At 46.9% G+C, this 72,089-nt stretch overlaps 1 pseudogene across 1 annotated transcript; it reads right to left on the bottom strand.

Moving 5' to 3' along the window:
* Nucleotides 1–20,463: 20,463 nt before the first annotated feature.
* Nucleotides 20,464–69,441, bottom strand: LOC146839460 (uncharacterized; annotated as a pseudogene). The gene is made up of 2 exons (XR_014981083.1): nucleotides 69,304–69,441; nucleotides 20,464–23,082 (listed from the first exon to the last, which is right to left on the bottom strand). The product of XR_014981083.1 is annotated as an uncharacterized LOC146839460 (transcript).
* Nucleotides 69,442–72,089: the final 2,648 nt, after the last annotated feature.

The raw sequence follows: 72,089 nt of genomic DNA, 5'->3' as shown, positions 1-72,089 counted from the left end.
TGAGGCTCTCATAAGTCTAGCCTTACGGTTGGACAGTCGGATTACAGACAGGGGGGGTGATAGATTTCGGGGAGAAAAACTGAGTAAGGACCCAGGGGGAAGTGGGGCGGCGTCGGAGCCTATGGAAGTAGGCGCGGTACGTGCTCCATTGTCTAAAACTGAAAGGGAGTGCAGACTAACACAAGGCCTGTGTATGTACTGCGGTAAGAAGGGTCACTACGTCCGCGAGTGCCCTGCCCGTCCCAAAAGACCAGGGGGGAGTTATAGGAATAAAAAGGCAATTGCCACAGTGACAGGAGGAAACGTTTCCGCAACGGGTGTAGAAGGCGCCGAAGAGGCAGAGGTCCACAGGTGGACGATTCCGTCCCTGGCAACCACTCAACAGGGTGACATCGAAAAACACTTCGAACTGAACATGTGGCTGGATACCAGTCGGCAAACATTTCAGATCAAAGCTATGTTGGATTCCGGGGCAACAGGAAATTTCATCCATAGTGGACTGGTGGACAGGTTAGCGCTAGGAAGGATAGCTAGGAAAATACCAGAAGAAGTGTTAGCGGTGGATGGCAAACCTCTCACCTCCGGTTTACTCCTCGAACAGACCGAAATACTAAGGCTAACTTGTAATGCAGGTGAGATGTGTCACATCGACTTCTTGGCATTGAATATTATCGATGCTCCACAGTATGAGATAATATTGGGGATGCCCTGGTTCAGCCTTCACAATCCCACCATCGATTGGAGAGGTCGAACCGTTCAGTTCTTGTCTGAGGAATGTCAGGAGCACATGGTGGTAGGAGGGTGTTCGGGGGCCACCGCAGTGGCACACAACTGGGTAGCAGCCACGGCAGCCGAAAAGAACATTAGTCTACCTGAAGAGTATCGGAGATTTGCAGACGTGTTTAGCAAGGAACAGGCAGAGTCCCTTCCTCCACATCGGCCGTATGACTGCCAGATCGATTTGATTGACGGAGCAGTGATCCCTACGTGTAGGGTCTATGCTCTATCAGAACCGGAGACTAAACATCTACGAGAGTATCTCGATCATTTTTTGGAGATAGGTTTCATTCGCCCGTCCCGCTCACCGGCAGCCTCGCCGTTGTTCTTTATTGCGAAGGCGAATGGGGATTTGAGAGCCTGCTGTGACTATCGCATGCTCAACAAAAACACCGTTCGTAACCGGTATCCGCTACCCCTTATTCCGGTCCTGTTGGATCAAGTAAGGGAGGCAAGGGTCTACACGCGTTTGGATCTGCGCGGGGCGTACCATTTAGTACGCATTCGTAGCGGGGACGAGTGGAAGACCGCGTTCAAGACCCGCTACGGTCTGTTTGAGTATCTGGTAATGCCGTTCGGGTTGTGTAACGCCCCGGCGGCATTCCAGTACTTCTTGAATGACGTCCTTAAAGACTTCGTCGATAGAACCGTGGTTGTCTATATCGACGATATATTGATTTGTTCAGAGTCGGTCACGAAGCACCAGGAACATGTGTCACAGGTACTAAAGGAGTTAAGAAAGCACAGGCTATTTTGCAAGCTGAGCAAGTGCGAGTTTGGGGTGACGGAAGTGGAATTTTTGGGAGTGATACTCCGTCCGGATGGTATGTGTATGTCAGAGCGAAAGGTTCAGGCGGTACAGGAGTGGCCGGTTCCCCAAAATGTGAGGGATGTGCAGTGCTTCCTGGGGTTCTCCAATTACTATCGGAGATTTATGCAAGGGTTCTCCCAACGGGCTATTCCTATTACCAGGCTTCTCAGAAAGGGCGTGGCATTCGCCTGGACCAACGAAGCCAACCAAGCCTTTGAATACCTGAAGGAGGCGTTTACCTCTGCACCGGTCTTGCGGCACCCACAGTTGGATGTGCCATTCATAGTGGAGGCGGATGCATCCAATGAAGCGATCGGGGCCATCCTTTCACAAAGAGACAAACACACAGGGCAGCTTCACCCGGTGGCCTATCTTTCACAGAAACTGTTACCGGCCGAGAGGAATTATAACATCGCGGAAAAATAACTCCTCTCTATCAAAAAGGCGTTCCAGGAATGGCGCCCGTATCTATGGGGGGCCAGGTTCCCGGTAACGGTCTATTCCGATCATCGGAATTTACAGTATTTAAGAACCGCCAGGCGTCTGTCACCCAGACAGATGAGGTGGATGCTTTTCTTTGAGGAGTATAACTTCATCATTACCTTCCGCCCTGGGGCAGACAATCGAAAAGCTGACTCTCTCTCCCGAGTAATGGCCGTGGAAGGCAACGATGAAGATCAGGAAGAGGCTATCATTCCACCGTCCAAGGTGGTATGTGTCTTACGAGCAGAAGAGTATTTGGAAAGCATACGAACAAACAGGAGTCCAGAGGCTTGGAGAAGTTGGGCGGATAAGGGCCCGGCACGCAAGATCCAGGGAGGGCTGCCGTTCCAGAACAAGACATTGTTCCTACCCACACACGCCCTTAGAAGAAGAGCTTTTGAGTGGTGCCACGATTCCCCATTGGCCGGACATCCGGGCATACTAAAGACCACACAATTGGTGCAAAGATATTTTATTTGGGAATCTCTAGTCAGGGACGTGAAGAATTGGGTGTCGAGGTGCGAGGATTGCGCCAGGGGGAAGACCGATACAACCACCCGCAGAGGCAAACTGGTTCCCTTACCAACACCCCAGGCCCCGTGGCAAAATATCAGCCTGGATTTCATCACCGGCCTCCCGGAGGATCAAGGGCATTCAGCCATACTGGTGGTTATCGACAGCCTCACCAAGATGGGCCACTTTATTCCGTGCAAGACACTGCCTACAGCGGGACAGACCGCTCAACTGTTGTTACGAAACATAGTAAAGATGCATGGGATCCCTCAATTTGTAATTTGTAATTTGTAGGGGTATTTGTAGAGCGGAACGGTCGCTCCGGAAGGAGCATCTTGGCGCTGAATTTCCAGGTAGACGATTCAAGTAACTGCCTAAAAGGTAAAAAAGTTAGATGGCTGCCATGATGTAGTCGTCGGGAAGATTAAAAATCCAAGTTTTTAGTGCTTTCCTGAAGAGTTTTTCTTGGGTTAAGGACCTCAGGAATTTAGGCATGCTATTCCAAGCTTTAGAGGCAAGATGATTTAAGGTTTAAGGTTTTGCCACCAAAGAGAACCTAGTAGGAAGGATTAGATTGTCTTTAGAGGAACGCAGGGATCTGCTAGGGTTGTAGTGAGGGAAACGCTTGATAAGATATTTAGGGCCGGAGTGATTAAAAGCCCTAAATGCTACCATAAGAATCTTGAAAAATATTCTTTTGTGCAGTGGTAGCCAATGTAAAGATTTTAAAGCAGCGGATATTGAAGATTTCCTGGGTAACTTCAGGACTAATCTGGCTGCAGAGTGAAGTACACTTTGGAGTTTTTTAAGTGTAGCTTTCTTGGCGCCAGCCAGGAGGCCGTTGCAGTAGTCCAAGCGAGCAAGAACTAGGGCTACTGCAACGGTTTTTCTAGAGTCTATTGGTAAAAAGTCAAAAAACTTTTTTAGAGACTTGATAATTCCGAAACACTGGCCGGCCACAGTCTTCACGTGTTGAGCGAAAGATAGATCGGTGTCAAACAGGACACCAAGGTTCCTTGCAGTTGTTACAGTCTGGGGGGGGACAGCTGAGTCTTCAGGCCACCAAAGGCTGGGACAAAAATTTACATTTTTTCCCATAGGGAGAATCTCGGTCTTGCTGGAATTACATTTTAGATGGTTTAGATCCATCCAGTGAAAGACAGCTTTCAGACAGCATTTGAGGTTCTGCTCCGCCTCAGTCGAGTGTTCCTCTAGGGGCACAATGAGTTGCGTATCATCGGCATACGAAGTTACGAGTATGCCGAATGACTCAATCAGAGAAATGAGTGGGATTAGGTAAATGTTGAAGAGGAGAGGGCTCAAAATGGAGCCCTGAGGGACTCCAGATGAGACCCTCTTCTCTTCGGAGAGAAAAGGACCTAGGGCGATCGTTTGCGATCTATCCGTTAGAAAAGACTTTATCCAAGCCAGAGCCATCGCTGAGATACCAATATCTTCAAGTCTGCTAATCAGAATGGAGTGCGAGATGGTATCGAATGCCGCTGTAAGGTCTAGAAGAATGAGGACGGCATTCTTCTTCTGATCCTGCAGTAGCTTTATAGAGTCAGTTAACTCAATCAGTGCAGTTTCTGTAGAGTGATGGGGTCGAAAGCCAGATTGTTGGGGATGGAGTACGTTGTGTGCTTCAAGGTACTTTTTAAGTTCATTATAAACAGTTTTTTCGGTGATCTTTCCAAGTGCAGGGAGGAGAGATATTGGACGGAGGTTAGTAAGTTCAGAGGGGGATTTGTTGGATTTCTTCATCAGGGGTTTGACTATTCCCTGTTTCCACATACGAGGTACAATTCCAGTGCTGAGAGAGGAATTAACAATCTTGTTAATGATTGGGTTCACCACGTCAATGAGTTGATGGAGTATTCTAGGGGGGCAGGGGTCGGAGGGTGAACCAGATTTGCATGCCATGATAATTTCTCTAGTTTGATCTAAATTAACTGGAGTGAAGTTTTTAAGACTTCCAACAGTGCTATCTTTCTGGGCGGAATTACTTATTATCGGAGTTATTGGAGGAGGAGGACATTTTTTTGGGATGGCATCTATTTTCTCCACAAAGAAGTCGGCAATTTGGTAGCAAAACTCTTGGGATGGTGGGATTTCAAGTTGTAATGCTTTGGGATGGGTGAACGACTTCACAATTGAAAACAATGTTTTTTGTTTATGTTTGGACTGTTTAATGGCATTTGTGTAGAATTTTTTTTTAGCTGTTTTAATGTTTAAAAGGTAAGTTTTCCTCAGCTGGATATATGCAAGTTTATCTGCCATGCAGTACATTCTACGCCATTTGCGTTCAGCTTTTCTGCAAGCTAAATGGGCTATTGCTAGCTCTGGGGTGAACCAGGGGGCACTGGTCTTAGATTTTTTATCTGTTCTTCGCGGACGATTGGGAGGTTCACGAGCTTTAATTTCCTGATGAATCCAACTATGGAAAAGGTTAGCGTCATGTTCGACGTTACCTGTGAGGTTAGGAATCGGAGAGTTGGAGATGGGATTTAACTCGAGATTTTCCTGTACCTTTTTCCAGTTAACAAGGTTATTCGGGTGCGAACTGAGTTTACTGGTAGTCGGTGCGCGTGAAGTTTTAATTAGGAACGGGATCAGGCTATGATCAGTCCATATTTGAGGGACAGGAGATAGGGTTATTAGAGGGGAGAGGTTAGTGCAAACCCCATCAAGTGTATGCCCTAGTACATGAGTAGGCTGATTAACTCTTTGATGGAGATTAAAGATTTCAAGGGTCTGAAGAAAGTTGTTAACTTGTGCATCAGTATTGGACTCCAGGTGTAGGTTAAAGTCCCCGATGAGAGTGAAATGAGGATATCTAAGGAGGAGGTGGGCCAAGGAGTCACTCAAAGAATCTAGGAATCTGGTGGCATTGCCAGGGGGGCGATATATCAATCCTCCGGAGAAAGATGACGAATCGTTAAGTTTAATAGAAAAGCCAAGACCTTCCATGTCTATTAGGGGGTCTAAGTTAAACGTATGGCAGTTGAAGCTGCTTCTAAGTACTAAAGCGACACCACCGCCTCTTCCCTTCAGTCTGTCTTGCCTGAAGATGGAAAAACCCTGGGGAAGGGCTATGGCTAAATCAGGGTTACTATCATCGGTTAGCCAAGTCTCAGTAATCAGGAGGCAGTCAAGGTCTAAATTTAGGATAAGATCCCTTATGTCTTGGCTGTGCCTACACATGGAGCGAGCGTTGATGAGCCCTCCTTTAAAGTGAGGTGAGTTATCCATGGAGTAGGTTACAGGGGTAGGTGATGTAACTAGGTCACTATCAGAGGACCAATGGCAGAGTTTACAGCTGAAGGGACCATATAGGTTCTTCATGTCAGATTTGCTATTGCAATTGTGCATCCCGCGTAAGCGGTATAATTCGTTAGGCAGATACTTTACTAAGGGGGGAGTTAGGACAGAATTTCCTGCGCCTGTCGCGGACTTGGCGCGGACGGGCGCAGACGGGCTTGCCGTAGGCGCGCCTTCGGCGCGCAAAAGGCGCGCCCGCTGCGCTCGTCCGCTGCGCTTCCTGTGCATGCACATATCCAATTGAGGGGGGTGTGGCCTCAAGGGGGCGTGTTCAGCGAGCACGCCTATGGGAATGGCGGCCGCTCGAGGAAGTCAACAAACGCTACAGCGTTCAAATCGGCTGTGCGTGTGAAGAGGGCGCGAATGGTTGCTACCAGGACCAGAGTGATGAGGGCGGTAAGGTTATTTTTCAGTGCGCAGTTTAAAACAAAGCAAAATAATGTGACACCAATACAATTTTAAAATCAGGAAAAACAAGAAATCGTACCGCCTCCTCCCGGCTTCCGCCTCAGGAGTGGGTTAAGAAATCGACGAGAACGCTAGTAATCAGCGTATTTATAGGCTGTGTAGGGGGGCGTGGCCTCAGGGGGGCGTGTTCAGCGAGCACGCCTATGGGAATGGCGGCCGCTCGAGGAATTCAACAAACGCTACAGCGTTTAAATCGGCTGTGCGTGTGAAGAGGGCGCGAATGGTTGCTACCAGGACCAGAGTGATGAGGGCGGTAAGGTTATTTTTCAGTGCGCAGTTTAAAACAAAGCAAAATAATGTGACACCAATACAATTTTAAAATCAGGAAGAACAAGAAATCGTACCGCCTCCTCCCAGCTTCCGCCTCAGGAGTGGGTTAAGAAATCGACGAGAACGCTAGTAATCAGCGTATTTATAGGCTGTGTAGGGGGGCGTGGCCTCAGGGGGGCGTGTTCAGCGAGCACGCCTATGGGAATGGCGGCCGCTCGAGGAAGTCAACAAACGCTACAGCGTTCAAATCGGCTGTGCGTGTGAAGAGGACGCGAATGGTTGCTACCAGGACCAGAGTGATGAGGGCGGTAAGGTTATTTTTCAGTGCGCAGTTTAAAACAAAGAAAAATAATGTGACACCAATACAATTTTAAAAATCAGGAAGAACAAGAAATCGTACCGCCTCCTCCCGGCTTCCGCCTCAGGAGTGGGTTAAGAAATCGACGAGAACGCTAGTAATCAGCGTATTTATAGGCTGTGTAGGGGGGCGTGGCCTCAAGGGGGCGTGTTCAGCGAGCACGCCTATGGGAATGGCGGCCGCTCGAGGAAGTCAACAAACGCTACAGCGTTCAAATCGGCTGTGCGTGTGAAGAGGGCGCGAATGGTTGCTACCAGGACCAGAGTGATGAGGGCGGTAAGGTTATTTTTCAGTGCGCAGTTTAAAACAAAGCAAAATAATGTGACACCAATACAATTTTAAAATCAGGAAGAACAAGAAATCGTACCGCCTCCTCCCGGCTTCCGCCTCAGGAGTGGGTTAAGAAATCCCAAGTTATTGTGTCAAGTTATTGTGTCAGACAGAGGCCCTCAGTTTGTGGCACGGTTCTGGCAAGGGTGGTGTAAAGCTCTACAGATCGACTCGGCTTTGTCCTCCAGTTTCCACCCCCAGACGGATGGACAAACCGAAAGGTTAAACCAAACGGTGAAAAAATATCTGAGGTGTTATGCTGAAAGCGCACACGAATCCTGGGTGGCCCTGTTATGGATGGCAGAATTGGCATATAACAACGCCTACCACAGCTCCATCGGTGTCTCGCCTTTCAGGGCCAACTTCGGGTATGACGCTAGAATCCTGCCATTCGTCATGCCGGGTCGGGTTCTGAATCAGCCGTCACTACAAGAACACCTGAAAAAGGTGCGTCAAGGTCACTCCCGAGTGCAGACACACTTGAAAGCGGCCAAACTGAGGTATAAAAACTGGGCGGATAAACACAGGGTGGAGGGCCCACAGTATAAGAAAGGGGACAAGGTGTGGTTGTCCACGAAAAATTTCCATTTCAAGTTGCGAAGTGTTTTCCACCCACGATACATCGGTCCCTATCGTGTGCTCAAACAGTTGAATCCGGTGGCTTATAAACTTAGGCTTCCTGGATCGTTGCGCATTCACCCAGTGTTCCACTGCAGCCTTCTGAAGCCGGCCACAGGAGGAGTGCGCAAACCTCCCCCTGCGGTTTCCACGGACATCGGTCTGGAATATGAGGTTCAGCACGTGATGGATTCCAAGTTCAGGGGAGGGAAATTGTGGTATCTGATCTCCTGGAAGGGGTACTCGGCTGAGGAGGATTCGTGGGTGCCCAGTGTCCACGTACATGCTCCGGCCAAGCTCAAGGCTTTCTATGAAAAATACCCGGATAAACCGGGTTCTAGGAGGCGCCTGGAGGGGGACCTACTGTCAGGATCCGGAGGTGGAGCGCCGGCCGAGACTACGCGCCTGCAGAGACTACGGTTCCCAGAACCCTAGGAGTAGTGGGGGAGGAGCCACGGGCATAAAAGCCCAGAACGTACGCACGACGTTGTGCGTAATTAATGAATTTCCGAAGCTGACGGGCGGCGACCCGTACAACACGTTCCCGCGTTATTGGAGACGTAGGGTGAGCAGCACCTTTTGGCCGAAAGCTTCGGCGTTTCTCGACTTCCATTACCGCGAAGCCCTGTCGCAGGATCCTAAGTTCCCGGCAGAACGACTGGGAGCGGCTGCACCTGATTGGCCGAGCACATCGGCATTTCCGCATTCGTTCAGCGGAGGGTTGTCTCTGGTTCCATAGATTCACGGCCGCTTGTCGGGGAGCTATTGGCTTCATCAGAGTAGCGGAGCAGGAGGGTTCCGAGTTTCCCGCTACCCCCGGCGGTGCCCAGACAAACAAACAGCAAGTATCTATAGAGTAGGTGTGTCGGTTGACATACCGTACTAGCAAGTGTGCTACATAAGGCGTGCACGGCCGGCTGGCCGTTGAAAGTTGTTTTTGCTGTCCTAGAATCTCCCATAATGGGTCTGGATTAAGACCTACATCTAACATTGTTTGACATCCGAGAGAGAAGTCATATAAGTAGACTAGAGGAATTCTTATTGCCTAGATAGGTGGGGTATCATTTACTTTACTTCCTTTTTGGAGCTAACGCTAGAGAGAGTATCCAGCACACTGTATGCTATATTCAATACCAAGACTAAAACATAAAACCCACCAAAGCATCACGGCGGAGGGCTCGTTTCTCGAATTACTGCCTTCTGTATATTAACACTGACCTAGAGTCCTGTTAGGTTCTCCAGAGTACGTGCAGTACTGTCCATCACTAAGTAGCTGAGAAGGAGACAGCCAACCCTCTCTCATAGATGGGGGTGTGATAAGAATGACCCATACCTACTGTGTTTTCTATTGCGTACTTGATGTTATGACAGTTGTGTATGGGTACGACAAGAGTGATGTTATGTTTCGAATGACATAAGGAGGCTCTTCATCCTCATGAGACAAACTAGTGAGAAATTACTGAGAGTAGGTATTTACTGTCTCGCATTGTGTTATGTTTTGTTTTGTATGTTAACTTTCTTTACAGGTTCTACTCCCCGCTGTTCCCATCCTTCCCTTCCCTCGCTCGATTGCTCCAGTCTTCCGTGCCTTTCGTGCAGGAAGTTGGTGACGTCGAGAGGTGGACCCCATATAGCGTCGCCCGAATCCTGAGGAGTGTTTGGACCTGGGACTGATTCTTGACATACTAAACTAAATTTCTACCTAGTTCCCTGACTCAGTTAGGATTATAAAATGTAATAATCAAATTGCCCATTCTGGACTATGGGGGACAGGTAGCATGGAATAGTGAAAAACGAAAATGGCTGTAATTCACTATTTGGACATGCCACACACACCAGAGCATGCCCTACCTCATACTTACAATGCTCCCTGCCCTTGGGCCAACCTTAGGGGTGTCTGAAATGAAGAAAGGGACGGTTTAGGGACTGGCAAGAGGGTGCACTTGCCAAGTCGACATGGCAGTCACAGACTGCGCACAGGTTCTGCAATGGCAGGCCTGAGACACACTTTACAAGCTGCTTCTGTGGGTGGCACAACCAGTGCTGCAAGCCCACCAGCAGCATTTGATTTACAAGCCCTGGACACACATGGTGCACTGTACTAGGGTCTGACAAGTAAATCAAATAACCCAATCATGGAGTCACTAATTAGTACAACAATTTAACATAGGGAGCACTTGCACTGTGGCACCGAATAGCAGTGGCACAGTGACAAAAAGCATCTAACCAGCAAAAATATATCAAAAAAAGAGGAGGCAATCAGTAAAAAATGGAAGGGAGGCTCACGCCAATGGTACCAGGTCTAACAGTAAGTAAGATAAGAAGTTCAGCCCCACCTGGAGCTGCATCCTTGCCGCTCAGCCCAAACACTCCAACTGTCTCTCTGTCACCCACACCAGGCACCCATGCATTCCACTACCTCATGAAGCATTCCAACAATCCACACACACCACATCTATAGTGGCTGAGCAGCAGGGAACAGGTAACTAAGGGAAAGGATGCATAATGAGGATACAAGTCATAACACGCCTCCTTACAGCAGCCATGGAGCTGAGAGGCACACGGCAGTCAGAGGCAGGTTTGTTACATTCTGCACTGAAGCAGGCTGACTGACTCTGACACACTGGGCTCTAGTGCCATAAACAGAGGTATCTCTCATTCTTCCTTTGTTGCATCACAGACAACATGACACAGCACATTGGAGATGTGGAATGCACAGGTCTCACTGCATTCTCCTCTGGCTGTGTTCCTGGACGGCCTTCTTACTTTTTCTTCTTCTCTTTTCCGTATCTCCCTTACAAAGCACCGTATGAACATCTCTCGGAGAGTTACTCCACAACTCTCCAAGTCTGTCAGTGCTCCCCTAGATGTGTTGGGGAGCGCTCCATTCCTCAGTCAACAGTGAGGATAGGAGTAGGCCCAGGAAGAATTTTAATTCCACTAGCGGAGTTAGCGGAAATCAGAAACTCCGTGCTACGCGTGTAACGTGGAGTTCCTGGTAGATTCCACCATCCGGCAAGTAGCAGAATTATAATTCCGTTCACATGTACAAGACTTGTGTTGGAGTGCGCTGGCAAGTGCAATGAGATTTGCTGGTGCAGCTTCCGCTTGCACGGAGCCTACCCGTGCCACTTTTGTGATGCTGGCGAGTGCCTGCTGCTGCTTCTCGAGCAGATTCTATTCTCTAGAAGTAGCTAAATCAACTCAAAAATATGTTTTGAGTGACTATTCTACTCCAATTGACCATTTAGGTTGGCTTTTAGAACTTCCTGTTCTTGTCCAGCAGTAATTTGTCCATCTCCTGGTCACTTTTCATTTGGATTTTAAGGTGAAGGGTCACTCTCTTTGTCTACAATTTCTTGTGCATAGATATCATTGGATTTTGAAGGACTTTGTTTTTTTGATATCACAAATAAGTCCAAAAACGTTAGTATGAGGTCTTGTTTGATTGATAGAGGGCATGCACCAGTATTTATTTGTACTTTTATTCATTTTTTAAATTTGACTGTGGTTATGGTGGGTCACTTGGAGTTGCACTAGGGGTCTAGTTATTTTTTGGGCATTTCATTTTTATCTTTTGTAGGCAGAAAGATTGCTTAGATAAGTATATTTTCTCCATGTTACTTACATTTGCACTATTAATTAACTATACTATGTGGCCTAGTCTGACCACCGGCTGTCCCACCAGTACAATTCATTGGGTATATGAAACAACGGTTTCTGTGGTATGTGTTACTAAATATCATTTAGCCCGGAGATGTCATTGGATTAAATTAAAAATGTTTGTTTTACTTTGCTTTTTTAATGTATTTCACGTTTTTTTCTGCAAAGAGTGTATTTTGGTGGGGTAATAATATTTGATGCCTTGGGAAGATGTGTGTTGTACAAATGTTATAGCTCATTTAATCTTGATTTTTGGCATTGCTGAATTAATGCTGTGTTCTCTGGGTTACCATACCTTCTTTGTCTGGCCAGTGTGTGTGTGTGTGTGTGTTTGCTATAGGCCACCATTTGTCTTTGTTCTCCGTGCTGTGTGGCCGGTGACCATTTTTTTAAGCAAGCCAGTGTGCTTTTGCCATAGGCATGCATGTGTTCTTTGTTGTGTACACCATGCCTCCTTGCTTGTGGTAGTTGTTTGATCATGTGGCGGGGGGCCATTTTGTGTAGCCAGCCAGTACTTTGGCCATAGGCCTCAATGTTTCTTTGTTGTGTCCACCATTCCTCCTTGATTGTAGTTGTTGTTTGACTATGTGGCCTGTAGCTATTTTGTGTAGCCAGCCAGTGTGCTTTTGCCATAGGTCTGCATGTGCTCTCCGCCATGCCTACTTGCCTTTAGCTGTTGTTTAACCATGTGGCCAGTGGCCATTTTGTGTAGTCAACCAATGTGCTTTTGCCATAGGTCTAGATATGTTCTATGTTGTGTCCACCATGCCTCCTTCCTTGTAGTTGTTGTTTGACTATGTGCCTGGCAACCATTTTGTATAGCCAGCCAGTATGCTGTTGGCATAGGCCTGCATGCGTTCTTTGCTGTCCATGCCTTCTTGCTTGCAGTTGTTGTTTGACCATGTGGCCATTTTGTGTGGCCAGACAGTGTTCTTTTGCCATAGGCCAGCATGTGTTCTTTGTTGTGTCCACCAAGCCTCCTTGCTTGTTGTTGTTAGGTCTGGGCGTAGTTCGCGAAACTCTGGGAAGTGACAAAAAACTCTGCGAACTACGCGAGTGGCGGAGTGCAGTGCGAACTGCAGTTTGTGCTGGTATTCCTTCCGCTCGGGTAGAAATTCTACCGGAGCAGCAGCTCACGCTCGCGAACTTACTGTACGCGATCGCGAACTTACCGTTCGCAAGCGGGAAAAAAACTCAGCAGCACATCGTGAAGCGGAGTTTTCTGCACTCCTCACGCTCCGCAGAGTGCATTATACTCCGCAAACGGAGCGAAGTTCACCGCCCAGGCCAAGTTATTTGACCATGTGGCCGGTGGCCATTTTGTGTAGCCAGCTGTGTGCTTTTGCCATAGGCCTAGATGCATTCTTTATTGTCCATGCCTCCTTGCTTGTAGCTGTTGTTTGACCATGTGACCGGTTGCCATTTTGTGTATGTTGTATACACAAGCACGGCCTTCCTATGTCGTGCTCATGCTCATCGGTGCACCGCTTGTAATGGTTTAAGGTTGACACAGGTGTGAAACTGCTGTTCGCGCTCGTGTCCACCTTTTAGATAATGCAGTGGGAGGTTGGCATTGTGGGAGGGCGCGTGGGTGCATCTTTACTATTGAAGAGAGGGGAGATATAAGTGGGTGTGAACGACGGTTGTCATTTCTCCAACTGGACTTACCGCTGTTAACTTGCTGAATAAAGATTTCCACCTACAATTCCTGAGCCATCTTTCATTTGAAGCTAATGAGCCTTTGCTACAGGGTAGCCAGCCAGTGTGCCTTTGCCATAGGCCTGCTTCTGTGTTCTTTGTTGTGTCCACCATGCTTATAGTAGTTTTTCGACCATGTGGCCGGCAGCCATTTTGTGTATCCAGCTAGTGTGCGTTTTATCCAGTTTTCAAAGCCCTTTTCTATGGCGATTGATAGAAGAGGGCTATGCCATTCTTTTTTTATTCATTTTTTAAAAATTTTTTTCCATGAAATCACTTAGTTTAACATACTTGTGGAGCACTATAGCATATGTATTATTCATGAAAAGTGTTCGATAAAATGTATTGTATGCATTTGTTTCCCCCGTACCTTCTTGCCTCCCAATTGTCAGGTGCCCCACAAGACTTACCTCTGCTTGTGAGGCGATTCCGCAGAGACGACAGGAGCACCCGCCCCTGTACCCAATAGGAATGGAATATAGGACCCAATAGGGATGAGATGGACGCAGGGATAGGAGCCAGAAAAGAATGTAGAGGCTTGGTGAGTGGGGTGGAACTTGCGGGAAGTCTCGGTGCCAACTGGAAAACAGAAAAGAACCTGATCGGTAAAGAACCCCAACTCCTGTCTTCTAAGCAACCCTTAACACACACACAAAAATGTTCTCCTGCCGGGGACTCACCAGTGCTGCTGTTGGCCACGGTACCCAGACATCTGTGCAGCTCCAAAGGAGGATAATCCAGGTGAGGTGCTCCGGTGCGAAGCCACCCAAGAAAAACCAAGGGAAAGCGCTCCTGCGCAACGTGCTATACACAAACGTCAAACTATAAGGAAAAGCGCTCCTGCGCCTACTGCACAACCAATTCTTAGGTACACCTCAAATTGTGACATCCCTGAAAGGTAAACTTTAGCAATGACCAACGCTCCAGCTCGGTGGAGCTATACCCCAATGCAGCGCTCCTGCGCGATGGGGAAACAACACAACTGTACACAAAATCCAAAGTAAAGCACTCCTTGTGCATGAAACCCTTAACCCTTCCCAGCGAGCCTGCGTGGTGAGGGTTACTGTAGGCAGAACACGAACTGCCCGGGATAGCGCTCCAGTGCAGATAGACCAACGTAAACCAAACAAGCGCTCCTGCGCGAGCACCACATGAACCAAAATAATAACGCTCCTGCACGGCAAGACTCACAGGTCAGCGCGGCGAGGAAAGCAAACCAACAGCTGATTTCAGACGCGTCTGGGCTCTGGGAACTTCCTTCGCGTCTCCAGGGAAATCCGGAAGGATTCGAAGCACGGAGCCGGCGGGAAACGAGATGTTTAAGCGTTTCCCCCGGAAGTGCTTCTGTGACCTCTCGTCAGCTGCCAAGGACTAGACCGGGACTCAACCTCCACCCGGAAGTGAGTATCCCGGCATATTTTGTGTGTGCTTTAGCGGGGATAGCGGGGAACGGCAAGCGCCGCGAACACCTGACACCAATAGATTTCTCATTGTCCCCTAGTACACCAGCAATTATTTCCTTTTCTTTTTTTTTTAAAGTTTTTTTTTTTCATGTTTGACATTTTCCCTCTACACACTGCTTGCCACAGGCGCCTGCCACACATCAGCATTCAGCATAACATTTTTAAGGATTGTCATTAATCATTTTCCCCTGGACACCCTCCCTGCCATAGGCTTACACCAGCATTCATTTTTTAAGGATTATTCACTTTTCCCCTGCACTCCCCTGCCTGTCATAGGTGTCTCCCCTTAGATGCACATAAAGCAAACAGTTACATCTGTATGTTGATGTCCTTACTGAAATATTATATATGGTGAAAGTGTGGTTTGACTATCGAATGGAGAGGATACACTATTGTTGTTCATTATTTCTGAGAAGATAACTTCACTAAATTATTTTGTCTGTACTATGAATAATCAGATTGCAAAAATGCCAAGTTGCACGAAATGTTTTTCTTGCTTTTAGCCTGTTGCATAACAGATAACAGCCGCTTTACCTCCGGCACAAATTGACTTGACCCCAACACGTGAGTCATTCTCTCTTCTGCTTGTGCAGCAAAGTGCAAACTGACAGCGCTTGAAGACAGCTCCAAAGAAAGGTGCTGCCTAAAAAGGGTCCCAGGCGGAAGAGAAAAACACTTTGCCTGTGCCACCACTGGCGTGACGACAAACACCTTTTCAGGAAACGTGGTGTGGCACTCCCACATCAATGCCACCACCCCAACCTAAGCCCAAGGCCATGTCTCCCAGCGAGGCAGCCACTGCCATCATGGCGACAAGCAGTGCGTCTGAATTGGATTTGTCTCAGCCGTAAACTAGTACCCAGTCGTTGCAGTAAACTGAGCAAAGTGAACAACAGGAGAGGCAGCCAGCTATACATCTTTCTGAAGTACGAGGAGAACAGGAGGTTGAGCTTGAACCATTGGATTTCTGATCTCGGGCAAAAAAAAAAAGAAAAGGTACTCCATCATCTTCTCCAAATTCCAAGCCCCCCCTCTGATGATCTGGACATGGATTGGACCCTGGCTGAGTCCAAGACCCGCCATGAGTGACAAGGGAAAAATAAAGTTCCTGAAAGCCTTAGAATAATGGAGGAGGAAGAGCCAGTCATAGTCATGGAAGCTGGCTCAGAGGACACCTACATTATCTCTCCAATTCAACCTGCTCCGAGGGATGTGGCAATGGTTCCACCACAACAGCCAGCTTCTATATTTGTAAGGAGACCGCTGAGACCTGCATCCACACTACCACTAAAGTAATCACTGTAGAGGAGCAATCAACTTTTGTTTAATACATAATCAAATATTGAAAAAGGTTTACAATTTTCAGTTTTGCTTCTTCATTCGTACATCCTTTATTAATTTTAATATTATTTAATTTTGTAAAAACATTTGCAGACTCCCTGAGTAGGCCTCGCAAAGCCCCAGGGGTCCTCGGACCACAGGTTAAAGACCACTGCATCAGAGAACAAATTAGGGAGGGACAATACATAATAAACAGAGTCAAACCGCTACACACAAAATTAAAGATAGTCGACTAAGTGCATTTAATTAAATTAGGACTTTCCATCATAGACACTGGGAACACCTGGGTTTTCTTGTAAGACTGGAGACTACCATCCTGCTATTTTAAAACTGCTTAATAACAGAAGAAGCATAAACAATTGGATTGTAATGGAAAGTTTTGAAAGTGGAAGCCGAAACCAATTTGCTGCTCTCACAATGTTCTTTTATTGGAAAGGTTTAGGAAGCCATGGCAGGCCTAGAGGAATGACCTCATGAAACAGGTTCTATTAATTACAGATTGTTTCATGGACCACGTAACCCATCTGGAGAGTGGCAGAGGATACAGGACAATGAAGTTTCCTAAAGTAAATAAATAAGGATTTGAGAATCAAGAACTCGATGTTCCAGTTTCCTACTCTTTACTTGATGCTTCCCCACAGGTTTCTCATCAATAAAGTGTGGTGTATACAATGGTCGATCTATGTGTGTTCACCATTCTGTAAGACTTACATGGAGGCGCTGGGTATTTAAGATATTTGCCATAATAGTGACAGAGCCACAGTTTGAATGAATTGTAACTTGTCATTGTGATCTGTAACATTTTAGTAACAACACATTATTAGTGAATCCTCATGCCCTTCTTTCTGCAGCTCCTGCGTCTCATAATGATGGCAACAAACAGATAGGATCCCGAGTGGAAGGGGGACACTACAACGCCACAGTTGGAGGCAAACAGATAGGATCCCAGGTAGAAGGTGGACACTTTGACGCCACAGTCAGAAGCAAACAGATGGGATCCCAGGTAGAAGGTGGAAACTACAACCCCACAGTCGGAAGCAAACAGATAGGATCCCAGGTAGAAGGTGGAAACTATGATGCCACAGTTGGCAGCAAACAGGTAGGATCCCAGGTAGAAGGTGGAAACTAATACGCCGCAGTTGGCAGCAAACAGGTAGGATCCCAGGTAGAAGGTGGAAACAAATACGTCGCAGTTGGCAGCAAGTGTATGGAGACACAATGGTTTTAGATAGGTCTTTATGCAGCCAAAGAAGGCTGCACACTACTTTTACACATGATCTGATTCAACAGCACAGCCTTGTGGGATGGCACACTGCTTTTACACAACATTTGATGCAACAGCACAGACTTGGAGAACGGCACACTGGTTTTACACAACTCCTCATAAAAATTACCACTCACAGAGGGGTTTCCCTTTTAAGGACGGTGCCCCTTCATGATGAAGCATGACACCTCTGGTGTGTGAGGGGAACCGTCCTTAAAAGGGAAATCCCCCTCTGAGTGGCATAGTACACCCAGTAATTTGTATAACCTCCTGTTGATTTCGGACCCGTAGCCTTTTTTGTAATATGAATAATTAGTGGGGAGTTAGCCCACGCAGGTCCTGAAATCTCCTCTAGCCCCCTTGTGTGATTGCGTGTTTACACAACACCAGACACAATGTTGCAAACTTCCAACCAAGGTCTCTGAGGAAGAATCTCCACTTTCAACAGTTTTACAAATTTGGAGAAACTGTTCTAATAAGGCTCTTAAATGAAACAATAGGAATCTTTGAAGGATAAATTGGTGAAAGTGGATATCCCAGAAGGACTGAAGCAGGCGAATAAGAGGCCAAGAATCATAGACAACCTCCTGATCCCTAATGCATGAGTAAGAGAAGAAAGCATGGCCATCGTTCTCATGTGTAATCCCTTAGCAAATTGTAGAATGTTTGAGGTTGGTAAGAAGAATCTATCACAGTTCCCCTCTGATTGAACTGAGGTCAGAACCTCAGAAACCCTCACAACAATGGCCGACATACTTGGGGCGGTTGGTGTAAGTACATCAGACCGTCCGCCCTACTTATGGTAGGCATTCTGACCTACTTGTTTTTCTTCAGGAACACTATGAAAAGACTGGCAGTCTCAAACAGAAAAATACTACGAAAAAATGACCCTTCTTCCGAAGGAGAAAGGGCTCTCGGAGAAAACCCATCTGGGATTATTAGATAAAGAAGCGCTGTATAAGAATCTTAAAATAAAAATGTAAGTCAATTTTGGATTTGACAAATGCATATTTAAATCCCTCGTATGGCAGAATACTTTCAAGTACTCAGAATTCTGTAGCATTTTTATGGATTATTAACAAGAGGAGTGCCACGATACACGCATATTTTTCGTTTCCCAAAATAAATCCGGTATTTATTGGGTAAAAACGACTAACTTAAATTCCCAACACAGGAGTGAAGCCCATATCTCAGTATTACAGGTAGCACTTCTCTCTTCATTTACACAGATGCAAAGGTGGTACCAACTCAAGCAAAGAACCGCTTCTCACTCTGAGAGAAGGCACACTGGGAAGAATAGTCTCCTCTGATACCACCTGCGACAGACTCCCTTCTGAAAGCAGTCATGCTATCGAGATTATACACCTCCATTGGCAAATAATCTAGGCTCCTTGTTGACATCACAAATTATCTTTATAGTTTAGGGAAGAAATCACATTTAACATCTCTTTCCATACAAACAGCAGTCAAATACCATGAATGCAAATAATTTTTTTTATTACATATCAAAAAACATACATTTGTTAGTAATATGTAAAATCTAGTCATCATTGTGTACATTTCATAGCATTATGACTGTTCTTGCTGTATAATAAATTAGTTCATGTTAACGCTAAAGTAAATTGAGTTTGATCCTGGTACACACCTCCGTAGTGTGTTTTTTAAAGGCTCTTGGAATTCCATACATGGGTGGTATTTGGATGTTTGGTTATGTATCATTAATACAGATTTATAAAGTATTGGGTTTCAAATGTATTATGCCACTAATGGCCGTACAAACCACTTGTTCCTAAATATAATTTTTTCAGTTTAGAACTTGTTGCTGTTAACGTGAAAGTAAAGTGAGTTTGACCCTGGAGCAAACCCCTGTAGTGTGTTATGTATAAGGATGGGTGTGCTGAAGAGCAGTGTGAGGTGGTGGTGGTGGTGGTGATGATGGTCGGCAGCAGGAAAAACTTCCCAGACTCAGCACATTGTTAAAATGACCTCGGTGGAAAGCATTAGTTTTTACTATCTTTGGCTACTGAAGATGTATCCTTTCTTCTGATGTGCATATTATATTGGTGAACTCCTTCATTTAAGCAAGGCTGGGCCATAAGAACACTGTGTATTTGGCAGTTCCAGCAACACAAAAGCACCTTACAGATGATTCAGAATGCTACGATCTATCTTATTTGTGGTCTGAGGACATCCCAACGGCATCACAAAGATTCAATGTTTGCTCATGAGGCAGCACATACTTTTTATGTCCATTTATTCACCGGCAGTTTCAAAAACAAGTGTTTCTTTTTACTTGTAAACACAAACCTGAATATCATTTATGTCAAAAATCTGTATCATTTGTGTTCCTTTACTTCTGAATCCAGATTTATTTTCCAGTGCCAAGGTTCAAGAAATGTAAAGCAGGGAGTCGATAGTTCTGGACTCTAAGAGCTGGAATTCTTTACTGCTCAAGATTCAATCTTTACCTAACCATCAAGCTTTCAGAAACCTATTCAGAACTAAACTTTTCAACAGCACTCTCTCCGCACAATAATTCTGCCATCATGCACTGATTCTGTCCTTTCACCAGTTAGGAGTTGGTTGGGTGATTCTTTGTAAGTAAGAAACGTCTAAAATATATTCATATACAATTAATCTCACCGTGAATCATATACATAGTCAGTGGTGAGCCAGCAAATTTCCCAAGAGTCCAGCTTGATATTGGACACCGCTGAGGAAGTGCCACTATGGTGGGTGCTTTTACATATGCATGTGATGATCGAAATGAGCATCTTTTTTTCCCACGTCAGGGCTTCGGAGGTAAATGTTGTGCACTGCAAGCATTAACTCTCAGAGTTACAGGTCACATTTTCCTACTTTGACTTCTTGTGACTTTGGATGTTGTTCTATAGCAGCTGTCATTGAACCAGTTGTCGCACAAAATGGCCAAACACCAAAACCAGCTACAAATATTCTCCAGTCTGTGCTTGTTAAACTTATTTAAATGTGTTGTTTTTATAGGTGTTATCACTAATCCCTGTAGTTAGCTGAAAATCCTTTCTGCAACTACTTCCAAATCCACTGCAATGGTATGGTTTCTCCCCTGTATGTGTTTGCTGATGTCTTCGTAGAATTGATAACCGACTAAAGCTCTTCGCACATTCAGTGCACTTGAATGGCTTTTCCCCTAAGTGTGTTCGCTGATGATTTTTTAATGTTGAAGGGTCACTAAAACTACTTCCACATTTACTGCAGTGGTATGGTTTTTACCGTGTGTGTATGCTGAAGATCCCTTAATGTTGAATAACGACTAAAACTACTTCCACATTCACTGTACTGGTAGGGTTTTCACCTGTGTGTGTTCGCTGATGTCTTTGTAGGTCTCATAATTGACTAAAGAGCTTCACACACTCACTGCACTTGAATGGCTTTTTTCCAGTGTGTATTCGCTGATGATTCCTTAATTTTGAAGATTCATTAAAACTACTTCCACATTCGCTACAATGGAATGGTTTCTCCCCTGTGTGTGATCGTTGATGTATTTTGAGGTGTGATAAACGACTGAAGTTCTTCACACATTCACTGCAATGGTAAGGTTTCTCCACTGTTTGTGTTCGCTGATGTCTTCGCAGGATTGATAATTGACTGAAGCTCTTCACACATTCAATGCAATGATATGGTTTTATCTCTGTGTGTTTAAGCTAATGTATTTGGAGGTGTGATAACTGGCTAAAGCTCTTTACACATTCACTGCAATGGAATGGCTTTTCTCCTGTGTGTGTTCGGTGATGAATCCTGAGAGTTGAGGAATGACTAAAAGTACTTCCACATTCATTGCAGTGGTATGGCTTTTCCCCAGTGTGTGTTCGCTGATGTCCTTGTAGGTATGATAACCGACTGAAGCTCTTCACACATTCACTGCACTGGAATGGCTTTTCTCCAGTGTGTGTTCGGTGATGAATCCTGAGAGTTGAGGAATGACTAAAAGTACTTCCACATTCATTGCAGTGGTATGGCTTTTCCCCAGTGTGTGTTCGCTGATGTTCTTGTAGGTTTGATAACCGACTGAAGCTCTTCACACATTCACTGCAATGGTACGGTTTTTCCCCCGTGTGTGTTCGCTGATGTCCTTGTAGTTGTGATAACCAACTGAAGCTCTTCACACATTCACTGCACTGGAATGGATTTTCCCCTCTGTGTGTTAGCTGATGAATCCTGAGAGTTGAGGAATCACTAAAACTACTTCCACATTCATTGCAATGGTATGGTTTTTCCCCAGTGTGTGTTCGCTGGTGACTCCGGAGGGTTGATAAATGACTGAATTTCTTCACACATTCAGTGCAATGGTATGGTTTTTCCCCAGTGTGTGTTCGTATATGTGTTTGTAGGTCTGATGACCCACTAAAGCTCTTTACACATTCACTGCACTGGAATGGCTTTTCCCCTGTGTGTGTTCGCTGATGTTTCCTGAGATTTGAGGAATCACTAAAACTACTTCCACATTCATTGCAATGGTATGGTTTTTCTCCTGTGTGTGTTTGCTGATGTTTTTGAAGATGTGACAACTGACTGAATTTCTTCGCACATTCATTGCAATCGTATGGTTTTTCTCCTGTGTGTGTTCGCTGATGTCTTTGAAGATTTGATAACCGACTAAAGCTCTTCACACATTCATTGCAATGGTACAGTTTTCCCGCAGTGTGTGTTCGCTGATGTCTTTGGAGTTGTGATAACTGACTGAAGCTCTTCACACATTCAGTGCAATGGTACGGTTTTCCCCCAGTGTGTGTTCGCCGATGATCTTTTAGGAGTGCTAACTGACTAAAGTTCTTCACACATTCATTGCATTTGCACGTTGCTTCTCCTGTGTGTGTTTGTTGATGGCTCTTTAGTAGTGATGACAAACTAAAGCTCTTGCTGCATGTGTTTGATTCTTCTTTCTTGGTTAGCGTCTCTGGGTCGGGTTTATAATTGTCTGCTTCCCATGACTGTGTTTCCTGAAGAGCTAACATGGTTGATAAAGCACTTGTGTTATTCTCACATTCTCTGTATGTGTGTGGTATGTTGGATGCTTGATTTCAGATTTCACAACGAAATACAAGACTCACCAACGACATATATTATAATTGTGGCAATTAAAGCTTCTTTGTAGGTGGTTATGTCTTTGGATTGTATAATGGTTTTGCATGTTTATGGGTAAAGATTAGTCTTCCTTCAGGTCGATGCAAATTGGGACAGTCTGTTGTAGATCAAAGACTCTCTCTTTCCTTTATCCTTCAGTTGTCTGGCTCCACTCCATTGTGCTTTTCTCTTGCTCCTGTGGTTTAGCCAGAAATAGTTTACAATATAACTAGCGCACTGAATGGTGGTCTGCCATCATTACAGGAAACAGAGCAATGCTGTATCCACCTCACACCGATCTAATGATCAAAGCTTTGAGACTTGTTTATACAGGCAGTAGTTAGTTATTGTTGTTGTGTTATATTTCTAGAGGTCATTTCTTCGTCTTGTGGTGTGGAGGTGCACAGCTCAGGTTCTTACATTCACTGAATTGCTCTTGACTGCTTCTTCCAGGATCTATCAGTTTATGTTCAGGTTCCTCAGTCTCTGACTGTGCAGCTCTTTACCTGAATATTGAAGCTCATTTTTTCTGACGGCTTTTTGGAGATTTACACGATTATTGTCATTATTCATAATCATTTGTGCATTCAAGGCTGGTTTCCTGTTGGATGTAAAGAGATTTATCACTAAATGGAAATGTAAGAGAATGTAAATACACAATATTTAAATATTTGTAAAAGACATCTCTTCCTTACCATTTTTGAAAGTAACCAAGAGACATTTCACCATACACAGATATTTAGCTAAATGTTCTATTGAACATGCCACATCGTAATTCAGAAAAGGAGGTGATTTACCAGTGTTTACAGAGTAACTTAGTAAAGAAAGGGCACTCACGGAGCACCCATTCGCTAGAGGTATAGCTTTAGGAAGACGCACATGGTCAAGATTTCATTTAAACAAGAAGACATTGTGGAAAAAGAGATGAATCAGGATATGCTGCTTCAGTTTTACGAAGTGTATAATAACGGTAACTCTTCAGGAAGTATATGACAAAGGAAACTCTTCGAGATGTATGTAATAAAGGTAACACTTCAGGAAGTATATAACAAATGCAGCTCCATTCACACTGTTCTTGACAATACTTTCCTGTTCACACAGGATCAGCTGAAGTTCTAACTCCTGTCTTTACTTTTCTGTTTGTTAATTATCTTTACACTTACCTGGGGTTGGTCCAATCATTTGTGGGAAGATTGCAGCATTTATTATAGAGATTCAATCACTCCCAGTGATATACCTTCGATATCCCTGCTGCCAAGAAGTGTGTGCTTTTTGTCTTTTTCTACCTTACCATGGTATCTGACTTAATGTCTTACGTTTGCTTTACCTCGTCTAAGAAGCGGTCAGACGGACGCGCGCTGCTCCCGGAAGACATACAACTATTTTGTCATCGCTGAATATTTAGTCAAGGCTCCCAACATGTGACTCCAACCAGCTGCTGGATGTCAATTGAGCCCATAGATGGGACTCCAACCGGCTGGTGGAGATCCTCTGAGCAACAGTGCTATTGCAGTTAGGAAGAACTCTCCTGATTGCGGTACTACTACTGAACTTGAACGTTAGTGAAGTTTAACCTTGGAATTGATTCACGCCTCCAAATTCCTGATCTCATTCATTGAAGAGTCTGCTTTGTGGCTGTCCACTCCTCCGTTCACAGTCCTGAGGAAGACCTGCTCTGATGCATACCAGCGTGCGCTGCTTCCAGGGTCGAAACGTCGACATCTAACATATGTCCACACAGTTCTCTTGATCACGATTTGATTCATCAATGGGTCTCGCATTCCATGTGTAAAATCATATAGGACAATACTTGAAAGATTTTTTTTTCTTCCTTTTTTCATGTCACCAATGTATTTGTCATGTATATAGTGTACTGTTCATTTCACTATTCACTATATGTCACTCTCTCACGACAGTCACTCATTGTCTTCCTGCAATTTAATTTGTATTTGTGACAGCCAGCGGTATTCAATACCCTTTACAATATATGATTAAATCTATTTCTCGTGTTGGTGTGTTCGTTTCTTTGTATGTGCTATAGATACTCTTTGGTTCGTTAAAGTAAATATATTACTCTAAGCAATTGTATAAACCCGATAGAACCATTTGTTCTATTTAATTCCGTTTGCTGCCAGCATGATACTCTGTGGGTGGTTGGGGCGTTGGCAGAGTTTGGACAAGATGTCCGTTGCTTGAGGGTGAGTGCAGCATTTAAACCTTTGGCCATTTCTTAAATTCAGCTTTACCTTATTCCGTGTTCATCACTTTCCATACTCCTGTCACGTGGGTGCTAGAGTCATTGTCGACATCTTTTAGTTAGCATGAGCCCGGTAGCCATGATGCTGCTTTTGCGCACAACACTACATGCCTTTATTTTTACGAAACTCTGTTTATGCCTTTCACATAAGAACTCTCTGCTGTGCTTGTTCTCTGTCTGTTCCTGGAGTTTAGTCTGAACATTGTGAGCAAGGTCGATAAACACAGACTCTTGTTATTCTGTTCTGGCCAGGCCCTAGCATCTTAGACAAAACATACCAAGGCATCTGTTCTTGCTGGAAGCTTTTACTTTGATATTATGGGGATACACGTTTGGGTGACACACACTTGGAGAGGGACCTTTCCAGGGAGAAGAGCAACATGCACCTGTAATGTAGAAATGCGATCTATGGCATGAGCTATGGGGTCTGCTGACAAAGCCCAGAGATCTTCTATTATATAATAATACTTCTGCTTACAAAGGGGAGGGTGGTTAGGCCTTATAGTCCTTTATCCACAGTCTTTATAACATGACATCTCCCCTTATGATACATTGCCTTGCTGCGATGCTAACTGTATTGATATTATACATTTTGCTGCTGGTTGTGGCACGTATACTGCATTTTTTAGCACAATAGTCTGATCTTATTGTGGACAAGTACGAGAATGTGAGAGAAAAGGTGTGTCTTGTTACCGTGATTCATGAGAGATACAGGAGTGTTGTGTTCTTGGTTGTCTAATCATTGGTTCCTCCGTTTGTGAGTAGGAGAGCAAGTGAGACACTATAGCTAGTCAGTCCTGGGCTCGTGGGCACTAAGGTGGTAGGAAGGCTTAGCCCCTATACACCGAGGTCCCATAATCCTGTGCATGGTTCTGTGTATGTGCAGAAACCCTGCAACACTCCCTTATGTCTCTGTGCTCGCTCACAAGGATCACTGACAACTAAAGCAGGGGAGTGATTTGATGCACACAGCAGACATCGGCCATGGTTGACAGTACAAGGATCACAAGCATCAACAAAGAAGCTTGCCCGGGACATACAAATGGAGGAAGTGCACAGGTAGCTCCTTATGAGGTACAAATAGAGGAGGTGAACACGTAGCACACATTCCTTTTTGTGTCTGTTTCAGGCCTTCACTGGTCTGGGTATTGGTGTACACCTTCTCTTATTTCCGCAGCTGATAAGGTCACTTAGTGCATGGGTGCTACCACTTTGACCCTTTACAAGCGGGGGTGGGGTGAAGAGCCTTAGAAAGCAAAACACCTGGACGTTGCCTGCCTTGGGGAGTAGATGAGGGTCCAGGAGTCAGAAGATATCATAGAGGCAGAGAAGCAAAATCGTCAGTCTGTTTGCAGAAAAGTAAAGGATTTTGAATCTTTATAAGGTTAGGAGGCATAGAATTACATAGGGTCGGAGCTAGGACATGGAAGGAGTAACCTCCTGTTCTGGCTCTGCTGTGGCGAGGGATGTGGATGCACTGACAGAGAAAAGCATTCTGAGGGCATTGAAAATTGCATCTAGGCAGCTAGGCTGGGTGCTCCTTGCTTGCATAGGATTTTGTGAGAGATGCATAGGGCTTTGAACTTTGAGCGCTTTCCAATAGATAGCCAATGGAGCTTGCTCAAAAGTTGGGAAGCAGAGCTGAATTGGTTCAGAATAGATTTCTTTGAGCCCAAATAGAGACCGCAATATTCACTTCACCTGCAGAGCCATCAATTTGGGGAACAAAAGTGACAACAGATCGTGTAGAGGTAGGTTGAATGACACTCTACTGACGCAATGCCAAGACCCCTGGAAATCAGAGACAGGATGGTACATATGGATAGAAGGTAAGAAGAAACTCAGTGTAGTCAGGTAGCTGTCAGTGCATTCCTTGTGTTTTAGGGGGAAAGGGACAATGCCCGTCCGGGGGGGGGGGGGGGCAGGGAGACAGCAAAATGCAAGAGTATAATCTATAATAATGATATCCAGTGGTGCACCTCCACCATGATGAACTGATACTGGTAATGCAGCGCCCACGCCTACAGCCAGCTCGTCCCAGACTGGAGAGGGGTCTGGTCACTGGTCACCCTCTACACGGCAACATTGGTCATACCCGGAGTAATATTTCTGCACTGCATCACCATTCCATCAGCAAAGGCACCCCGCTTTTACACCAAGTACGCAGAAGATGGTCAGCTGGGTACTTTGGTTTGGACAGATTCAAGACATTTCGGAAGAGTTCTGGCTCTTCACCGATGCGCAAATAGGTGTAGGAGGTTCAACCCGCTTCTTCACCGTGCAAACCAAGGCCTACACTCGGTGGCTGCAGATCACCAGGTGAGAACTGCTGAAAATGATGAACACCACCGAAGATGGCCTCAACAGAAAGAAAAAATGCGCACCATCTTACTCCTGGTGATGCAGCACCGGTATGTGTTGGACTTAATGAACACAATGGAAGGGTGTGTATGCGCCAAGGTAGGTACAACCTGCTGTACCTTCATCCCCATGAAAAAACCTATACAAAGGCACACTATCAACCTACAGCAGGTCATGATTAAAGAAGGTGGTGCCCCAAACATAGAATTGTTCACAGGTTTGTTTATGGATCGCAGACTTATGCAAAACCTTGTTACCAGTGGTTGTAATCTTGCTCTTGCTGTGCTGCAACCTACAACTAATATGTGCCTGTGTGAAGAAGGCTACCCAGAAAACAGGGGGAAAACACCTGATTAGGACAGCCAATGCCAGGGGAAACGCTCGTACCACAAGCCAGAAAGAGGAACCGTCCATGCTCAAGACACTCAATTAGATGGGGGAATGTTAGCTTCGGATTAATTTATAGAAAGATCCCGCTCTTAGAAGTCCAGCACACCACAGAACAACTGTTGCCTGCGCTACCTAAATTTACCATAAAACACTTGTTACGGTTTCAGAGTGACACTTTATCCGATCAACATAACACAGCCCCCTCTGTTCACCCCTAGCACTTCATGTGATGGAGACACCAGGGGCCAGATGTACTACCATGACAATTTGTGACTTTGCGAATTGCGCTCGACTGGAAGTTGGAATTTGAGAGTCGGAAAACGCCATGTACAACAGTGTCTGAGACACTGTTAGCGATCCCCAATGGGGTCACAAATTTCATGCCTCATGAATATTCATGAGGCACTCGCAAATTGCAACCCCATTGGGAATGGCTGGCCCTCCCAGGGATGGTGGCCTGCTGGGTTCAGCAGACCTCCATGTCTGGGACTGATTTTAAATAAAGCAGCTTTTTTTTAAAGCAGTCTGTTTTTGTTACATTTTTTTTAAGGGCAGGTGGTGGTCCCTGGGACCCATAAAAATATTTACCTGTGCAGTTGCAAACGGGACCTCTTCCCTTCATTTTATAAAGGCAGGTTGTGACCCCTGGGACCCCTAAAAAATATTTTCCCCTGCATTTGCAACGGGGACCCTTTCCTGTTTGTGATTGGGTTACCACCCTTTTCAAGAGGGTGGTAAATTACAAGTGTTTTGCAACCGCAATTGTGGTCACAAAACATTCTTACATAGGATATCGAGTCGCTATTAGGAAGGGACCCCCTTGGAACGGCCCTTCCTAATAGAGAGTCTCAAATCCTATTTAGCGAGTCGCAAAAAATTGTAACTCGCTACATAGGGTTTGTACATGGCCCTATTGTATTTTGCAAATCCGTTTGCGCATGCAAAATAGGGTCGCCCATCTGGCCGGAGATATGGAACAAGTCTCAACACACCTGGAAGATAGCAGCAGTAAATCTCATATGGCCCCATGATGTAATACCTAAAGAAACAAGTCAGATGCACACACTCATAAACACAAATAAATGCACAGCAGAGAGCCTGCATTCCGGCTAAGGACGATTCCAGAGCAGCCAGTCAGTTGCACTCATCAAATAATGCCCAAACAATGCCTAGCAGTAAGTGAGATAATACACACAACACACCCAGCCATCTGGACCACCTCAGAATGTGACTTTCAGTTGGTATTTATGGTCCCTTCTATCAGAGGGAATCAAGCATGTAAAGACACAATTTATGACCCACTGTACCAGTATTTCCTGCCCAAAGGGGGACAAGCTTCACTTTATTGCACCGGGCGTACAGAATAAAGCATGCCATGCACCTAATGCAAAGGGAATTTCAGCACGCAGCTGTAGGAGATGTGGCTGATGTTCCTGGCCATTATTGTTTAATTAAATGTAAACTGTTCCTGATTGCCAAGCCTCGCTGTTCTCCTTTTTGATAATCAGAACCTGCTTCAACACAGCAATGGTTACAACATTCCACATTACCTGTAGTTACGGAACATCTATATTTCCTTTCTGATGACATGGGTTTACAAGATTTCTTGTTGGGTCCTAGGTCACCACATTCTAAAAGATTCATATACACCACTTACAATGAACTGTGGAAACCGTTGAACGCTTAAGATAATTGACAGGATTAATTTGGAAAATGCATTGGCTGTTGTGGACAATGCCTTGACAGCATGGTCAAATCACATATATTCTTTAAATATTATTGTATCTTATGCATTCTATGTTACACTTAATGACACGTCTCTCATGCAGCATGGACAAAGTCAACTGAGAACGATTATGCCATTGAGTGGAAATAGCAGGTTTTAAAATCAAACCGTGTGCCTTAGAAATGTCTAAACACAACAGAATTGTATTTGCATTAAAATTTAACACACACACAAAGACTGATGCAAAAACAGATCGAGGCTAACCATTCTACACAGGCTGGCTTTGTGATACATCTTAGTCAGGTATGGCAGTTTAGGCTAACCCAAGGTATCTGGCAAAGGGTACTTCCACTATGCCAGCAATCGTATAGATAGTGTTAGGTAGGAGTAGAATAATATAATCATATAACCACACAGTAATGTTATAATGGTGAACTTGTTGCACTGATTCCGTTGGTAAAGCAGAACTGTTTGTTAGGGCGACAGAATGTCAGAGTGTAGGGACTGAGTCTCTCTACAACGTCAGTACTTGTCGGCTCAATCCTGGCAGCTCACAGTGCCTCACCTGAACGCCTAATCTTTCCAGAGTAACAGGTGATTTCAGCAACCTCAAACATGACCCTCTCTCCCCAAGGGCACTGTGGAAACGGATCCTCCCCTTGTGTTACTCACTTACTCACTCATGCATGCCCATAGTAAACATAAGAAAGACACAAAGAAAGTTTACAATACATTTATTGAAACTATCATATTCTATTATGAAGCAAATGTGCTGCGATCATTAGGCAGATGCAACTAAAAGTTATTAGAATTACTAACTGATTGTATAGGACAAGCATCCCAACCACGGCAAATTATATATGTGTCTAGTTCTACCCTTACTATGAGACCATAGGGATACATTTGCGATCTCTGGGATTGGTCTAAGACCCCATACCTAGTGTACGTAGTAAGATGGTCGGCATCACAAGTGTAACCTTAGTTTATGCAGGGCTGCATGTCGGGCACTGCTGTCATTCCAGAACAGTCCTCTCTGCCGGAATTCTCCTTTCTGCCCCCAAGGGGACGGCACACCGTTTATATCATAAACTATTGTGCTGGAGTTGCAGTTGTGCGACCGTGTTATGTCTAAATGTAAGGAGCTGTTGCTGGACGAGCAAAGAAAACAGTACACTATGCTGTTATGTATTCCAAGCACCTTGTGTGAAATGTGTAGATGAAATCCCAAGAATAGTCCTTGAATAACAAAAGCGTACAGCGTATTCTCAAAATAATATCACAAACACAAATGTGTTACATGTGGCTATGCAGAGCGAGCACAGACAGCCTAAAATGCAAAACTAAGGGAGAACCAAAGTGGACTCAAAAGGGAAAGCATGATATCTTTGTCTTTTACACCATTCTTGTAATGCTGGTTACACTGCTTTGTTTGTTTTGCCTGATAATTGCAGCACACTCTTTTTACACAAGAATACGATTGTTGGGGGAGGAGCTTAGCGCTTGACCAAGATGGCCGCGTGAGCCTTGAGCTCCCGCTACCCTCGCGCCCTCCGGCACTCATCCTGTCCTAAATCCTGATTTTCATGCACGGAATCCTGCAGATGAGTCACAGCTGGGGCGATTGACGTTGTCCGGGTCAAGATCGCCCACCGGGGACCGAAGTTGTGCATGGCGGAAGATTGCGGCCTACCTCCGAAGGATGCCAGGGGCTTGCGTTGGCAGGATGCCCGGCCACTAATTGAACAACAGCGGCCTTGGGAGGTGTGAACTGACGGACGGATGCCGTGGCACTTTCACTTTCGCTTTCTCGCCCTTTGTTTGCTCCGGGTTGGGAGTGCGTCATACAGATCCTCTGTTGTCTGGAAGACCTCCACCCGGTCCTGACTGGCTGTTGAAGACCTAGTCGTACCTGTCTCCTCTACCTGAGTGAGGGACGTCCTCTTGCGACTGACCGTCCTGCTGTCCGAGATGTCGACCAAATCGGAGGCAGACAGGTCGAAGTCTAAGACTACCAGGCGGGGAGGCTATGTCCAATCCAACAATATGGATCGCTATGCCCAGCAGAAGGAGTCGCCTGGTGGATCGGGACAGTCGCTGGAAGCACAGAAGGCCGATTCATCCCCAGCCTCGGAGTTATCATTGCAGGATATCAAGGGGGCGATAGATGGGATGCATTATTCGATTGGGCGACAGTTCGAGACCCTGGCGCACAAGGTGGACATGATTTTGGTCGATGTCAACTTGATTCGCGCGGATCTGGGGAAAACCAATGAGCGGGTCAAGTCCCTGGACCTCAAGACTACTGGCCTCGCGGACGATGTCTCGGAACTCCAGGCTGAGGTCCGCAAGCTACGAACCGCGAATTACCTCTCCGCTCGCCGGCTCGAGGACTTTGAAGGTCGGGCCCGGCGTAATAATGTGCGCATTATTGGGGTCCCGGAAACTTCGGATGAGCTCTCCGTGGACCTCCTCGTCGAGGACCTGGTGGTGAATCATCTTGCGCCAAAGGGCCTCTGCAAGTTTTTCGCGGTGGAGCGGGCTCACCGAGTGCCTGGCGGACGGCCTAAGGTGGGAGCCCCCCCGCGGCCGATTGTCGCCCGGATCTTCCACTTTCGAGATCGGGACGCTATCCTGCAAGCATCGAGGGTGACAGGCCCGGTGCCTTTTCAAAATGCCTCTGTGAGCTTTTACCCTGATTTCACCCAGATGGTGCAGAAACAGAGGCAAAGTTTCCTAGGGGTGAAGCGGCGGCTTAGGGATATGGACCTGAAGTATGCCATGCTCTTCCCCGCTAAGCTGCGTGTGGTATATGAGGATCGGACTTTCTTCTTCGAATCGCCGGACATGGCAGGGGACTGGCTGGATGCACTCCCTCGGCGACAGCCCGGCCGGGACAGCGTGGATGGGGTGGAAGGCGACCGGGATGGACAGAAGTGATACCTTCGGTGCTGGCCTGGCCCTGGACAGTGACTCGCACCTTATTGCAGTAATGGGAGGGCGGCGGGGGTAAGATAGGGGCTCTTTCCTCCCTTGGGGTGCTTTTTGTAGATTTGTTTTTGGTAGGGCGACAGGCACACTGCAAGTTGGGGGGGCTTTGTAAGCTGACGCAGGGGTGCAGGGTGGGGGGGGTTTCAGGATGTTGGGGTTGTTGTTTGGGGTTGTTGTTTTTTCTTGCAAGGCGTAGCAATGACTGTCAGGATTGTCCGATTGTGGTTCTCTGGGGGGGGAGGTCTCTTTGTGTTCAGGGATGGGGGATAGGGGCTTAAACGTACTCAGCTGGAATGTTAATGGCTTAGGGGACCGTATAAAACGGGGGATAGTCCTGCAATTTTTTTGAAACGGACCTTGCCAGATGTGGTCCTCCTGCAGGAGACCCACCTTATAGGGAATATGTGTTATGCACTTAACAGAAAGGGCTACAAATTCATTGCTCACTCGGGGTTTTCCTCGGGATCCAGGGGTGCGGGCATACTTGTCAGAGCTTCCCTACCATTTGAGGTTGACTCCACCATTGCTGATGATAGGGGGCGCTTTGTGGCCGTGTCGGGGAGGTGGGAGGGCAGAACGTTGGTTTTGGTTTCTGTTTATGTCCCTCCTGCCTTGCAGGCCTCCACGTTTGCTGATCTGAGCAAGGCCTTGTTGGAACTCCCCGAAGGGATGCTAGTGGTGGGAGGGGACTTCAATGCGGTTGGTTCTGGAATGCTAGATAGGTACCCGCCCAGAGACACCGGGGGGGCTCAGAAGTGGCTTCCCGACTTTATTGATACTTTTGGCCTGGTAGATTGTTGGAGGCTGCGGCACCCCACTCAGCGACAATACACCTTCCACTCCGGGGCCCACGGGAGTCTCTCCCGGATTGATTATCTGCATATCAGATCATTCACCGGTGTGGGCACGTCAGGACATAGGCCGGGTGGCGGGGGGCAGGGTGGCTCCCGTTAACCCCTGGTACTTTCGGGACCCCAAGCTGCGCAGCGCGTTGCTGAAGACAGTTGACCACTATTTTCGAGAAAACCAGGGCTCAGTTGACTCCGCGGTGTCCTTGTGGGAAGCTTCTAAGGCTGTACTGAGAGGAGAAGCCTTGTCCCTGGTAGTGGCCGCCAAGCGGCGGAGAGACGCCGAGGTGATACAAGTGGAGGACGAGATAGCGGCTTTAGAGTTGGCCTTAGACGTGGATGTTGAGACGTCCACGCTGCACAATTTGAGCCTGAAGCAATTGGAGTATAGGGATCTGGTGACAAGTGCCGCCAAGACCCTTCACAGGGAGCAGCAGGGGCGGTTGTATGATGTTGGTGATAAGGCCGGGAAATTGCTGGCATGGCTGGACAAAAAGGAGCGTGTTAATCGTGTGGTGCCGGAGTTGTTGACGGATGGGGGAGAGGTTGTCACTGATCCCGACGGTATAGTCCGGTGTTTCTCAGACTATTTTCGTACGGTATACGCCTCGGTCTCGGATAGATCGACTGAGGACTCGTGTGATCTTCTGCGTGACATCGCTCTGCCCCGCCTTTCCGCCATTGATAGGGAAGACCTCGATGGTGATATCACTGTAGACGAAGTGGCAGGTGCTATCCGTGCGTTGCGCTCCGGCAAGGCTTCGGGCCCAAATGGTCTGCCGATAGAGCTGTACAAGCTTTGTCCGGATAAGTTTGCTCCTCACTTGACCGCCATGTTCGTGGAGGCGCGGAGGAACGGGTTTCTTCCGCTCGATCAACGGCTGGCGACGATCGTGGTAATACCTAAAGACGGAAAGCCCCGGGATAGGTGTGGTTCCTATCGGCCGATCTCGCTCCTCAACGCCGAGCCGAAAATCCTTGCCAAGATTCTCGCGAACCGCCTGGTCCGGGTACTTGGTGACTTGATCCACCCGGATCAGTCGGGCTTTATCCCGCACCGTAACACTGCACTAAACCTTAGACGCCTCCACGGAGTGATTGCCAGGACGGGTACGATACGAAAGCCGGCTATTGTGGCGTCCCTCGACGCCACGATGGCCTTTGACACGGTAGAGTGGGCATACTTGTGGGCGGTGCTGGCCAAATTCGGCTTCGGGCCTGGATTCGTGGGGTGGGTGAGGCTGCTCTATGAGGGGCCTCTTGCAAGCGTCGTGGTGAACGGGCGGGCGTCGGCACCTTTCGAGCTCGGGAGAGGCACCCGGCAGGGTTGCCCCCTGTCGCCGTTGCTGTTTGCCCTTCCTCTTGAGCCGTTGGCGGCGTGGATACGGTGGCACCCGGATATACGTGGGCTTCGTTGGTCGCCTGACCACGAAGACCGTGTTTCACTCTACGCTGACGACATTCTGTTATATCTTGCCTCGCCTAAGAAATCTCTGATAGTGGTTTGTGACGTCTTGACATCTTTCGGTAGAAACTCGGGCCTAGTCATTAATTGGGGGAAGTCACACTTGTATGTCCTGTGTGGGGATGTCCCGCCTGTTCCGCGTAACTGTTCGATCCAGATAGCCCAGCAGGGCTTTTTGTATTTGGGGATCTATATTTCCACCGACCCCATCTTGCGCTATGAGAAGAACTTGCTTCCTCCCTTTGCGCGCCTGCGGCGGGATGTGGCGGGCTGGCGGCGATTGCCGCTCTCCCTCCTTGGCCGCGCTGCACTGTTTAAAATGATGTCCCTTCCCCGTTTCCTCTATGCCCTGCAGAATACTCTTGACCTGGTCCCGGCCAGCTATTTCCATGAGATCGAAAGCCACCAGCGCGCGCTCTTATGGGACGGGCGTCCGCGTATCGCAGTCGCTAAGTTGACGCTTCCGTGGTATGACGGTGGTATAGCGCTTCCAGACATTCGACGTTCTTACTGGGCCACCCAGTTGAGCGCGATTAACCATGGCGTCTATGGTCCGGCGCTCAGCCCTGGCTTCGCCATGGACCGCTGCTTGCTCCGTGGGGGTAGTTACCACAGAGCGTTGTATTCGAAATCGTCGGACCCCACCCTCACGGGGCCTACCAGAGTGGCCGTCCATGTGTGGAAGGTGGCGACGGACTCGCTGGGCTGGAGGGGTAAGCTTACCCTTGCCACCCCTCTGTTTGACTCTGAGATTCTGGGGAAGCTTTGGCGCACAAAAGGGTTCGAGAAATGGGATTTGATCGGCATATCCAGGGTTGGAGACCTTTTGGTTAAGGGTAAGATAAAGTCGTTCGAGGAGCTGCAGAAGGAATACGAGCTGGGAAGCACGGAGTTCTTCCGATATGCACAAGTGCGCCACGCCTTGCGGTCAGTCCTTGTGGAGGGGGAGAAGGTGCCCGTGTCCTCTCCGTTGGAGGATCGGATCCTGGATGGTCACATGCCTGAGAGCACGATTTCGCTCATCTATAAGAAGCTTATCAATGTTTGGGCGGATCTTCTCCTAGGGTTGCGCGCCCAATGGATAAGGGACGGCCTTGAACTAGATGATGAGGATTGGCAGTTCACAGTTTCTTCTCCCAAAGAGGTCGCTATCCCCGCGCGCCTGAGGCTGGTGCAGCTTAAAATACTCCATAGGGTCTACGTGACGGGGCCCAGGTTGGTTCACATGGGTTTCTCTGAGGAGGGCCTATGTAAGAGAGGCTGTGGTTTGGTGGGTACCTTCCTCCATATTATTTGGGAATGCGGTGCGATTATGGAGTTCTGGAGGCAAGTCCACGAGGTGATGGGGGAGGTGACAGGAATTGTTATGCAGCCTGAGGCGCGCTGTTGTCTCCTTAATGTCTGGAGTCCTACTGACCACAACGCGGCACAGACTCAGTGGGTGACCCTGGGGAACATGGTAGCCAAGCGCGATATCGCTCGGCTGTGGGGCTCCAATAGGCCGCCCACATTGACAGCGTGGATGGAAAACATGGACTGGAGCATGTTTAGGGAGAAGACAGTGTATTGTGCTAGGGGGCGCCCTCGGAAATGGCATGCTGTGTGGGGGCCATGGAACCAGTACAGAGGGGACATATGCTTGCCCCCCGACCCGGACCCGCCTGAGGAGCAACTTTCCCCTTAGTCCTTTTCCGGCTTTGACTTTCCCGCTGATATGTGATTGTTTCTAGAGTCTCTGCCTTTCCCTCCTTTCCCTTACTATAGATCAGTGCCTGTTGGACGTGATGGGGCTCGTCCCCCCTGACGGGAACCTCTCTTGGTGCTTACGGTACCTTTCGCCTTGCTTGTGTTTAGGGTTGTATTTATGTTTGTGCAAAATAAAACTTTTGGCTCTCCTGTCAGTGATATGTGGACGCAAGCATGTGTTGAACTTCTAAAGCTGCCGTACCTCCGGGATGTCGGCTGAATAGCTGTGTCACCGATATAAAATAAAGGTTTTTCAAAAAAAAAAAAAAAAAAAAATACGATTGTTTCAATAAATGTTTGAAAAGCCAATTTGTATCTTTCTTGTGTTCACCTTGGGCATGCAAAAGTAAACAACAAAAGGGTAGGTCTGTTTCCATGGTTCCCTTGGGGAGTAATAAAGTGGTCATGTTCGTGGTTGCTGATACCATCTGGTACCCTAGTGAGTTTAGGGGGTTCAGATCGGGCACTGAGAACTAGTTAGGAACCAGGCCAACAATTCCTGATAATACTCGTGAACCAAGTTCCCATATTTTAATGTTTATGTTGTCCAGAATACACAGTCCTACTTAATTTGTAGGAACCGTAGAACATTCCCATGGATAGGACGCAGGCAAAAAGGAATTGGGTTTCAGTACATAAGGAAAAGAACATCCTTTCAAGCTCAAAGGGATAACTTGCTACAGGGGTCCCACAGTGGGGGCATTCACCAAAGAACTGTCAGGTGACAGACGTGTCCCAGCAGCACCCATTATAGTGAGTTGTTAACTTGGGTAATGGGCCCCTGTTGGACACAATCTAGCAGCAATCACCATTTTGGAAGGGGACACGGATGTTCCTAGGTGCATCCATCCAAATATCATGGGGTCTGTGTTGTTAGTAATTCTCCAAGGGAGGAAGGCCATTACCCTGAAGGATGCTGGTGCTGACAGGACTATAGTTGGAAGGGAGTATCCCGAGCATGAGGAGATTCTCTCTAGTGCCGGATGGCACAGGCTGGCTATCCAGTGGGGATGACATGGAGTGCCCATTGCCCGAGATGAGGTAGAAATTAATGTCACATCTACAACGGCCAATGAAGGGTTGAGCGAGAAGCAAGGTGTAATGATGTGATTAACCCTGGTTAAGTACTGTTGTGTCCCCAAACACAATTTAACACCACTGGACACAGTAGCTTAGTCTTCAGTATTAATTTGTGGGAATAACGAGCCAGCGCTCCACTCACGACAGAAGAGAGGCAACAACTGTCTTTCTTAGAACTCCCCGCATCCCAACACCATGACAACACATGGGGTTCTGAAATGACAGAAACAGGTCCTAGGAAGCTTGTTTCCGGTCCAGGGAAGGCATGGCTTGGCAGTTCGGGCTGGACTGTTCCCATGTGGCACAGGGTCAGACTGATTTGCATATGGCCATGTCTGAACTGGGGTGGCAGAGTGGGCTAAAGAACGGTGATGGATAAACCCAGATCTGTTGACTGGGTATGAGTGTTTCATTGGTTCTGATGCTCCGTCCATCACCACCCCCTTTTGTACCGCTTTGTTCGCCATAAGTTGGCAGGGTATGCTCAGACGTGAGTCCCTTGCTCACTTTGCCACTGGATTCAAGCAAGCCTGGCTGAAGACGGCTGAAATGCCAGAAACCGGTACTAGGAAGCTTGTTTCCGGTCCAGGGAAGGCATGGCTTGGCAGTTCGGGCTGAACTGTTCCCATGCGGCACAGGATCAGACTGATTTGCATATGGCCATGTCTGAACTGGGGTGGCAGAGTGGGCTAAAGAACGGTGATGGATCAAACCCAGATCTGTTGACTGGGTATGAGTGTTTGATTGGTTCTGATGCTCCGTCCGTCACCACCCCCTTTTGTACCACTTAGAACCTTAAAAAAGCATATCTAGGTACAACATATTACCTCTTTTTGTTAAAAACAACCAAAATAAAAGCATACAATAAAAAGAAACAAAGAAACAATAATTAACAAAAGTCAGAATGCCTGAACATGGAAATACAAGAAAAATATCTAGTATAGAACAATTAATGCAGATGAGATAACATAGAAATTTTGAAAAGTTCATCGTAAACTCCAAGGAACACGTGTAACACGAATAGACCTCCTTGGCACATGACTTGTCATAATGGTTTCAGAAGCATTACCTGAAGGTACATTAGTTGGTCCAGAAGGAGAATGACGATTCTCCAATTACTATGCAGAGAGAATCTTGATTTCATTAAAGACAAACGGAGGCTAACATTATGCAAATACTTTTATTTGCTGCCCAAACATGCAGCCCTTTAAAGAACGTTAATACATCACAATAAAATAGAACGTTGACAATATGATGAGTGGGCTGAGTAGGCTCTCATCTTCCTCGTGGGCTGCGATGACACAGCTGGACAACTTGAAGAAACTCCAGAAAAATCCAATTAGTCTTTCTTATTGTTATCTGAAGATAAAAAAGGTACAGTGTATAGTGAAAGATATAATGACTATCAAAGTAATGTATTACAGAAATAATCTTAGAAATCAGCGAAGAAATATTAATACAATCATAATTTAAATATGAGTTGAACCCAAACCTCTTCAGGGAGAGGAGGGTGGGATAATGTTAGCCTCCGTTTGTCTTTAATAAAATCAAGATTCTCTCTGCATAGTAATTGGAGAATCGTCATTTCATTACAAGACCGGAGGCTACCATTATGCATGTTTAAAGCCATGTAGAATCACACTGCTAACATGCTCAATAGGTCTCAAATAAAACTTAGAAAAAGTAGCTGCATTAGACCAATCTGCTGCTTTAAGAATTTCGGGCAGGGAACCTCCCGCCCAAAATACTTTGCTAGCCATTGCACCCCTTGAGGAGAGAGCTCCAAATTTAGAAAGGTCAATACCTGCCTCATGCATGATTGTTCTTATCCACCTAGCAAGGGTGGCTGAACTTACAGGTTTAAAAGGTCTAACATAGGATAAAAGAAGTTGATCCGAATTAACATCTCTAAAATTTACAATTTTATTTTCATAACATTTCATACAATTCACAACACACAGTTTCTCACATTCGTGGAAGTAAGGATAAAAGATAGATTCAGACATTGTCTTCGTTCTTTTCCAGATGTCGAAATGGACTCCTTCAGAGGAATAAAATCTGTTAGAAATTTCTAGAGCTCTAATATCAGAAACCCTTCTAAAGGAAATTAAGCATAAAAGAATAGCCAGTTTCATTGAGATCTTTTTAAGGGAAAGTAACTCGTTGGCAGGCCATGAAAGGAAGAGATTAAAAATAAGATTAACATCCCAAAGGGAATGGTAACGAGCTTTAGGAGGTCTTTTCAGTCTAATACCCTTCATAACTCTTTTAACAAGAGAGTTGCTACCAATGGCAAGGTTATTAATAAGAGCGTGACCTGAAGAGATCGCAGACCTATAACAATTAATAGTTCTAAAGGAAAGACCTGACTCAAAGAGGTGGGCAAGATAGTTAGCTATTTGTTGAAGAGGGCAAAGTACGGGATCCAAATCCCTTTCCAGGCACCAACAAGACCATTTCCTCCATATCCCCTTGTATCTTTTCCTTGTACCTGGAGCCCATGAATCTTCCAATAGGCTTTTAGCTTCTCTTGAAAGATCACAATATCTTTCTGAATTCCTGATATCCTCCAAGCAAGAAGGTTCAGATTCCCTTCCAAGACCAAGGGGTGTTCTTCTCCGTCTGGGCCTTTGAGAAGGCCCGGGGATGAGGGAATCAGAAGAGGAAAGTCTACTGCTAACTCCATCACCCCCGGGAACCAAACTTGTGATTTCCAGAAGGGGGTTATCAGAATGATTGAATAAGATTCGAGTTTGACCTTCCATAAAAGTCTCTGAATCATTGAGAATGGAGGAAAAGCGTAGGCTTTGAACCCCGCCCATGATTGAAGAAAAGCATCCACTCCTAACGCATATGGGTCCGGTCTCCAACTGAAGTAACTCGCTACCTGGTGAGTCAGTCTGCTGGCAAAGAGGTCTAAATCTATCTGACCCCAAATCACTTGGATCTGAGAGAAGATCTCCTTCCTTAATTTCCAATCGCTTGCATCGTGGAGGAAACGTGAGTTCCAATCCGCTCTCACATTTTGAGACCCAGGGATAAATTCCGCTCTTATGGTAATCTTGTGTTCCCAACAAAAATACCATATTCTCTGGGCAAGTTCTGATAGAATTTTCGATTTCGCGCCCCCAAGGCGATTTATATAGGAGACAGCTGAGAAGTTGTCTATCCGTATTAGAATGTTGGAGTTTTTTAACATTTCTTTGAAACTCATAATTGCATTGAGAGCTGCAAGCATTTCCAAAGAATTTATGTGAAGGAGTTTTTCTTCCAGGGACCATCTCCCACCTGTCTCTAGGTCTTCTAAGCGGGCACCCCAACCCTGGCTGCTCGCGTCTGATTCTAAGGTAAAGTCTGGTACATTGCCGAAGATGGCTTTCCCGTTCCAAGCTTGAAGGTTTTTTAACCACCAAAGAAGATCCTCTCGAGCATCTTGTGAAAGAGGAACGGAGTCCTGGTACCAGAGCCCCTTCCTCAGACCTAAAGCCTTTAGCCTTTGTAGGCCCCTGTAATGTAGTGGACCCGGAGATATTGCTTGGATGGACGAAGAAAGGAGTCCTAATATCCTGGCCAGGTCTTTTAGACGGATAGACTCTTTGGAGAGAGTATGAGAGACATTTTTCCTTATTTTGGCAACCTTCTTGTGAGGGAGGGTTAATTCTGAAAGAACGGTATTTACGTTGAAACCCAGGAACTCTAGACTTTGAGAGGGAACCAAAACAGACTTTTCTAAATTTATGATGAATCCCAAATCTTGAAGTAGATTCATGGTCGTGTTCAGATGCTTCATAATTTCCAACTTGTCCTGAGACATGATAAGGATATCGTCTAAATAAATAATAAGACGAATCCCTCTTTCTCTGAGAAAGCTGACTACTGGGCGTAGAACCTTGGTGAAACACCAAGGGGCTGAGGACAGGCCGAAAGGAAGGCATTGGAATTGATAGAGGGTTCCTTTCCATGTGAAGCGAAGGTACTTCCGATAATCCTCGTGCATAGGAATAGTAAAATAGGCATCCTTTAGGTCTAATTTTACTAACCAGTCCCTGTTCTGTAGGATGTCCCTCAAAAGATGAATACCTTCCATCTTGAAATGTCTGTATATTAGGAAATTGTTTAAGGACTTGAGATTTATAACGGGACGCCAGCCCTTGTCCTTCTTTTTGACAAGAAAAATGGTACTTAAGAAACTCTCCGCAGTTTGTGAGTGTGGGATTACAATGATGGCACCTTTGTCTAACATCTGACGAATTTCTATTTCTATTAATTTTGAATTTTCCTTGTCTAAAACGACTTCTTTGGGGATTTTCTTTTGGAAGGGTTCCCTCCAAAAATCTATCTTGAACCCGGATACGGTTTCTAAAACCCATGGGTCCTGAGTGATTGTGGGCCAGTTGATCGCAAAATGTTTGAGTCTCCCAGCCACTTGTAAAGGGGGAAAAAAATTCACACTTACCTTGAAAGGGTTGGTATCTAGATCTCCCACCACGGGACCTCGAACCTCTTCCTCTTTGTGGATAAAAGTTTGATCTATTCCCTCTATAGGGATGAGAGTCTCTTCCTTCTTGCGGGTAAAACTGGGACTTGAAATAGCCACGGCTGACAGATTGTCCCCTTCTGTCAGCCCTGCCGAAAAGTGGTCTTCCACCGAAGACTCTGCGCATGTTGGATTGCGCTTTACTGAATGCATTAAAGGTTGAGACATATTTACCCAGAGATTTAACAAAGTTGTCACCAAACAACAAGCTTTTAGCATCACACATGTCCTCTTTCGCTGAAAGATCAGCCAGTTTTGGGTTCATCCTGAGAAGGACAGCCTTTCTCCTTTCTGTGATTAAATTCGCATTAGCATTTCCAATGAAACAAATTGAGCGTTGAGCCCAACCCCTCAGAGATTCAATGTCAATGGGAGAGCCATCAGATCGAGCTTGTTCAGTCATATCAAGTATTCTTGAAAGTGGGCCTAAAACGTCCAAAAGTTTATCTTGGCATTGTTTTAGGCATCTTTCAATACCTTTCCTTGGATCTCTGCCAGACTTAAACAGGAAGGTGATTAGCTCAGGGTCAAGGTTGGGTGTATTGCAGATTTTGTCCTCCGAAGAGGGACGAGGGCATTCATTACGCAATAAGTTGCGCGTATCTCTATCCAACGGTTTTCTTACCCATTTAGATAAATATTTACCCACGTGAGGCATAGGCCACCACTCTTTGCTGCGAGGGTGTCTAATGGCAGTGGGGTTGAACATATCTTGACCAAAAGAATCTTTAACAGTGAGTGAGGAAGTTGAAGGTAGATCCAGATCTTCGTCAAGATCCTCAGGGGTATCTTGTGGGTCAAATATGAATTCATCTTCCTCAAGGTCAGAGTCATTCGTAAAGTCATTGATGTTATACAAAACACCATTATCTATAATGCCGCTAAGGGCACCTCTTCTCCTAGTCCCAGGTAACTGAGATCTCTCTATTGTGCTGCTATGAGCACCAACATCTATTGTAGCGCGGGGGCTACCAAATCCAAAAGCATGGCTTGATGCCTCATTCATGTTTTTCCTTTTCATAAGTACTTTACCCCTAATCTTGGGTGCAACACCAGAGGGTGAATCCCCATCTGAAAGAGAAAAATACGTCTCTTGCGGAGGTGAAATTCTTTTCCTCTTAAAAAGAGCAGCATTAACTGCTTCTTTAATTGATACTTTAACCTCCTCATCAATTAATTTCTTTAAATTGTCCCCCAGGGGTTCTGTATTTGTCTGGTTGGCGTCACTATTCATTCTCACCCAAGCTTATTCACAGCTTAATAAGGTAGAAATCTATCAAACAATGCTGGCCTGAGATAGACAAGTTTACTCACAGTTATGCCAATCCAAACGAAGGTCTTAGAGATCCTTTGAAATTTAATTTGAGAGAAAGCCACCGGGTGGCGATCTCGTCTTATTCTGTTTGATTTTTGATTCAAATACGCCGTTTTGATAAGCCGAGTGCTTAACCGGGTGACTGAGCCAGTAAAAAAACTCACGCGCATGGATAATAACAGTGTAACCAAGGGAAACACTGTTTTCTGAAGAGACGCGCTTCCTGTTGAAGCGCGTCTCGCTCCCCTCCGTGTTGCTAGGAGACGGAGTCGACAAAGGGAAGAGACGCGCCTCCTGTTGAAGCGCGTCTTGTTGCTATGTGACAAATGGCCGAGATAGGAAACGAGGCGCGTGAAGCGCGTCTCGTTTCTATTTTGCGTTTGAAGGAAAACACTAATTTCTGCCTATGAATTAAATATCTAAATATCAAAATACCTCAGCTTTAGGTTTAGTTTTGAGGGCCATGAATACATACAGCGCTGGAAAAACATAACGGGCACAATCTCGTTTTTTGATCATTAAGGCATATTAATAGTAGAAAAGATAACATGAACGCTACAATGCGATCATAAACGATGTGTGTAGAAATTACTCCGCTTGCCATAAATTGGACAAGGGGTTAGTTACCTGAAAAAAAGGGTTAATTAAAGACATTGAATACAAAGCAATGACATTTGAAAAAAACACTAAGCCAAAACAATAGTAGCAAACATACATATTTGTAAAAAGGGGTTATAGGAAGTACTGATAAATATCCTTAATCAAATATGGCACAATTATCATTGAAGAAGCAGGAGATATATAGAAGAGTACTTAGCTGTGTCAGAGCAGCGAACAAAAGAGGAAGATGAGAGCCTACTCAGCCCACTCATCATATTGTCAACGTTCTATTTTATTGTGATGTATTAACGTTCTTTAAAGGGCTGCATGTTTGGGCAGCAAATAAAAGTATTTGCATAATGGTAGCCTCCGGTCTTGTAATGAAATTACCTGCAGAAACATTGGTTAGTCCAGAAGGCAAAACAACATCACCCCTGGTGCCATTACAATTATGTACAGTAGACTGAACTTTCACAACGTTTCCCGCATTCCACCAATGCCCACCACGTACCATAATGGCACCACCACAAACTTTCTCGACACAGATAGGTTCAGCAAAGGACATACCACCTTTTTTGACAAAATGATGGTTGTTTCTGACCCGAACCATGTCCCCAGGATGCAAATTGACTGTCTTGGCTGACTTCTTTTGATTATACCTGTCGGACATCTTCTGCGCAACTTCGACTCGAGATCCTAAAGCAACATGATCCAACCAACATGAAACTTTGTCACAAACAGTTCTTAAAAGCAAAGCTGGATAAAGAGCAGAAGTGGGTACTCTACCTTTGAGTGAAACAAAGGGTGCAACTATTGTGAGAGAATGTGGCGTTGCGCGGTAACACCACAACATGGATCTGACAGCACCCTCCACATCAAAACAATTATGTTTAGCCCACTTAATGCATCCACCACAACCCTGTTCATCCTTTAAACCAGACTGTTGGTTTGCGGATGCCCAACCGAACTTCTTAGATGTTTCACACCAGATTCATTCAAAAACACACTCATTTCCTGATTGACAAACTGCCCTCCATTATCAGAAACTAGAGCCTCTGGAAACCCTTCTCTTATAAAGATCTATTTAAGGAAAAGAATAGCATTGCTTGCTGTGGGAGAAGCACAAAACTTGACTTCAGGCCACTTGCTGTGAAAATCCATTAACACAAACGCAAAGCGTAAGTTGGAGGGAAGAGAATTGAACGGACCCACCAAATCAATCCCCACCTTAAGCCATGGCTTTATAGGAAAAGAGATGAGCTGAAGAGGAGATCTGGGAATGTTGTATTCTGGGGTGTCTAATCACGTGTTTCTCTGTGAGTGAGTAGGAGAGCAAGTGACACACTACAGCTAGTCGGTCCTGGGCTTATGGGTACTCAGGTGGTAGGATGACTCAGTCCCTACTCACTAAGAACCCATAATCCTACGCATAGCTCTGTTCTTGGGAAAAATCCCTGCAACAGGGCCCTCTTTAAATTGTGTCCTGTCTGACATCCTACACTGGGAGGCTTGATCAGTATCTTTAGTTGGGTCACAACCCTGCCCCTTGGAATGCAGGTGCCAATACTACCCCTTCTTAACCAACCCAAGAAGGCCCCTCAAAGTCAGAGGTCTGCAATTTCTTTTGAGCCCCTAGATTATGGCTGTATTATTAGGAATGCACAAATGTTACTGTCCCCCCAGAACCCAGCTGTGAATTGGAGACAGTCAGATAGGCACACAGAGCCACGAGCATAGAAATGCCCACTTTCTCAAAGAGTTATTTCCAACATCGTAATGTCGGATCTACTCGCTCCACCGGAGAGGGTTAGCTATGTTGAATTCATTAATATCATACACTATACTGCCACACTTCTGCATGCAAGAAATCCAGCTTCTGCGTCTTTCCACAGAAACCTCACATCAATCCAATGCGGAAACATGCCCTACTGGACCGAACACACCACATGGTGCCATTCATTACCAGTGCATGTAGCACAAACGCACACATGCCCTACCTCTTCCCGACACCACACCCTGTCACTAGGAAGTACTCCGATATAGCAAGAGAATGGCAGAACCGTTCCAAGTAGCCTTTTAAATCCCAAGCCAAGTAACAGTAACCTGCACACACAGACCCCGTCATGGCAAACCTGTGGCACGTTTAAAGAGCTACCTCCGTGGGTGGCACAACCAGTGCTGCAGGCCCATGGAGGAGCCTTTGTGTTACATGTTCTAGATATATATCTCACCTATAGACAAAGGATTTACAGCTAACTCAATTCAGCTAATCATGCCTACACTAATCACCAGTATGTATATGATGAGCACAGCGTTTTGGCACTAAATGCCAGTGTCAAAAGAGCTCAAAATCCTAAGTCTACCACATAGATCGGTGGAAAACCGGAAGGGAGAAAAGCAAAAAAAATGCACCATAGAAAGCGCCATTTCCAATAGAACTTATTAGGACTGGTATGTAGGATACAAAATTACAGATCTGTGCAGTATGTGTAGTAACCCACATGGAAGCTTACATTTGGCAATTGTTCTGCTTGGGTTTTCGGATCAGATAGAACCCGCTCATCAGAGCCTCTCTAACCCAGCCAGAACGTTACCCTCTCCCTAGGGCCTATTCACAACAAGTCACCACCGATATATATATATATATATATATATATATCACCTAAGGACAGGGAATTCCTACTATATATATATATATTCACTGAAAAAACCATAGGTTTCAGGGGTGTTATAGTTAGCTGGACTTTTCACTTGTACAAAACCATTGAAATTCCCCCGTTATAGTTAGTTCAGCTAACTATAACTCGCGCGCCCGCAATGCACTGCTGATGACGTCACATATTACATCACTCATGACATGGTCAGTGACATCACTCATGACATCACTGATGACATCTCAAATGACATCACTGATGACATCACTGATGACATCATCCAGTGAATGTGTGTTATTCTGAAATTTAAATATGTTTTATATATGTATATCTCAAGGTCGATGGAAGAATAAATGGGTATATAAGTGTCTAAATGGATGATTTGTTTTTGAAAAATTGATTGTGTAACTGACTGATTAAGTGTATCATAGTGAATACATGGCTTAGTGAGTAATGTTTAAATATGTAAATATCTGTATCAGTCTCTCACTTTGTGTATAAGTGGCTGCATGGGTTGGTGAGTAGCTACATGGGTGTCTATATAGGTTATTAGTTGGTTTTTTGAGTATCAGTCTGAGTGTCTGCATGGTTCGGTGGGGGTATTACGTAGTGCATAGGTGCATGAATGAGTGACTCACTGTTGGTATGTGTTGAACACAGTATGTGTGCAGGACTGTATGGGTGGATGAGTGTGTGTATGGGTGTGTTAGTGAGTGAATGACTGTCTCAATAGTGTCTTTATGAGTAACTACATATGTTTTAAACTAGTATATGTGACTATTGGTGTATATATGTGAGTATATGTGAGAGTGAGTGTTGGACTTGGCCCTTCTGGCCGGTTCACCCCGAAACTTTTTGCTTTTCATTATGACTTGGTTTAGTGATTTTATTGACTTCGGCGCACTTTACCGCTGTGTCCCAGGGTAAAGTGCGTGCGTGTTGTGAGGGTGGCCTGCCCTCCCATAGGAATGCATGGGGGAATGTATGGGTCCCAGTAGTTCCTGATGCGTGGGGTGTGCAGGCCCGTGTTTGGTATGTGCGGACTCGTGTGAGTGAATGCTGCGCGTTGATGTGTGCGGCGTGCATGTACCTGGTGTGGAAGTGCCACTTCCAGAAGTGGGCACTTCAGTGTGCAGTCTGAAATGTGTGGCTTGTCTGGCGATTGGCTGGTGAGGTCAGGTGACGGACTAGGGAATTCCCCAGAGTCAGGAGGAGTCACCCAGTGGTGAATGGGGAGTTAGCATGTTAATGGCTGGGGAGGAGTGTACCTGGGTCCTGAATAGGACAGGGCTTCCCCCACACAATGCTGGCGCCGGCCCCTGTGGTGCGTCTAATGACCCTAGCCCTGCCAGTGAATAGGGAGAGGGGCTGAGCAAAACAAAGTGCTCAGGAACCTGTTGGAACTGGTTCGCCCCTTCCCTGCACCTTAGACAAAGCCTGGTACTGTATAAAAAGGGGCTGTGTCCCCTTACATGTTGTTCTCTTGCAGGATCCACTTGAGGGGGGGCCTGCTGCTGCTGGGCGCCAGGAGAGACCGCCACTGGGGACTGCCTCCCTGCTGGAGGGCCCTGTGAGCTGGCTCTGGGCCCAGCCTTTGCCCCCTGCTCTCTGAAGGACCTCTTTGTTGCTGAACCCTGCTTGCAGCGCCTGGGAGCGCTTTTTGGACTTCCTAGCGCTGGGCGCGCTGTTTTGCTGGACCTTCCTTTGTTTATAGCGCTGGGAGCGCTGGTTTACTTTATAGCGCTGTGAGCGCTTGGGATCCGATAGCGGGTGCCCACTCCGCGATCCGGACGGTGTCTGCCAAGTTCGGCGGGTGCCCACCCCGCCGTTGTGCTCGCTGGCGAGGGAGCCTACCCCTCTCATTTGCCAAGGAATTCACCGCCGCGGCCGGGCTTCAGCCGGAAGTCAGGCAGGCCTGGGGGCGGGTCCCGAGACGGAAGCAGGAAGCGGACGGGAGCCTACCCCGCGCTCCTGTGCAGTGAAGATCCAGGCGGGAGCCTACCCCGCGCTGGACCCGAGCGAGGAGAAGTGCGGCCGGAGCTGGTGCGGAGGGGGCGCGAGGCACATTGTCGGTGCCTGCCCCTCCGCGTTGCAAGGAAGCCTCGGCGTCCGCCGGGAGGAGAGACAACGCGGGAGTCCCCGATCAGCCCGGTGAGTGTGTAGCAGGGCTGGGGGACTCCGCGCATGCGCTGGGGGTGCGGGGGCCGTGTCAGAGCCCCGTGAAGGCTCCAACGTTGCCTGGCCGAGTAGTGGCCACCGGAGCGGCCCCAGAAGGCAGTGGGCTGCTCCAGCGTGAAGGGCACCATTCTTTCCGAGCCCCGTGAGGCTCCAACGACGGGGGCATTTCTTGTTTAGAGCCTGCGAGGCTCTTGGTGGCATTTCCGGCTGTCTTGGGCCCACGAGGCTCCAAACGAAGGGGAGCACGATTGTTTCTCGAGCCCAGTGAGGCTCCAACGTTGTGCTGAGCCACGAAGGCTCCAGAGGGCACATTTTTAATGATCAGAGCCCAGAGGGGCTCCAGAGGCACGCAGAGTGCCTGAAGTTCGTTTTCCAGCTGCCCAGCACTTAGTGGGCAGCTGCCACGTTTAGGTGGGGGACCATTCTTGGTCTAGTCTGCGCAGCTGGCGCAGCTTAACTTTGTTGAACGCAGGGCGTCCTAGCCCCTTCCAGGCCAGTTGGCCCAGGGACTGCCACAGGTGGTGGCATAGGAGTTTGCGCAATTGTGTTCCTACTTGCACCTCTGAATGTGTGTTGATGCATCATGTGCCATTGCTTTTACACCTCTGAATGTTTTATGCATCATGTGTGTTCCTACCTGCACCTCTGAATGTGTTTTGATGCGTCATGTGCCATTGCTCTACACCTCTGAATGTTTTAGGCATCATGTGTTTTTCCTTCCATACACCTCTGAATGTGATGCATCATGTGTAACGCTCTATTACCCCTACAGGTATCGTGATACGTAGGTGGTTGTTGCTTTCTCCTAGTACAGGTGGTGCTAGTGAGGTTCTAGTTCCCTGCGTGACAGTCTCCTAAAGTAGTTAGGGTTACGTAGGTGGTACTTCCCCGATACCAGTGAGTACTGGTTGTGTGCTATACAGTTTATTTTGGTGCTACAGTGATTTTATATATTTATGTGCTAAATATCTAAAAAGTGCTAATTCCTGACAGTGGTCCAGGTGGCCCTGTCTTGTACATAATCCCTTGTAAATTCTGCCCGTGCCTGTTGGCACATTGTAAAGTGTGTGTTTTTATCTAATGTGTTGTGTATAATACAAAGGTTATTTTTATAGAATACCTTGTGTGGAGTTTCCTTTGTGGTGGGCCTTGGGTGTTGTTGCTGGGTGCGCACGCAAACGCTTTACACATCGCCTCAGAGATAAGCCTGACTGCTCGTGCCAAGCTACCAAGGGGGTGAGCAGGGGTTATCTTTGGCGTGTAACTTCCTTGCCCTGACTAGAGTGGTGGTTTCTGCCTGACTTTGGCGCAAGCCTTAGCCAACCAGAAATCGCCAGGTCTAACATTGGTGATCAGCGGTGGGATTTGGACTTGCGTTTGCGCTGTACCGCAGCAGCGACTGGCTACACCACAAAACTCTGCATTAGATAAATCACATTTTAGGGATTATTGTTTTGAAGTTCCTTTATTTCTTCTCCTGAAGGTATCATTGTGTAATTGTGTCCAGTACATTTGTCCCCCGCCCTGCGCCCAGAGTTTGGTACCTGTGTCACGTGGTGGTCAGGTTGAGGGATCAGGGGTGGTAGAAACTGCCTTACCAGTCCGAGGGGAGGGTTGTGTGTGGATGGTGTGTGGGGCACTAGACAGTGAGTGTGAGTTCTCCAGGGTAGAGAGCTCACTGAAACCTTTTGTGAATTGTGTACTCCTGTGTAGCTCCGACCCCCAGGTTCCTTGTGTTGAACTCTTCTCAGGAACGTCCGCCAAAATGGAGCCTGCTTTTAACTTCTGTAGTCTGTTTAGGTACAGTAGGTTGGAGCTGGTAAGGTTCTGTGAGGAGAGGGACATAGAGGTGGGTGAGTCAGATACCCAGTCCAAACTGAGGGACAACCTGATCCTTTGGCAAAAGGAGGAGTGGGAGCGAGAGCGCAGCGAGGAAGATAGGGCCCGGGCCGCACGCCGAGAGGGTGGTGGGTCTGAGGGGAGCCCTGAGGAATCTGAGGAGGAGGAAGGTTACCTGACAGGGACGCCAGTAGAGAGTGAAGACCCCATAGATAGGGAGTCCCTTGCTGGGTCCAGTGTCAGGAGCAGCACCCCATCCCTTTCCCTGTCCCCAGAGGAGTGGGTAGATAGGAGGGAAGAGAGGGAGCATCAGCTGGCCATGGAGAAGCTCAGGTTAGAGCATGCCTGGGGGATGGCGCAGCTGACTATAGAGGAGAAAAAGCTGGAGACCGAGAGGGTCTTAGCGCAGGAGAGGATGGCGGAGACTGAGAGGGCCTTCGCCAGGGAGAAATCAGCGCTGGAGAGTAGATTATCCCCTGCGCGCAGTCTTAGTTTTCTGGGCTCCCCAGGGAGGGTTGAGTCCAGTGGTGGCAGCGAGATAGATTTCAGTATAGGAAGTCCCAGTTCCCCCAGTCTGGTACCTAGTTCCCGAGAGGAAGAATGTAGGTTGAAATTCAGAAACAGTAGGAAGCTGTCTCACCAGACTTGGGACGAGTTTTTGGGTGAATGTGAGGAGGCACTGGACGATTGGGCGAGTCTTAACCCGAACCGCAGTTATTCCACCATGTATGGTCTGGTTGTCAAAGAGCAGATGCTCAGGAGTTGTTGTCCCGAGCTGCGCCAACACCTGTTGGAGTATGGGTTTGCTAGTCCAGGGGACCTTGCAGAGGAAGCAGACCGTTGGGAAAGGGCCCAACGTTCGCTAGAGTCATTAGGGTGTGACTCCAAAAGTAGTGGTTCAGGGATCTTCCAGCCCAGCGTGGTGGAAGAGGCTCCGTGTAGCCCAGCTAGGTCCCAGTATAGCGAGGAGGGTGTAGGGGCTTACGGCCTGGCTCAGTGGAGCGGGAGTAAGTGGGTGACTGAGGGTCCCCAGACGTACGAAACCCTGCCTCAGGACTTGGGTGGTTTCATGAGGGAACACCAAGTTGGGGACCTAGGCTGTCCTGTTAGCCCATTTGAGGAGGATCCCCTAGTGAGTAGAGGACCGGGAGCGCCTGTAAACAGGGCTCCTGTGGTTCTAGTGTCTGGCAGTACCGCTCCAGTAGGGAGGGTACAGAAGTCCAGCGAGAGGAGTGGCATGGGGCTGTGTTCCCCGGTGGAGGAGCCAGTGGGTCAGAGACCAGCCGGGAGGGCTGAGTCTCCTAGAAGTGACCATGGCGACTACACGTCTGGCCTGGGGGATCTTCGCGCACTGTCAGGTGGACAGGGGACGGGAGATCTGCGCCAGGCAGACGGTCATGCAACATATGAGGCATATGTTCCTCTCGGGGGGATGGTGTGTAAATCCCCAGAAGTCCTGGAGTGCCAGGCAATTATTCCACCGAAGGTTTTAGACCGGAGGTTGGAAGGCCAGGTTCAGGAGCAGCCTGACCTGAAGGGTAGGACTACTGTAACAAGTGTCCTGACCGGTTCTTCTTCCAGAGGTACCGCCCCAGTTGGTAGGGAGCAGGACTCTGGAAGGGGGTGCAGAGGGTGGGAGAGCCCACCTCTGACCCCGGTGCAACCTGAGGGGTTAAACCCTAGGTTGGGAGACCAGTTCTCAGGGAGGGGTCCTGAGCTGGTTGGTGAGTTATGTTACGGGGTCGCCTCTCAGAGGAAGAGAGGGCGGAACCCTAGGAGAAGAGGTAGGGGGAGGAGAGCCTCACCCGTGACTTTTGGTCAGTCTGAGGGTACGGACCCTAGGCTGGAGGATCAGTGGCAGTTTAGAACTGCCCTGATGAGGGGTAGAGTGGAAAATGGTCACTATGTGCCAGGGGTTACTACCCCCCACTCTGTGGTTAGACAAGGACCAGTGGCGCCTAGGTGGTCTAGGGCCTGGTCCTGGCCACGGACAGCTGAGGAGTACCAGGGGGGTAGCCCAGTTGGTCCGCCGAGTTTTTTCAGAGGAAACCCTGTGAGTTCAGAGTGGCGTAAAACCGGAGAGTGTCCCTGCCGTTGTGGGCCTGCGTCCGTGTTTTATCGCCCCAAGCAGGGAAGATCATCACGGTGGTGATTGGTCTACCCTGCGTTTTGGCTGGAAGGGGGTTGTGTTGGACTTGGCCCTTCTGGCCGGTTCACCCCGAAACTTTTTGCTTTTCATTATGACTTGGTTTAGTGATTTTATTGACTTCGGCGCACTTTACCGCTGTGTCCCAGGGTAAAGTGCGTGCGTGTTGTGAGGGTGGCCTGCCCTCCCATAGGAATGCATGGGGGAATGTATGGGTCCCGGTAGTTCCTGATGCGTGGGGTGTGCAGGCCCGTGTTTGGTATGTGCGGACTCGTGTGAGTGAATGCTGCGCGTTGATGTGTGCGGCGTGCATGTACCTGGTGTGGAAGTGCCACTTCCAGAAGTGGGCACTTCAGTGTGCAGTCTGAAATGTGTGGCTTGTCTGGCGATTGGCTGGTGAGGTCAGGTGACGGACTAGGGAATTCCCCAGAGTCAGGAGGAGTCACCCAGTGGTGAATGGGGAGTTAGCATGTTAATGGCTGGGGAGGAGTGTACCTGGGTCCTGAATAGGACAGGGCTTCCCCCACACAATGCTGGCGCCGGCCCCTGTGGTGCGTCTAATGACCCTAGCCCTGCCAGTGAATAGGGAGAGGGGCTGAGCAAAACAAAGTGCTCAGGAACCTGTTGGAACTGGTTCGCCCCTTCCCTGCACCTTAGACAAAGCCTGGTACTGTATAAAAAGGGGCTGTGTCCCCTTACATGTTGTTCTCTTGCAGGATCCACTTGAGGGGGGGCCTGCTGCTGCTGGGCGCCAGGAGAGACCGTCACTGGGGACTGCCTCCCTGCTGGAGGGCCCTGTGAGCTGGCTCTGGGCCCAGCCTTTGCCCCCTGCTCTCTGAAGGACCTCTTTGTTGCTGAACCCTGCTTGCAGCGCCTGGGAGCGCTTTTTGGACTTCCTAGCGCTGGGCGCGCTGTTTTGCTGGACCTTCCTTTGTTTATAGCGCTGGGAGCGCTGGTTTACTTTATAGCGCTGTGAGCGCTTGGGATCCGATAGCGGGTGCCCACTCCGCGATCCGGACGGTGTCTGCCAAGTTCGGCGGGTGCCCACCCCGCCGTTGTGCTCGCTGGCGAGGGAGCCTACCCCTCTCATTTGCCAAGGAATTCACCGCCGCGGCCGGGCTTCAGCCGGAAGTCAGGCAGGCCTGGGGGCGGGTCCCGAGACGGAAGCAGGAAGCGGACGGGAGCCTACCCCGCGCTCCTGTGCAGTGAAGATCCAGGCGGGAGCCTACCCCGCGCTGGACCCGAGCGAGGAGAAGTGCGGCCGGAGCTGGTGCGGAGGGGGCGCGAGGCACATTGTCGGTGCCTGCCCCTCCGCGTTGCAAGGAAGCCTCGGCGTCCGCCGGGAGGAGAGACAACGCGGGAGTCCCCGATCAGCCCGGTGAGTGTGTAGCAGGGCTGGGGGACTCCGCGCATGCGCTGGGGGCGCGGGGGCCGTGTCAGAGCCCCGTGAAGGCTCCAACGTTGCCTGGCCGAGTAGTGGCCACCGGAGCGGCCCCAGAAGGCAGTGGGCTGCTCCAGCGTGAAGGGCACCATTCTTTCCGAGCCCCGTGAGGCTCCAACGACGGGGGCATTTCTTGTTTAGAGCCTGCGAGGCTCTTGGTGGCATTTCCGGCTGTCTTGGGCCCACGAGGCTCCAAACGAAGGGGAGCACGATTGTTTCTCGAGCCCAGTGAGGCTCCAACGTTGTGCTGAGCCACGAAGGCTCCAGAGGGCACATTTTTAATGATCAGAGCCCAGAGGGGCTCCAGAGGCACGCAGAGTGCCTGAAGTTCGTTTTCCAGCTGCCCAGCACTTAGTGGGCAGCTGCCACGTTTAGGTGGGGGACCATTCTTGGTCTAGTCTGCGCAGCTGGCGCAGCTTAACTTTGTTGAACGCAGGGCGTCCTAGCCCCTTCCAGGCCAGTTGGCCCAGGGACTGCCACAGGTGGTGGCATAGGAGTTTGCGCAATTGTGTTCCTACTTGCACCTCTGAATGTGTGTTGATGCATCATGTGCCATTGCTTTTACACCTCTGAATGTTTTATGCATCATGTGTGTTCCTACCTGCACCTCTGAATGTGTTTTGATGCGTCATGTGCCATTGCTCTACACCTCTGAATGTTTTAGGCATCATGTGTTTTTCCTTCCATACACCTCTGAATGTGATGCATCATGTGTAACGCTCTATTACCCCTACAGGTATCGTGATACGTAGGTGGTTGTTGCTTTCTCCTAGTACAGGTGGTGCTAGTGAGGTTCTAGTTCCCTGCGTTACAGTCTCCTAAAGTAGTAAGGGTTACGTAGGTGGTACTTCCCCGATACCAGTGAGTACTGGTTGTGTGCTATACAGTTTATTTTGGTGCTACAGTGATTTTATATATTTATGTGCTAAATATCTAAAAAGTGCTAATTCCTGACAGTGGTCCAGGTGGCCCTGTCTTGTACATAATCCCTTGTAAATTCTGCCCGTGCCTGTTGGCACATTGTAAAGTGTGTGTTTTTATCTAATGTGTTGTGTATAATACAAAGGTTATTTTTATAGAATACCTTGTGTGGAGTTTCCTTTGTGGTGGGCCTTGGGTGTTGTTGCTGGGTGCGCACGCAAACGCTTTACACATCGCCTCAGAGATAAGCCTGACTGCTCGTGCCAAGCTACCAAGGGGGTGAGCAGGGGTTATCTTTGGCGTGTAACTTCCTTGCCCTGACTAGAGTGGTGGTTTCTGCCTGACTTTGGCGCAAGCCTCAGCCAACCAGAAATCGCCAGGTCTAACAGTGAGGGATTGAAAGAGTTCCTGTATGAATAAGTATGTGTTTCTATAAGTGATTGTTTAAAAGACTAAGTATGTGTAAGTTTCCGTAGAAGTAAGTGTGGTGGTGTGTGTATAACTGTATATGCAAGTAAATGTATGTTTGATTCTTTATTAGCATGAGTGACTATGTGTGTGAGTAACTCTATGGATGAGTGGCATTGTGTAACAGGATGTATAGGTGTATGAGTACCTATGATGAGTGAGTACATGTATGAGTGACTGTATTGGACAGTTGGTGAATGAGTGGATGTGTATGTGGATCTTAGAGTTACTGAATAGGTTGTTGTAACTTGTATTGGTATGTCCATTGTTTTGAAAATTTTAGTCTCTATTTTTGAATGTGTGTATCAAAGGTTATATTAGGGTGAGAGGAGGTCTGCCACTCTATCACAAGGATGATGTCATCAGTGATGTCATCAGTGATGTCATTTGAGATGTCATCAGTGATGTCATGAGTGATATCACTGACCATGTCATGAGTGATGTAATATGTGACGTCATCAGCAGTGCATTGCGGGCGCGCGAGTTATAGTTAGCTGAACTAACTATAACGGGGGAATTTCAATGGTTTTGTACAAGTGAAAAGTCCAGCTAACTATAACACCCCTGAAACCTATGGTTTTTTCAGTGAATTTCTGAGGTTTTTTAAATGCTAATTCCTAACTATAACGTGCCTGAAACCTATGGTTTTTTCTGTTAATTTCAAAGGTTTTTTAAATGCTAATTTCTAACTATACCTACAGAGATAGGACATGTGAAGAAAGAAGAAAAAATGCACAGAAAGAAACAAAAGAAGTGCAGAAAGAAGCAACAGAAGTCCTCAAATACGAAGATAAGTGCAGGAAGAAGGATAACGTGCAGAAAGAACAAAAAGAAGAGCAGAAAGAAGCCTTGTTGCAAAATCATCCTGTACCCTCAACTTTTTCAGACGGATACTGGTGGTAACTGAGTCTGACTAACCAGTCCTAGAGCCAGTGCTATGTTAAAAGACACTTAGAATACAGTGAAAACACCTACATACACTAGGGAACATTATGCGTTGGGGTCCCCCTGTGATTAGCCTTACCTCCTCTATAAGCCCCTAGTATATATTAGGGCATGGGGATTAAAACTACCTCTTAAAACAGGCCACAGGGCGTTTTTGCACACGTTAACTCAGGCCCCGTCCCCTCCTTTCACCATTGTGTAAACACGCCCTGTGTCCGTTTTTAGTTGGGAGATTAAGTTCATTTGAGTCCTGAGGGTCCCTAGGGTCCAACTAGCCCACTAGGTACCTCCAGTAAGTGCCACAGAGCTGCGTTGCAGAGAGGTGTAAAAAGTGGCACGGCCTGGACCACCTCTCTGCAATGCAGCTCAGTGGCGCTTACTGGAAGCACTTGGTGGGCTAGTTAGCCCCCAGGGGCCCTCAGTATTGAAGGGAAATTATATCCCCAATTTAAAACGTGCCATGGTGCGTGTTTGCACACGTCACCTCAGGCCCCGTCCCCTCCCTTCACCACTGTGTAAACGCGCCCTGTGGCTGTTCTAAGTTGAGAGATTAAGTCCCCTTGAATCCTAAGGGTCCCTAGGGTCACACTAGACCACTAGGTACCTCCAGTAAGCGCCACAGAGCTGCGTTGCAGAGAGGTGTAAAAAGGGGCTTGGCCTCAGAACACCTGTCTGCAGCGCAGCTCCCTGGCGCATACTGGAGATGCCTGTTGGGGGCGCGTTTGCAGAGTGCTGCATGGAGGGGGCATGGCCTCCGGCACGATGCCAGTCTTTTATTTATTTTATTTTTTTAAGAAGGGGGGCTGTGTGGTTCCCCTTCTTATTCTAATTTATTGGCCCTGATGACCCCATCCCCCAGGGCCTGTCTCCTAATTATATTTTTTTGACCCCAATCCCCAGGGCCGGCCACTGTTTTTTATTATTTTTAAAAAATATATATTTATAGACACGCCTAGGACATGCTGGACAAACCGTACGTACCTATCACCATGACGATTTGCGTGATATTCATTAAAAGGCGACTATGCATGCAATTAATCCACGTGGAATGTATTTACACCACTAGTGAAGCTCTGACATGTCTGATGCTCTACCGTGCCTAATCCCGGTAGACACCCTTGTCGTTTATTTATACAAACATGGGTAGCTATTGACGGGCACATTTAATACACATGCACACCAAGCCATTCAAAGGGGATTCGACAAAAATTCGACCAAAACTATGCAAGAAACCCCCCTCACAGTTAATAAAACACACATCCACTGCCGGATGTGTAATACTTTTTATTTTACTCTCTGGAAAGGGGACGAACATCACTTGCGAGTCACAGCGCGCTCCTGACAGAGCCCAATGCTGTGTTACACCCACCATTGCCTGCCGAGTGCCACACACCTCTGTATTGTATTCCACTAGCTAGTGCATATGCTATGACACTCTCTAGCCCATGTGCACTGTAACACCACCCCGTGAAAATGTCATGCCACACTTGTCTTCGCACGGGTTATATTGCCCCATCTAACGTGCCTTCCTCGATGCCTATGTTATAACGCACAGTGCTATGCCATACATATTACAATTTGGGATCCATATCTTTGTCACAGTGCATATGCAACGTTACACTCCCCAGCACATATTTTATATTACAACTTTAGAGACTAGTTAGGTTACACAACACTGCCCTGTGCATATTACACTCCAAGGCGCATATCGCATAGCACGCGCTAGTGCCTGTGCTATCTCGCGCTCTCCAATGAATCTGTCATTGCGCACAATGTATTGCATATTATATTTCACGCCTGGTTCATCTTATATCACACTTTTTGGTGCATAGTTTATACCATACACTATATCTAGTTTTCATTTTCAATCGTGCTCTCAGGACTATGTTCTATATAACACTGTGTTCACCTACCCTTTTCACGGGCATTACATTTTGCGATAGGGGGTGGAGGGTCAGGGGGTGTTTTTGCCAAGTGAGCCCGGAGTCACAGTCACTAACGTCTTCTTCTTCCTGAATAAAAGTGAGATTATGCTGCATACTTGTTCATATTTTAAGTAGTTTGCACAGACAAAATGTTTTAAAAACAATAAAGTTTCTAATACCCGCCTTCTCTGAACAGTTAGCTTGCTGCCCCGTCCCCCTCCTCCCTATCCTCTGTTGTGTGAATCCATCGACTAGCCTCCTCCCTCCTGCCATGCATGGTCTGATGTGCTGCCACTGCCCTCAATTTAGTATGATGTACCAGTCCACTCCTCCTGCCCTCCATTGCCCAATTCTATGCCCCATCATTGACCTCCTGCTTAAACTCTCTGCTTAGCTTGCTGCCCCTATTCTCCTTCCCCCTGCCCTCCGATGTCTTTGTGCATGCCCCTGCTCCATCCTTTTTGCCCACCATGTCCCATGGACCTGCCACTCCTATCTACTCTGAGTGTTCTGTTGAGCTGCCACTCCCCTCCCACCTGCCTAGCATTGTCAGATGACTGTAACCTGTCCCTGCCACCTCCACCCTGCCTGTCCACATGCCATGCCTCTATCCTCTTCCTCCTGTCCTACATGGTCCATTGTACTGCCACACCCTTCTGCCCTCCCTGGTCTGTTGTGCTGCAACTGCTCCTCCTGCCTGCCCCGTGTGGTCTGTTGTGAGGCCCCTTCCCCTGAACTTTCTTGTCTGTGCACAGGTCCTGACCCTCCCTTCTATCCTCCATCGTCCTTTGTGCATGCCCCTGCACCCTCCTTCTTGCCCATCATAGCCATTGTGCTGCCACTAACCCTCCCACTTGCCATGCATGGTCTTCTGTGCTGCCATGGCCCCTCCCACCTTCCCTGTGTGGTCAGTTAGCTGCCCCTGACCCCCTCCCACCTTCCCTCCATGGTCTGTGTGTATGCCATCACAGTCTCACTGTTGCTCTTCATGTTGTGTCTTGCTTCTAGTGCCCATCCTGCCTGACCTCCATGGCCATCTTGCTGCTCCTGCCCTGCCCCCTTGCCCCCAGCCCTCTGTTTACATGTGCAGACCCCTACTCCCTCCCTCCTGGCTTGTCTGTTCCATTGTAATGCCCCTGATCCGTCCCTCCTGCCCTTTATGGTCTGTTATGCTGCAGTCTTCTCTCCTGTCTGTCCATTATGGTCAGCTAGCTACCATTGCCTCTTGCCCCTCTGTTCTCTGTTGTCCATGTGCATGGTCCTGTCCCCTCCCTCTTGCTTTCTATGGATTGTTGTGCTGCACTCCCGTCCTGCATGCCCTGTGTGGTGTATTGTGCTGCTGCAAACCCTGATGCCTGCCCTGCAGGGTCAGTTTGGTGCACCTCTCCATGTCTCTCCTGTCCTCTGTTATCCAAGTCCATGTCCCTATCCCATTTCCTTCCATGATCCAATGTACCATACTTGCGAACATTTTGAACTTGGTAAGAGGGAGATTTTGAAAAAAAACTGGGGTATTGATTTTCCCCTTTGAGTTACATTGAAAAAGAGGATATTGTAGACAGGAGACAGATCAAATAAAGCCCATTTGAGCTTAAAAAAATTGGACGTTTCCTGGCTGAATCGGGTCTGTTGGCATGTATGGTTGTACTACCATTGCCTCTTCCTTCTGCCCACAATGGTCTATTACATTGCCACAGCCTTGAAGGAGGGTAGATTTTGTATCACAGGGGGCCCCTGGCCCGTTCTGTCCACACCTGAAGTATGAGACCCTTGTCCTTGCCCTGCCAGCCGCATTTGTAGGCCGTATTAAATTGACCAGCGGGTCCTGTGTTGCTATATAATTATCCTGAGACATCCTTACCACTCAGCCAGCATAAAACCCCTGTGTAGGCCCTTCTATTCAATATGTAGGCCTCTTTGTTAAATTGACCATAGCTCTGCAATTTTAGTGTATAGCAGTCTGAAGGCAGGTCTGCGAGGCCTTCTGCTCCAAACTAGTAGCCCCCACCCTACCCGAGTGCTCCGTGCTCGGTATCAAAGTTCAACATCCCCCTGAAGCTGTCGACATACAGTAGGCTGCATCCTGGACTGGTACTTGCTTCCTGGGCAGGTTTCCCGCTTTTAAGGAAGTGGCAACCGCAGAGCGTCAAGTTAGGAGAACTGAGGAGATTTTATACATGAATATATTGAATTCCTGTACAATACCCATTATTTTCTGCTTGCTCTATGGAACTTACGATAAGCGATTGGCCTGAGAGACTGACCTTTTCACCCAGTCCATTGTCAGCATTAAGTGGGTAAATGACGAAATGTCTGGTAAAATCTGCAGACGAAGCTTTTGGGTAGCATACGTAGGTAGATGTAGCGTGCAAAGGAGCCCATAAAATGATATAAAAAGGGAGCACCCACAGATATCAACGGACAACCTCGCCGTCTGTATGTAGGTTAACAGGCTGTGCAGGTTTTCCCCAAGAACTGGGAGCTCTTGTCTTCCTTTGCTTAAAATGTCTTGCTCTGCTTTGCTTGAAGTGTCTTATTCTATTTTACCTATATGAAATGTCATGTTATGTTTAACCATTGTTCTCTTTACTTTTGCATTTAAAAGATGTTGTATTGTAATTGCAGGAATGCTTGCTCTAAGAGTAAATGTGAGTGTCCCTAGGTAACATTTCCTTGGTGTAACTTGTTTCTCATGATGCATTTATAGATGTGTTTTCTCTCTCTCTCTGTCAGTCCATTAATTGAGATACAGAGAATATCATGACAGCTGTATGATTATCTGGATTCTGTATTTTGTACTTTATGTCTCTATTCTGCGGTTTCTTTGAAGTTGCATCTTCTCATTAAACTGCCATTGTATTCTGCCTCCAATTCCATGTCTCATATGTCTGTTTTCTTCATTTTTGGAGCAAGCGTTCCTAGGCACCCCGGCTCAAATTAAGGTGCCCCTTTTGTCCCTGACTCACTCTCCTGCTCAGTTCTGTGGTGGCTCCCGGGGCTCTGGGGACCGCCCCTAGCTTCCTTGACCCGTAATAGATCTTCCCTCCAACAGCCTCTCTTGCAAGTCCTGTATTGTTGGTTTGTTGCCCCTGCCCCCCTTTCCACTGCCCTCCATAGTCTGTTGTGCTTCCACGGCCCTTCCTGCCTGCTCAGTGTGGTTAAATTGTTGCCTTTGCACCCTCCTACCTGCCTTCAATTTTCAGAGTCCGTGCCCCTGGCCTCTGCCTCTCAACAGTATCCTAATGAACAACTAGATTGCTAACATTCTATATTTATTACAAAAGTGTGGAACGCCTGACATCATCTTGATGTAATCAAAACTGTAATACCTAGAGCATTCCTTTAGAAATTACATATATGAGAGGGTCTTATTGGCATCAAAATTATGGTTAGTGCTCTAAAAGACTAAAATAAGGACATATTTTCTGAGTTTTCAAATAGCGACAAAGCACTTTTAAATTATTTGTTATCTTTATGTTTTTTTATCTAGTTGACAACTTGATTAAATGTTGCACTTAGGGGAGAGGATGTGGTGTTACTTCCAGAACTGCAGACTTTGCAACTGGGGAACCAGGTTGATGTTTCTGCTTCAGCTCGACATTCTGTGATTCTGGTCAAATCACTTAGTCTCCCCATGTCTACAACCAAAATTAATTTGTTCTTGTGTGATGTAACCAATGCTCATGTAAAGCACTCCAATACCTGACAAGTCTGCACTATATAACACTGCAAAAACACAAAATAATAAGTGTTTTGCACACTTCTGTCATTGGGCTATATTTGGGCTATATCTGGGTGATTTTGGGCTACATTTGGGCTCTTTTGTCTCCGGTGGCCATCTTGGGAGATTTATTTGTTATGAAGTTTCCTAATTTCCTCATGTACTGCAGTCTCCTCAGTCGGAAATGCTTTCAGTTTTTTACTTTGATTCCATCATGAAGGTATTCAGATATGTCACACATTTGCCATGAATTCTGAATGTTAGCACTCTAGTTGCTCATTAGATCACTGTAGTAAAACTACTGTTCACCATGGAAGTCTGCTCCTGGTATTAAAAGTGCATGTTTCAGTCTGCATGTCAGAATTTTTTAATGAAATAGAAGAGGATTTGAGAAGTCACTCAAAATGTGCCCTCATTTTCTTTCTTCAGCATTAATCATAATTTCTATGGCAAAATGAACCCCCTCATTGTGTTCCTTTTTAAATTAAATGTTTTAAGTGTTACCAGTTTATTCCAATCAAGATGGCTTCAGGTGTGCCATACTTTTGTCATAATGAAGACAGTAAGTGCTCTAGTTGTTTTTAAGAACATTCTTGGACATTCTGTCATTGGGCTATACTTGGGCTACATCTGGGTGATATTTGGGCTACATTTGGGCTCTTTTGTCTCTGGTGGCCATCTTGGGAGACTTATTTGTTATGAAGTTTCCTAATTTCCTCATTTACTGCAGTCTCCTCAGTAGGAAATACTTTCAGTTTTTTACTTTGATTCCATCAAGAAGGCATTCAAATGTGTCACACATTTGCCATAAAATCAGAATGTTAGCACTCTTTTTGCTCATTAGATCACTGTAGTAAAGCTACTGCTCACCAGGGAAAACTGCTGCTGGTATTGAAAGTGCATGTTTCAGTCTGCATGCCAGGATTTGAGAAGTCACTCAAAATGTGCCCTAATTTTTCTTTCTGCAGCACTAATCATACTTTTTATGGAAAAATGAACCCCCTCATTTTGTTCCTTTTTAAATTAAATGTTTTAAGAGTTACCACTTTAATCCAAGCAAGATGGCTTCAGGTGTGCCATACATTTATCATAAGTAGGACGGTTAGCGCTCTAGTAGTTCTTTGGAACACTCTGGAAAGCTGCAGTAGAACACAAAGGAATCAACTGACAGTCTCTGCCCTTGTTGGATGTACATGTTTTACTGAGAATGTCAGACTTCATTCTCACATGACTGAGAAAGATAATGTGAATTTACAGAAAATAAGCTCTCAGTTTAGCTTATAGATCACCTTCCAAACCTCTGTGGTAAAAGCATGAGAAAATATTTTTCTCTCAATCATGATATCGCAGCAGAAGGCTTTTTCACATGGTGAAATCACCTTAGAACATACCACAATTCCTAAAATGAGTATGGTACCATCAACAAATGATTTATAATGTAACTAAAGTCTTAAAATCTTCTATTAACTGCAATGCTTTTTAATGAGGTGCTATCATGTATATTGGTCCCAAGATGGCTGCCAACACTTCTTGGATGAAGTGCTGACAGCCAATCAGATCTCAGGATGAGATGTGTGGTTAGGCTCCGCCCACATATATATATTGATTTAAATGCTATTTTCTCAGGAACTACTGAACAGATTTACACCAGACCTACAAAAGGCACTTCCTTGACATAGGGACTACCTCTCTGCCAAATTTCTAGTAATTCTGTTCAGCCGTTCGGGCTGTAGCTCGTTCTAAAGGTCCTATGGAAAAATGCATGGGAAAAACGCGTTTTGGGACCCCCCTTTTATCTCAGCCCCCGCTTGACGTATCCCCCCGAGACTTTCAGGGTAGGAGCGGAGCGTAGCGCCCCACCTATTTTGAGAAATTCGCGAGGATTCATCGACCGGCGCCAAAGTTATTCAAAATAGAATGTTGCGGATTTCCTATGGAAAAGGGGTCCTAACTATAACTACCTACTGGCGACCGCCAGTAGGTAATATACACACATACATATACATATATATATATATATATATATATATATATATATATATATATATATATATACATATATACATATGTATCTAGACCTCTTATAATACAAGTGGCGGCCTCGCGATCCCAGACGGACCCAGGACTTCCTACCCAGACGGCAGCCTTAGCCTCGCGGTCCCAGACGGACCCAGGACTTCCTACCCAGACGGCGGCCTTAGCCTCGCGGTCCCAGACGGACCCAGGACTTCCTACCCAGACGGCAGCCTTAGCCTCGCGGTCCCAGACGGACCCAGGACTTCCTACCCAGACGGCAGCCTTAGCCTCGCGGTCCCAGACGGACCCAGGACTTCCTACCCAGACGGCAGCCTTAGCCTCGCGGTCCCAGACGGACCCAGGACTTCCTACCCAGACGGCAGCCTTAGCCTCGCGGTCCCAGATGGACCCAGGACTTCCTACCCAGACGGCAGCCTTAGCCTCGCGGTCCCAGACGGACCCAGGACTTCCTACCCAGACGGCAGCCTTAGCCTCGCGGTCCCAGACGGACCCAGGACTTCCTACCCAGACGGCAGCCTTAGCCTCGCGGTCCCAGACGGACCCAGGACTTCCTACCCAGACGGCAGCCTAAGCCTCGCGGTCCCAGACGGATCCAGGACTTCCTACCCAGACGGCAGCCTTAGCCTCGCGGTCCCAGACGGACCCAGGACTTCCTACCCAGACGGCAGCCTCAGCCTCGCGGTCCCAGACGGACCCAGGACTTCCTACCCAGACGGCAGCCTTAGCCTCGCGGTCCCAGACGGACCCAGGACTTCCTACCCAGACGGCAGCCTCAGCACAAGTTCATCCTATGATTACCATAACATACAACAGGGGAATCAGTTTTACTATTTATCAGATCACACAAGAACTGCCAGTTTGAGCACAACCTGTTCTCTGGTTCGAGGGGCTCCTCTCTCCCTTATTCAGTTACCACTTACCTGATCAGGGTTAATATCTGTTCATGTCAAGTCACAGCTGGCTAGAAGAATAGGCTACCCTCTTATACAAGAACACGCAGCACATGTTGATTCACTACAAACTGGATACTTTATTATTCATTATATACGCAATCACATAACATTACTGTGTAACACATAACCTGCAAAGAAAAGTGAAAGATTAGGTTGTACACTCTAATAAGAAAGGGGTCGACATCACCTTAGTCGTGTGTAGCCTGCACTCAATGGTCATCTAGGTTCCCTTCTCGTCTGTGCCTCGGCTCGCCTGGAGGTCACACCTCCGTAGTCACGGCTCCCTTCTCCGAGTCACTGGGACCTCTTCCTCATCGGCTACTCTCTCCTCTCTGGCAATTCTGCTAGAAGAGTATCTGTCTCTCGGTTTTTCTCCGCCTTCAAGTTTGTCATCTGTCTTCCCTGGAATAAGTAGTAGCTTTACTGCTAACGGCTAGATGCCGCCTACGGACTGAAGTAAGTGCCACGTAACTGCCTCAGACTTTCACTAATATAGAGGTGCATTTCCTCATGGAAAATTCCGGCCCGTAACCTGCCGCCCACCAAATTCTCGTACCTCCCCGTACCAAGGACACTTTCCCAGCCGGCCGGCCGGATGTAGTGTCTTCGGCATGAAGAAAAATACAATCCTTCGATAAGGGCCGGTCTGAACCGGTTCTCTCCAAGCGAATAACACCTCATAACTAAAACATCCCCTTTAACCTAGAAGCATCTCAAGCTGCCGGAGCAGAAAGAAAGATGGAGTCTCTCCCGTTTGAGGCCTACCAGGCCTGAATTCAGCACGGCTCCATGAAATACCCTCACTACAGGGCAGGTTATCCCTAATACTAACGAATCTATCCCCTAGGATATGTGTGCAAGCCCTAATCTATGGGGAAGAACACAGGATCATGTCGAAGTGCCTAGTAAATAGACTTCATTCACTACTCTAACCCTTAGGCTTGAATGGTAAGAGACTGAAGTCACCCTAATCACCCGTCAACACAATAGGGCCAGGAAAATCGAGCAGTACAGCAATGAACCAACGTTATATGCTGAACTCACAAGCTGCTCCAGTAACATCAGAGCCTCGAGTGAGCAAATCAGGTTTGCCGAAAGAGAGTAGCCTTGACGAAGTTAGTAGACGTGCTCTGCCCAACATCTCGTAAGCGATTTGTCACGTCGTTTTAGACAGTATTCTAACTTCCGAGAATTTCTCATTTATTAACGTACCTTCAGGGTTTGACTACAGGCGTCCCTTCAACTCCTCGAAGGACTCATGAGGCCCAGTGAAGGTCTCTGATCATGTATGTAATTAACCTCAATCACCACGGTAACATGACAATGTGCTTGCAATTTATGCTTTTTAAATGTTTATATGTTTGTAATGTCTTGTTAGTCCAACTATCACAGCATTTTCCCACTTTATACGCACTGTTTTGGTGTATTTTCTTTCTCTTCGTACCTCTGCAAGACTTTTGAGATTTAAAGCAAACCAATTAGGTGCTGTATATATTTGTGTCCTTATTTGTGTTCATCACTTTAACTGTGCTGATAGCAACATCAGGAGTGGGAGCATCATTTCTCCTTTGAGGTCCTGACGAAAAGCCTTGGGGTAGGGCCTGAAACTAGTCGACCAACCAGGGAAACAGTAGGTAGTCACGCCTCTAGCATTTCCCGCTTGTCCCCAGACTTTTGTAAATCATTCAGGGGTAAAAATGTTTTTTTGTTTTTGTCACACTATTTTGATATTTTTAACGTTCACTTCCAAAACCCACTTCATCTTCATAACAAGACCACATAGGTGTATAGGTGTACAGGGACACCCTTATCTTTCTATTAAGTGCTCCCGCATATTTGTAGGTAGCAGCACGCCCCTGTACATAGAGGGCAGGGATGGACCATGATGACGCATGCCACCGAGGGGAGACCTGGGGAAGGGGTGAGGGTTATTTGAAAGAAAACGTTTTTTCTTTCTTTACAGTCCTAGCAAGGAGTGCGCTTTCCTTCTGCAATACAAGGGACTCTCTTTTTGGTTATTTGACAAGTTTCGTGGAGGACGAGTCCCTATCTCTCCTACCTCTACTCTCACCCCTTGTGATTTGACATTAACCTATTTATACAGGAGGACAGCTGGAACCTAGGACCTCCTAGCTATCTCACTAGAGTTAAAATTGGTAACACGCAGGAAAATACATTGATTCCTCCATTTGGTTCATTTACACCGTTTGTTGATTGGGAATAAATCCCAGATCCACAGCTCTAAAGTTGGTTCAATTATTGGTACCACTAAACAGCACATTACACCTATAACTCTTGAAGACTCACATTCAATTCACACTTAAATCACATTTTTAGCTCACAACATATAATTAAACTTTTGGAAATTTTCACATAATGTTCATTACATTTCTTTTCCTGCCCTTCTTCAAGAACTCTCAGTCCCTCCCCTACAAACGTATTTCTTTCACATTTTGATCAATATCTATTAACTACTTTACTCCACCCTTCGTGTTTTTGTCTCTGTGTCACTCTTATTTCTCTATTCTGGCCTCTTCTAGCATTTTCTGCTTGTTCATCTTGTTCTCCCCTTCCTGCTGAAGTGACAAGCAGAGCAGAATGGAATCCTTCACATAGACTCCTATCATAGTACAATCCTCATCAACACACAGTTGACGAGAGAGTACAGTAACCCTTTGCAGCATTATCATACAAGTAGCCTTGGGTGCTTTTGTCACTCACACATTTGGAGGTTGTGCTGAAGTCTCACTCAAACCTGCCTAATTCTACCAAACTATGGGGAAGAACTTCACACGTGACTTTGCTCAGACGTCTGCAGTGTGCCGAGAAGTACCTGACTATTCTGCACAGAGCAGTCCCTCTTACATCCAGTGATCCTAAAGATTTCTGTACAGAGAGGAAAGGCCAATAAGAGTGACTGACAGTCGCCAACATCTGCTAAGACACCCTTTAAAAAGACACACTGTAGACGTGTCTCATACATACACACACACACACACACACACACACACACAAACACACACAGCCTGCAAAGGCAACGCTACCTTGTTCACATGAACAGACATAAAACCTGCAGAGATTAATCAAAAACACAGACACATACTGCTTGGAAGGCCTCCGACCTGGGAGACCCAAGGTCAATGCACATACACACAATCCCTGCAGTAGACACACAAAATCTGCAGCAGATAATGCTATAAGCCAACCTATATTGCAGTGACTGAGGTTTTACCTAGACTCAGATAGGAAAACAGGGGCAAAGGGGCACGGGGCAGCAGGGAAGCCTTGACAGTAAACTGCCTGGGGGACATGCTTCTGACACAGGGGTACAGGTGGGCAAGTCAACAAACTATCAGCGAGAGCCGAGCAAAGAATGTGCACAGATTTCTCATAGAACGCTAAGATGCAGTGCAATGTGAACAGATTATTCACAGTGCAGTAAGATGCAGTGCAGTGGCACAAATCCCTCAGTACAGTAAGATGCACTGTAGTGACACAGATTCCTCATAGTGCAGTAAATGCAGTGTGTATAGATCTGTCACAGTGCATTAAGATGCAGTGCAGCGTGCACAGATTCCTCATAGTGCAGTAAGATGTAGTGCACAGATTCCTCACAGTGCAGTAAGATGCAGTGCAGCATGCACAGATTTCTTATAGTGCAGTAAAATGCAGTGCACTGTGCACAGATTTTTCACAGTGCAGTATATGGCAGTGCAGTGCATAGATTCCTCATAGTGCAGTAAGGTGCACTGCAGCATGAACAGATTCCTCATAGTGCAGTAAGATGCACTGCAGCGTGTACAGATTCCTAACAATATAGTAAGATGAAGTGTAGGGACACAGATTTCTCTTAGTGCAGTAAGATGCAGTGCATTACGCTGATTCCTCACAGTGCTGGAAGATGCAGTGCAGTGGTACAGATTCTTCAGTGCAGTAAGATGCAGTGCAATGACACAGATCCCTCATAGTGCAGTAAGTTGCACTGCTGTGTGTACAGATTCCTCATTGTTCAGCAAGATGCAGTGCAGTGTGGTCAGATTTCTCATAGTGCAGTAAAATGCAGTGCAGCATGCACAGATTTCTCATAGTGCAGTAAGATGCAAAGCACCGTGCACAGACCTTAATACAAATAATGACCACAAACACCCACAGGGCCAGAAGAAAAGCCTCCGTCCTCTCCCCCTCCCCCCCATAGAAGAGCCCAGCTCCTGATTGAGAATTTCTCCAGGATTATACAGTCTATTTCTACAAACACAGCAGAAGGTGCTGACAATCTCCTACCTGAGCAGAAACCTGTGCAGACATTTCCAGGCTCTCTCCTCCTCCTATGGCTGGGGTGGGGCAGGTGCACATCTGGGGTCTGGGGGGCCTGTGAGGGTCTGAAGATGAAGATAACTGCACAGAAAGACAGGTCGTCCTTTGCCCTCTGCAGCAGGCTGGACACAGACGAAGAGGCCGGAAGTGATGTCAGCATCTGCTGCTGGTGCTGTCTCTGCCATCGCTGACCTGGAACAGGAAACCCTTCTCCCTTTCATACAAAGTGCCCAGTGGATTAATCTCAGCAGGCGAGGAGCGCCCTCTGCTGGCCACTAACAGAACCTCCATTTCCAGGCTCTAGGAGAGAATACATTTCACACGAACAAACATTTTGTGGCAGGAAAGACCTATGATTTTAGATGCCACAGATATGGATGTTTTTAAGACACACACAGTCCTCGTACAGGGTCTCACTCTCGGTTGCTGCTGTAGAAAAGTATTTACAGATTCAACTCACATGAGCATCTTCAAAACACTGATGCAGAGGACTAAGGAGTATTTACAGGAAGTTGTCAACTGGAAGCGAGACTTTATATTTCATTAAATATATGAGAACATGTGTTAGTGGTGCAATTAAACTGGACAGCTTATTTCTTTTTCATTTTATTTTTTAAACACTTTATCGGGTTTTTCAAATGCACAGCAGTGTATACAGCAACGTAAATAGAGAAAAATACCATGAAGTTTTATTCACCAGATCAAATTCAGTTTGGCATAAGGCATGCTTTAATGCGGAAATTAAAAGAAGAGCCTGGAGGATTCATTACGGCAGTGCCAACACTTAAGTGTATTGTTTTGTTTGTGTTTGCTGGCTCTGCCTACAGCCCGTACACACTTTTCATTGATGACTAGACATGTCGCAGACGTTGGGCTCTGCAGGTGCACAAGGCCAGGGTTTTTCAGGCCAGCTCAAGTCACTGTTCTTTCATTTCACCACTGCGCCTCCTTATCAGGCCCGGTTCTAGCGGGTGGGCCGGGTGGGCCAGGCCCACCCAAACATGAGCCTGGCCCACCCAAACAGGAGCCTTGGCCCTCGCAGTGAGGGCTTGAAGGCAGGCGCGCAACGGCATTGGGCTCAAAGGGCTGTCTGTGTGTGTGTGCGCCCGGGCTGAGACAGCTTCCCGGGTGCAGTCACACACAGACAGTTTTTGAGATTACCGCACCCGAGTATTTCACAGGTCTTTAAAAGACCATGTACATGTTAACGAGGCTTTGGTTATTTTTTCACCCCTTCATCTCCAGATGGGGAAAGGCGACAAATCCTTTGTTTGGCCCCTGTAACCTCTGCCTACTGTGTGGTTATTTCTTTTTCTATGCAGCTCAGGAGAAAAGAAGTTTGTTTATTCCTATTCACCTTTCCTGACCCTGCAGCTGCTTATCACATCAGGCTGTGACACAAAGTTTGACTTATGGAGTAGGTAAGAGAATGTGTTACTAGTTGTTTTTCTTTTTAAAATCTGCGCAGTCCCAGCAGGGCACATACTTCGTTTGCGCTTCATTTAAACAGTTGTCATCATTATCATGGCCGATGCAGGACAACAATAAGACAATACAAAATGCCCAGATAACGCTGGTGATTAATGATCCTGCTGGAGAGCAATCATTTGTCTGTTAGTAGTTTTTAAATGCAGATGAACTGCATTTTATGTGGATAGCTCAGTGGGTTACTGCCTTTGTCACAGAGATCCTAGTGTTACTTGCAGTTCAGAAGTTACAATCCTAACATTGGTCAGTGACCAATGAACTGGCACCAAAGAGCTGCAAACAAACATGAATGGTATAGTTAGAACTTCACTTTTATTGTTTTGTGATATAGTTAGAAATTCCTCAGTCTTTCATTATTCTAATGTTACTAAAATGAGTATGTTTGGGCAGATATAAATTTTTATCAGTAAAGCTGACCCCCATGGAATACTCTTTAAATCCTAAGGTTGTGTTTCCCCAGACCAAACCCTCTTAAAATATACTGCCCACCAGTATGGATGACATGTGATTCATACACCTTGTAATCCTCATTGGCTTATGTGACATTCCCTGTAGACTGATTTACATACTTGTATGATTCATTGTCTCTGTATAATGTGTGTGTGGTGTAAAGTACTGACACACACTACACTGATATGAGTAGCACTATACAACAAATGAAATGCATATTAGAGAGGGGCAACGTAAAGATGAGGGGCACTGTTGGAGGGTGGCAGTGAGAGAATCCGAGGAGGAGGTCATGAGGGGGAGGGGCTATGGGGAGATGAGGGGCACTTGTGGCTTGTGGCAGTGAGGGAATCCGAGGAGGAGGTCAATAGGCGGGGGGCCATGGAGGGATGAGGGGCACTGGAGGAAGGTGATAGTAAAGGTATTTACAGAGAAAGAGGTTATTGGTGGGGCGCCCAAAAAAACTTTCGCATCAGCGCTAAAGCCGGCCCTGTCATGGCCTTTCTGTTTTTGTTTATTTAATTAGCAGTCGGGTCATAAGGGCTACTGTGGAACATACTTTAAAGTGCGTGTTAATTATATTTACTGCTATATTCAATGTTTTAAGTTTGAAGGTGATTTTACTAATGTTTTTACGGGGACAAATGAAAGTGGAGCCCAATGGTACCTGATATGGGGCTGGGGCCCAACGTCAGCTTTGAGATAAGGTGCACTGGAGAGGAGTAGTGGATAATCAGGCCTGTAAGGGATTGCACTGCAGAGTCAGGAGTCAGGTGGAGGTAGTAAGGAAGAGGGAAGGCTCGCACAGAGGGAGCCCG

Source organism: Triturus cristatus, chromosome 4_1 (genome assembly GCF_964204655.1).
Source record: "Triturus cristatus chromosome 4_1, aTriCri1.1, whole genome shotgun sequence".
NCBI classification, from domain to species: Eukaryota; Metazoa; Chordata; class Amphibia; order Caudata; family Salamandridae; genus Triturus; species Triturus cristatus.
The sequence above is the reverse complement of the archived record's forward strand: the minus strand, read 5'-3'. Positions and strand labels throughout refer to the sequence as shown.